The 72,089-nt window shown below is 41.8% G+C and overlaps 1 protein-coding gene across 1 annotated transcript; it reads right to left on the minus strand.

Annotated features, from left to right (window-relative positions):
• Positions 1 to 27,083: 27,083 nt before the first annotated feature.
• Positions 27,084 to 41,772, minus strand: LOC118349200. The gene is made up of 10 exons (XM_035692794.1): positions 41,086 to 41,772; positions 38,698 to 38,937; positions 35,531 to 35,980; positions 35,420 to 35,500; positions 34,296 to 34,611; positions 32,930 to 33,186; positions 31,857 to 32,503; positions 30,952 to 31,724; positions 30,583 to 30,804; positions 27,084 to 27,100 (listed from the first exon to the last, which is right to left on the minus strand). The coding sequence occupies exons 1-10, from the start codon at positions 41,770 to 41,772 to the stop codon at positions 27,084 to 27,086; spliced, it is 3,690 nt and encodes a 1,229-aa protein (XP_035548687.1).
• Positions 41,773 to 72,089: the final 30,317 nt, after the last annotated feature.

The following is a 72,089-nucleotide window of genomic DNA, read 5'->3' on the forward strand; positions in this document are numbered from 1 at the left end:
GCCCGCGAGCAAAAAACTCCAACCTCTTATTTTTGCCACTTTGCTCTAAATTGCTTTCCAACTAAGCAAGGGCAAAGTGGAAAAAATAAGAGTTGCTCCGATTCGCCCCGGTTTGGGACATACTTACCCTAAGGAAGTGGTGGTACCATAGGAAGCCCGCGAGCAACAAACTCGAACCTCCTATTTTTGCCACTTTGCCCTCAATTGGTTTCCATTAAGCAAAGGCAAAGTGGTAAAAATAAGAGTAGCTCCGATTCGACCCGGTTTGGGGCATACTTATCCTAAGGCCCTGGTTGTACCATAGGATGCCCGCGAGCCAAAAACTCCAACCTCTTATTTGTGACACTTTGCCCTCAATTGGTTTCCAATTAAGCAAGGGCAAAGTGGTAAAAATAAGAGTTGCTCCGATTCGCCCCTAAGGTCATGGTACTACCATAGGATGCCCGTGAGCAAAAAACTCCAACCTCTTATTTTTGCCACTTTGCCCTCAATTGGTTTCCACCAAGCATGGGAATGAGGTAAATATAAGAGTTTCTTCGATGCGCCCAGGGTTGGGGCATACTTACCCTAAGGTCGTGGTAGTACCAGAGGAAGCCCGCGAGCAAAAAACTCCAACCTCTTATTTTTGCCACTTTGCTCTAAATTGCTTTCCAACTAAGCAAGGGCAAAGTGGAAAAAATAAGAGTTGCTCCGATTCGCCCCGGTTTGGGGCATACTTATCCTAAGGTCCTGGTTGTACCATAGGATGCCCGCGAGCCAAAAACTCCAACCTCTTATTTGTGCCACTTTGCCCTCAATTGGTTTCCAACTAAGCAAGGGCAAAGTGGTGAAAATAAGAGTTGCTCCGATTCGCCCCGGTTTGGGGCATACTTACCCTAAGGTAGTGGTAGTACCACAGGAAGCCCGCGAGCAAAAAACTCCAACCTCTTATTTTTGCCACTTTGCCCTCCATTGATTTCTTACATAGCATGGGCAAAGTGGTGAAACTAAGAGTTGCTCCGACTCGCCTCGGGTTGGGGCATACTTACCCTAAGGTCGTGGTAGTACCAGAGGATGCCCACGAGCAAAAAACTCCAACCTCTTATTTTTGCCACTTTGCCCTCAATTGGTTTCCAACTAAGCAAGGGCAAAGTGGTAAAAAAAAGAGTTGCTCCGACTCGCCCTGGGTTGGGGCGTACTTATCCTAAGGTCGTGGTACTACCATAGGAAGCCCGCGATGAAAAAACTCCTACCTCTTATTTTTGCCACTTTGCCCTCAATTGGTTTCCACTAAGCAAGGACAATGTGGTAAATATAAGAATCTCACCGATGCGCCCCGGGTTGGGGCATACTTACCCTAAAGTCATGGTTGTACCATAGGATGCCCCCGAGCAAAAAACTCCAACCTCTTAATTTTTGCCACTTTGCCCTAAATTGGTTTCCAACTAAGCATGGGCAAAGTGGAAAAAATAAGAGTTGCTCCGACTCGCCCCGGGTTGGGGCATACTTATCCTAAGGTCCCGGTAGTACCATAGGATGCCCGCGAGCCAAAAACTCCATCCTCTTATTTGTGCCACTTTGCTCAAAATTGGTTTCCAACTAAGCAAGGGCAAAGTGGTAAAAATAAGAGTTGCTCCGATTCGCCCCGGTTTGGGACATACTTACCCTAAGGAAGTGGTGGTACCATAGGAAGCCCGCGAGCAACAAACTCGAACCTCCTATTTTTGCCACTTTGCCCTCAATTGGTTTCCATTAAGCAAAGGCAAAGTGGTAAAAATAAGAGTAGCTCCGATTCGACCCGGTTTGGGGCATACTTATCCTAAGGTCCTGGTTGTACCATAGGATGCCTGCGAGCCAAAAACTCCAACCTCTTATTTGTGACACTTTGCCCTCAATTGGTTTCCAATTAAGCAAGGGCAAAGTGGTGAAAATAAGAGTTGCTCCGACTCGTCCTAGGTTGGGGCATACTTAACCTAAGGTCGTGGTAGTACCACAGGAAGTCCGCGAGCAGAAAACTCCAACCTCTTATTTTTGCCACTTTGCTCAAAATTGGTTTCCAACTAAGCAAGGGCAAAGTGGAAAAAATAAGAATTGTTCCGATTCGCCCCGGTTTGGGGCATACTTACCCTAAGGCAGTGGTAGTACCACAGGAAGCCCACGAGCAAAAAACACCAACATCTTATTTTTGCCACTTTGCTCTAAATTGGTTTCCAACTAAGCACGGGCAAAGTGGAAAAAATAAGAGTTGCTCCGATTCGCCCCGGTTGGGGGCATACTTACCCTAAGGTAGTGGTAGTAGCACAGGAAGCCCGCGAGCAAAAAACTCCAACCTCTTATTTTTGCCACTTTGCTCTAATTGGTTTCCAGCTAAGCAAGGGCAAAGTGGAAAAGATAAGAGTTGCTCCGATTCGCCCTGGTTTGGGGCATACTTACCCTAAGGTAGTGGTAGTACCACAGGAAGCCCGTGAGCAAAAAACTCCAACCTCTTATTTTTGCCACTTTGCTCTAAATTGCTTTCCAACTAAGCAAGGGCAAAGTGGAAAAAATAAGAGTTGCTCCGACTCGCCCCGGGTTGGGGCATACTTGCCCTAAGCTCAAGGTAGTACCATAGGATGCCCTCGAGCAAAAAACTCCAACCTCTTATTTTTGCCACTTTGCCCTCTATTGGTTTCCAACTAAGCATGGGCAAAGTGGTAAAAATAAGAGTTGCTCCGATTCGCACCGGGTTTTGGCATACTTACCCTAAGGTCGTGGTAGTACCTTTGGATTCCCGCGAACAAAACACTCCAACCTCTTATTTTTGCCACTTTGCCCTCAAATGGATTCTTACTTAGCATGGACAAAGTGGTAAAAATAAGAGTTGCACCGACTCGCCCCAGGTTGGGGCATACTTATTACCCTAAGGTAGTTGTAGTACCATAGGATGCCCTCGAGCAAATAACTCCGACCTCTTATTTTTGCCACTTTGCCCTCAATTGGTTTCTTACTAAGCATGGGCAAGGTGGAAGAAATAAGAGTTGGTCCGATTCGCACCGGGTTGGGTCATACTTACCCTAAGGTCGTGGTAGTACCATAGGATGCCCGCGAGATAAACACCAACCTCTTATTTTTGCCTCTTTTCCCTGAATTAGTTTCTTACTAAGCATGGGCAAAGTGGTAAATATAAGAGTTTCTCCGATTCACCCCGGGTTGGGGCATACTTACCCTAAGGTAGTGGTAGTACCATAGGATGCCCTCGAGCAAATAACTCCAACCTCTTATTTTTGCCCCTTTGCCCCCAATTGGTTTCCAACTAAGCAAGGGCAAAGTGGTAAAAAAAAGAGTTGCTCCGATTCGCCCCGGGTTGGGTATATTTTCCCGACGGTCATGGTACTACCATAGGATGCCCGCGAGCAAAAAACTCCAACCTCTTATTTTTGCCACTTTGCCCTCTATTGATTTCTTACATAGCATGGGCAAGGTGGTGAAAGTAAGAGTTGTTTCGATTCGCGCCGGGTTGGGGCATACTTACCCTAAGGTCTTTGTAGTACCATAGGATGCCCACGAGCAAAAAACTCCAACCTCTTATTTTTGCCACTTTGCCCTCAATTGGTTTCTAACTAAGCATGGGCAAAGTGGTAAAAATAAGAGTTGCTCCGATTCGCCCCTATGGTCATGGTAGTACCATAGGATGCCCGCGAGCAAAAAACTCCAACCTCTTATTTTTGCCACTTTGCCCTCAATTGGTTTCCACCAAGCAAGGGAATAAGGTAAATATAAGAGTTTCTTCGATGCGCCCAGGGTTGGGGCATACTTACCCTAAGGTCGTGGTAGTACCAGAGGATGCCCAAGAGCAAAAAACTCCAACCTCTTATTTTTGCCACTTTGCCCACAATTGGTTTCCAACTAAGCATGGGCAAAGTGGTAAAAATAAGAGTTGCTCCGATTCGCCCCTAAGGTCATGGTAGTACCATAAGATGGCCGCGAGCAAAAAACTCCAACCTCTTATTTTTGCCCCTTTGCCCTCCATTGATTTCTTACATAGCATAGGCAAAGTGGTGAAAATAAGAGTTGCTCCGACTCGCCCCGGGTTGGGGCATAAGGTCGTGGTAGTACCACAGGAAGCCCGTGAGCAAAAATACTCCAACCTCTTATTTTTGCCACTTTGCCCACAATTGGTTTCCAACTAAGCATGGGCAAAGTGGTAAAAATAAGAGTTGCTCCGATTCGCCCCTAAGGTCATGGTAGTACCGTAGGATGCCCGCGAGCAAAAAAATCCAACCTCTATTTTTTGCCACTTTGCCCTCCATTGATTTCTTACATAGCATGGGCAAAGTGGTGAAAATAAGAGTTGCTCCGACTCACCCTGGGTTGGGGCATACTTATCCTAAGGTCGTGGTAGTACCACAGGAAGCCCGCGAGCAAAAAACTCCACTTTGCCCTCATGCTCTGTTCCGGAGGTATGTACTTCTTACTTCTATGAGTGCCAAAATGCTTGGGTTTGAATACGTGAAAGACATGTATGCCGATGATGGTGATTTTTCAAATGTGTATGTGGCATGTGATAAGGCGGCATTTGGTAAGTTTTACAAGCATGATGGTTATTTGTTTAAAGAAATCAAACTTTGTCTGCCAAATTATTCTATGCGTGAGTTATTGGTGCGTGAGGCACATGGTGGGGGATTAATGGGACACTTTGGTGTCAAGAAAACTTTAGACATTTTGCATGAACATTTCTTTTGGCCTAAGATGAGGAGAGATGTTAACCGTATTTGTGGAAGGTGCATTACATGTAGAAAGGCCAAATCTAAGGTTTTGCCACATGGGTTGTATACACCCTTACCCGTTCCTAGTGAACCATGGGTAGACATATATCTATGGACTTTGTTTTGGGGCTACCTAGGACCAAAAGGGGTAGAGATTCTATTTTTGTTGTTGTGGATAGATTCAGTAAGATGGCATATTTCATTCCATGCCATAAAACAGATGATGCAACAAATATAGCTGACTTGTTTTTCAAGGACATAGTGCGACTCCATGGTGTACCTAGGAGTATTGTTTCTGATAGGGATGTTAAATTCCTTAGCTACTTTTGGAAGGTGTTGTGGGGGAAATTGGGTACTAAGCTCTTATTTTCCACTACTTGTCATCCACAGACTGATGGTCAGACAGAAGTAGTTAATAGGACTTTAACTCAGCTTTTATGCACTGTTGTTCATAAGAATTTAAAAACTTGGGAGGATTGTTTGCCATTTATAGAGTTTGCATATAATAGGACAATGCATACTTACCCTAAGGTCGTGGTAGTACCAGAGGATGCCCAAGAGCAAAAAACTCCAACCTCTTATTTTTGCCACTTTGCCCACAATTGGTTTCCAACTAAGCATGGGCAAAGTGGTAAAAATAAGAGTTGCTCCGATTCGCCCCTAAGATCATGATAGTACCATAAGATGGCCGCGAGCAAAAAACTCCAACCTCTTATTTTTGCCACTTTGCCCTCCATTGATTTCTTACATAGCATAGTGATGGAAACCAAGATGGGTCTAGTCTTAAAGATCATTTGCAACTTCCAGATGGGCCAAGAAGATCAATGAGAAAATGCAAGGATTGATGTAATCCATTTGGGACAAGTTTAGCAAGAGCCCAACATTCAAGATGGGGCTTGAAGGATGAATATCCAATTTTAATTCATTTGATCAGCTACGGAAGAGGGCAACGACAAGACTTAAAGGCTTTGGACTCTTGAAGGGTTTCAACTTATTTAATTCATTTAAAGAACTTATTTTATTAGTTTAGAATAATTGAGTTTATTATGAGAAGGACTTAAGGGAGCCTATGCAAGGGCATGTTGGGAAAGTTATTATTTTATTGAACTAGGGTTAGGGTTACTGTAGCCGAGTACTGTAGCACGGCACTGTAGCCGCGGCACTGTTCATCCAGGGGCACTTTTGGAAGATGGGGGTTTATTTTGGCTAGGGTTTCATTAGGTTTTGCTTTAAATACTCTATGTAGCCTCATTCTACTCAGTTAATGAAGTTTATGAAATTTGATGAATTTATTCATTGTGAGTTGAGTTTTACTCCTCTTGTTCTTAATTGAACTTTTGAACTTATCAAAGGTAAATCAAAACCTTTGTGGCGTTCCTCCTTTGTAATCTGGGTTCTTGAGACGGGTTCTTCAACGGGTCTAGATTTTAATATAATCTAGGTTCTTGAAACGAGTTCTCATCGGGTCTAGGTTCTCCATCCATTGACTTGATTTTGGCTTTCTTGGGAAGTTTTCAAATTGATTGTGGGTTCAAGGGATCAAAATAAACCCCCATCTTCCAAAAGTGCCCCTGGATGAACAGTGCCGCGGCTACAGTGCCGTGCTACAGTACTCGGCTACAGTAACCCTAACCCTAGTTCAATAAAATAATAACTTTCCCAACATGCCCTTGCATAGGCTCCCTTAAGTCCTTCTCATAATAAACTCAATTATTCTAAACTAATAAAATAAGTTCTTTAAATGAATTAAATAAGTTGAAACCCTTCAAGAGTCCAAAGCCTTTAAGTCTTGTCGTTGCCCTCTTCCGTAGCTGATCAAATGAATTAAAATTGGATCTTCATCCTTCAAGCCCCATCTTGAATGTTGGGCTCTTGCTAAACTTGTCCCAAATGGATTACATCAATCCTTGCATTTTCTCATTGATCTTCTTGGCCCATCTGGAAGTTGCAAATGATCTTTAAGACTAGACCCATCTTGGTTCCCATCATTCCCCCTCTCCTCAAAATGATTCGACCTCGAATCTCCACCTGGATCAAAGGGAAAATTGTTAGTAACATCGAAAATAGTAGAAACATGATACTTACCTGGAAGATCCATTACATATGCATTTTCATTAATTTGTTTAAGAATTTGGAATAGTCCATCCAAGCTACTCATGTCATCAACTAGTAAAGACTTTAAATCTGAAGGAGGAAATTGATTAAGTAAACAAACAATTTCAATTGGTGAAAATTTAGTAGTAGCATGAACACTCCAATTATATGTAAACTCAATGAATGGCAAACAATACTCCCACAAATGTTCATGAAGTACATCTAAAGTTTTCCTCGAACCAAAATGACCACTCCAATATGCATGCTCAATGAATGGCAAATGATACTCCCGCAAACATTCAAGCAACAAGTCAATGAATGGCAAATGATACTCCCGCAAACGTTCATGCAACAAGTCAATGAATGGCAAATGATACTCCCATAAATGTTTTTGCAACATGTCTAAAATCTTATTTTCACGAGAATGACCACTCCAATTATATGCAAACTCAATGAAAAGCAAATGATACTCCCGCAAACGTTCATGCAACACGTCAATGTATGGCAAATGATACTCCCACAAATGTTCATGCAATACATCAATGAATGACAAATGATACTTCCACAAACGTTCGTGCAACAAGTCTTTGAATGGCAAATGGTATTCCCACAAACAGTCATGCAACACAACAAAAGTTTTCCTTACACCATGGTTACCCAACAAACCAGCATGTCCATCACACACAAGCAACTTACGCATAAAACTAGTAGGCACACAAAATCTATTCATTCTAAACAAGTACCAATCTAGTATATAGAACTTACCAAAAGATGCATTCTCACATGTTCCATACACACTAGCAAAGTCATCATTATTAGCATGCAATTCCTTATCATATTCAAATCTCAACAATTTCGCATCTAAAATGAAGACAAGGACATACCTTCTTGCTAACGCATCAACCACAAAATTTTTCATACCTTGTGTGTATTTGAATACATGAGGAAAAGTCTCAATACAATCCTCCCGCTTAGTATGCATTCTAGTCAACAACTTACCTTGTCCCTTTAAGTGTGTCAATGACTCTTGTTTTTCCAAGAAAGGTCGATTAAGAATTGTCGCACCTGGCATAAAATCAATGTAGTGCTCTATCTCCCTAAAAGGTGGCAATCCACAAAAGACACCACTAGGAAACATGACCTCATATCCCTGCAACAAAGAGACAACAATACTAGGCAAACATACGTCAAGTCCGTTAGGATTAAGACTCGCCTTAGCACAAAAACTCACTTTTCTCTTTGTTTTTCTCTCACTTTCTTCACACTCTCTTTTCTTTCCACTCTGTTTTTCTTTTTCACTCTCTTTTTCATAATTACTTTTCAACTCATTCTCTCTTTTGCTTAAGGTTTTAGTCTCACCCTCTTCTTTTTTCTCTCTCATTTTTCTGTCTTTCTCCATTTCGGTCTCACTGTTTCTTTTCTTCTCAATCTCACCTTCACTCTTTCTTTTCAGCACAATCTCACTTTCACTGTCACCTTCACTCTTACTATTAAGCTCATTCTCACTTTTTCTTGAGGTTTCAGCCTCACCCAAATCTTTTCCCTTTGGTGGTTCGGTCTTCTCCTTTGCTACAACTTGATCATTTTTGTCCCACTTTGGTTTCCAAGAAGTACTAGAAACCGAAGTATACCTTGATGTACCCTTTCCTTTTAGCCGTCTCTCCACCTTCATAGCCATGTGCACTATGTCCTCTACCTCCTCATAATGTTGCAACTCAACTACATTGGCTATCTCCCTATTCAACCCCCTCAAAAATCTTTTCATTATGGCCTCCCGATCCTCCACTACATTAGCCCGAATCATAGCCACCTCCATCTCCTTATGGTAGTCCTCTACACTCCTAGACCCTTGTATAAGATTTTGTAATTTTTTGTAGAGGTCTCTATAGTAGTGGCTAGGTACAAATCTCCGCCTCATGATAGCTTTCAACTCTCTCCATGTTTCTACAGGCCTCTCAAAATTCCTCCTCCTATTGGATACTAATTGATCCCACCAAATAATCGCATAATCAGTGAACTCAATTACAGCCAACTTCATCTTTTTCTGCTCAGAGTAATTATGACAATGGCCTCTTCCATGCCTAACTCTTCTATGTCTACCCAATCCAACTTCAGATGTTAGCACTTCCTCATCCTCACCATACTCTTCATTCTCATACCCATTCTTAATATTAGGCTCATGTCGCCTCCTATCTTTCTCTGCTTGCAGATTTCTAACCATTGCTTCTTGATTATCCATGCTATTCCTCACTTCACCTAACACCAAAGTTCAACTGCTCAAACTCATGTTGCATGGCATGCAACACAAAGGATGAGTTATCTACTCGCTCCCTTGGTGATGAGCTACTCCGATGAGACATTAGAAGGTGCTGCACAGAAGAATGTTAGTGGTAAAAAAGAAAACCTCACACACTCCCTTACATGTTTCAACTCGAATAATGACACTCTACTCGTGTTTCACTCTTAATGGCTTTTTCCCGATAATAGTCTCACACTCTCTTGCCTTTTACATCAATAGTTTTTCCACTCAAATTCTTTCAGAACTAAATGAACTCAATCAAGACAAGGCAACCTTGTTTTATCCCAACTAGTAATTAGATTCAGGAAACAAGAACAAGAGAAACATGAAGGAATAAAAATGACACGAGAATCAATGAAGATATACGAATGAAAGAGTAGCAATAAGACAAGATACCAACTTGAGTGATGTATGCAGCAGCCCCTTTGATGATAAGGTTCAATCAACAAATTTCTTTCTTTCTCATTGTTGTAACTATGTAGCAACTTTGAATATGCTACCTTCTCTTCTCTTCTCTTCAACTTCTTTTTTTTTTTTTTTGGAATTTTCTTTTCTTTTCTTTTCTTTTCTTTTCTTTTCCTTTCTTTTCTTTTCTCTAATTCATCCACAAACAGCAATATTCAATTGTGAAAACCAACCAATTGAATTCAAACACACAAACGTGGACAATGAAATAGAAAAGAATCAATGGAACGGCACTCCAAGCAATTGACAAACTTAGAGATGCAAGAAACCCTAGAATTTTGAAACCCTAGGTGATGCAAATTTCAGCCAAACCCAAAACCCTAAGAATTTCGGCCGCCTACTTTTTGTTTCAATTTTTTTTTTTTTTTTGGCAACCCTAGAACAATGAAGCCCTAGAATTAAATTTAAGGATACTAAAATTAAAAGATAGAATCAGACCTGATTGGAAACCTTGCTCTGAATACCAAATGATATGAACCCGCGGGAAAGGAATCCCTTGAACCCACAGTCAATTTGAAAACTTCCCAAGAAAGCCAAAATCAAGTCAAAGGATGGAGAACCGAGTTAGGCATGGAAGAGGCCTTAGGGCAAACTCAGGGGGTCGAGATAGAGTAGATAAGCACCTTGGAAGCATCAAAATGAAAATACCATCATTCCAAGATAGAACTGACCCTGAAGTTTATTTAGAGTGGGAGAAAAGAATAGAGTTGGTGTTTGATTGTCATAATTACTCTGAGCAGAAAAAGATGAAGTTGGCTGTAATTGAGTTAACTGATTATGCGATTATTTGGTGGGATCAATTAGTATCCAATAGGAGGAGGAATTTTGAGAGGCCTGTAGAAACATGGAGAGAGTTGAAAGCTATCATGAGGCGGAGATTTGTACATGAATTAAAATTGGATCTTCATCCTTCAAGCCCCATCTTGAATGTTGGGCTCTTGCTAAACTTGTCCCAAATGGATTACATCAATCCTTGCATTTTCTCATTGATCTTCTTGGCCCATCTGGAAGTTGCAAATGATCTTTAAGACTAGACCCATCTTGGTTCCCATCATTCCCCTTCTCCTCAAAATGATTCGACCTCGAATCTCCACCTGGATCAAAGGGAAAATTGTTAGTATCATCGAAAATAGTAGAAACATGATACTTACCTGGAAGATCCATTACATATGCATTTTCATTAATTTGTTTAAGAATTTGGAATAGTCCATCCAAGCTACTCATGTCATCAACTAGTAAAGACTTTAAATCTGAAGGAGGAAATTGATTAAGTAAACAAACAATTTCAATTGGTGAAAATTTAGTAGTAGCATAAACACTCCAATTATATGTAAACTCAATGAATGGCAAACAATACTCCCACAAATGTTCATGAAGGACATCTAAAGTTTTCCTCGAACCAAAATGACCACTCCAATATGCATGCTCAATGAATGGCAAATGATACTCCCGCAAACATTCATGCAACAAGTCAATGAATGACAAATGATACTCCCGCAAAGGTTGATACAACAAGTCAATGAATGGCAAATGATACTCCCATAAATGTTTATGCAACATGTCTGAAATCTTATTTTCACGAGAATGACCACTCCAATTATATTCAAACTCAATGAAAAGCAAATGATACTCCCACAAACGTTCATGCAACACGTCAATGTATGGCAAATGATACTCCCACAAATGTTCATGCAATACATCAATGAATGACAAATGATACTTCCACAAACGTTCGTGCAACAAGTCTTTGAATGGCAAATGGTATTCCCACAAACAGTCATGCAACACAACAAAAGTTTTCCTTACACCATGGTTACCCAACAAACCAGCATGTCCATCACACACAAGCAACTTACGCATAAAACTAGTAGGCACACAAAATCTATTCATTCTAAACAAGTACCAATCTAGTTTATAGAACTTACCAAAAGATGCATTCTCACATGTTCCATACACACTAGCAAAGTCATCATTATTAGCATGCAATTCCTTATCATATTCAAATCTCAACAATTTCGCATCTAAAATGAAGACAAGGACATACCTTCTTGCTAACGCATCAACCACAAAATTTTTCATACCTTGTGTGTATTTGAATACATGAGGAAAAGTCTCAATACAATCCTCCCGCTTAGTATGCATTCTAGTCAACAACTTACCTTGTCCCTTTAAGTGTGTCAATGACTCTTGTTTTTCCAAGAAAGGTCGATTAAGAATTGTCGCACCTGGCATAAAATCAATGTAGTGCTCTATCTCCCTAAAAGGTGGCAATCCACAAAAGACACCACTAGGAAACATGACCTCATATCCCTGCAACAAAGAGACAACAATACTAGGCAAACATACGTCAAGTCCGTTAGGATTAAGACTCGCCTTAGCACAAAAACTCACTTTTCTCTTTGTTTTTCTCTCACTTTCTTCACACTCTCTTTTCTTTCCACTCTCTTTTTCTTTTTCACTCTCTTTTTCATAATTACTTTTCAACTCATTCTCTCTTTTGCTTAAGGTTTTAGTCTCACCCTCTTCTTTTTTCTCTCTCATTTTTCTGTCTTTCTCCATTTCGGTCTCATTGTTTCTTTTCTTCTCAATCTCACCTTCACTCTTTCTTTTCAGCACAATCTCACTTTCACTGTCACCTTCACTCTTACTATTAAGCTCATTCTCACTTTTTCTTGAGGTTTCAGCCTCACCCAAATCTTTTCCCTTTGGTGGTTCGGTCTTCTCCTTTGCTACAACTTGATCATTTTTGTCCCACTTTGGTTTCCAAGAAGTACTAGAAACCGAAGTATACCTTGATGTACCCTTTCCTTTTAGCCGTCTCTCCACCTTCATAGCCATGTGCACTATGTCCTGTACCTCCTCATAATGTTGCAACTCAACTACATTGGCTATCTCCCTATTCAATCCCCTCAAAAATCTTTTCATTATGGCCTCCCGATCCTCCACTACATTAGCCCGAATCATAGCCACCTCCATCTCCTTATGGTAGTCCTCTACACTCCTAGACCCCTGTATAAGATTTTGTAATTTTTTGTAGAGGTCTCTATAGTAGTGGCTAGGTACAAATCTCCGCCTCATGATAGCTTTCAACTCTCTCCATGTTTCTACAGGCCTCTCAAAATTCCTCCTCCTATTGGATACTAATTGATCCCACCAAATAATCGCATAATCAGTGAACTCAATTACAGCCAACTTCATCTTTTTCTGCTCAGAGTAATTATGACAATCAAACACCAACTCTATTCTTTTCTCCCACTCTAAATAAACTTCAGGGTCAGTTCTACCTTGGAATGATGGTATTTTCATTTTGATGCTTCCAAGGTTCTTATCTACTCTATCTCGACCCCCTGAGTTTGCCCTAAGGCCTCTTCCATGCCTAACTCTTCTATGTCTACCCAATCCAACTTCAGATGTTAGCACTTCCTCATCCTCACCATACTCTCCATTCTCATACCCATTCTTAATATTAGGCTCATGTCGCCTCCTATCTTTCTCTCCTTGTAGATTTCTAACCATTACTTCTTGATTATTCATACTATTCCTCACTTCACCTAACACCAAGTCCAACCACTCAAACTCTTGTTGCATGGCATGCAACACAAAGGTTGAGTTATCTGCTCGCCCCCTTGGTGATGAGCAACTCCGATGAGACATTACAAGGTGCTGCACAGATGTTAGTGGTAAAAAAGAAAACCTCACACACTCCCTTACGTGTTTCAACTCGAATAATTGCACTCTACTCGTGTTTCACTCTTAATGGCTTTTTCTCGATAATAGTCTCACACTCTCTTGCCTTTTACCTCAATAGTTTTTCCACTCAAGTTCTTTCAGAACTAAATGAACTCAATCAAGACTAGGCAACCTTGTTTTATCCCAACTAGTAATTAGATTCAGGAAACAAGAACAAGAGAAACATGAAGGAATAAAAATGACACGAGAATCAATGAAGTTATACGAATGAAAGAGTAACAACAAGACAAGATACCAACTTGAGTGATGTACGCAGCAGCCCCTTTGATGATAAGGTTCAATCAACAAATTTCTTTTTTTCTCATTGTCGTAACTATGTAGCAACTTTGAATATGCTACCTTCTCTTCTCTTCAACTTCTTCTTTTTTTTTTTTTTTTTGGAATTTTCTTTTCTTTTCTTTTCCTTTCCTTTCTTTTCTTTTCTTTTCTTTTCTTTTCCTTTCTTTTCTTTTCTCTAATTCATCCACAAACAGCAATATTCAATTGTGAAAACCAACCAATTGAATTCAAACACACAAACATGGACAATGAAATAGAAAAGAATCAATGGAACGACACTCCAAGCAATTGACAAACTTAGAGATGCAGGAAACCCTAGAATTTTGAAACCCTAGGTGATGCAAATTTCAGCCAAACCCAAAACCCTAAGAATTTCGGCAGCCTACTTTTTGTTTCAATTTTTTTTTTTGGCAACCCTAGAACAATGAAGCCCTAGAATTAAATTTAAGGATGCTAAAATTAAAAGATAGAATCAGACCTGATTGGAAACCTTGCTCTGAATACCAAATGATATGAACCCGCGGGAAAGAATCCCTTGAACCCACAATCAATTTGAAAACTTCCCAAGAAAGCCAAAATCAAGTCAATGGATGGAGAACCTAGACCCAATGAGAACTCGTTTCAAGAACCTAGATTATATTAAAATCTAGACCCGTTGAAGAACCCGTCTCAAGAACCCAGATTACAAAGGAGGAACGCCACAAAGGTTGTGATTTACCTTTGATAAGTTCAAAAGTTCAATTAAGAACAAGAGGAGTAAAACTCAACTCACAATGAATAAATTCATCAAATTTCATAAACTTCATAATCTGATTAAAATGTGGCCACATAGAGTATTTAAAGCAAAACATAATGAAACCCTAGCCAAAATAAACCCCCCATCTTCCAAAAGTGCCCCTGGATGAACAGTGCCGCGGCTACAGTATGGAGCTACAGTAACTCGCTACAGTAACCCTAACCCTAGTTCAATAAAATAATAACTTTCCCAATATGCCCTTGCATAGGCATAAACCCAATTATTCTAAGCAAACAAAATAGGTCCTTGAAATTAATTAAATAAGTTGAAAGTCTTCAAGTGTCCAAAGCCTATAAGTCATGTTGTTGCCCTTTCCATAGGTTATGAAATGAATCAAAGCATAATCTTCATCGTTTAAGCCCTTGAACTTGTATTTGACCCATCTGGTACTTGCAACATATCTTTAAGACTAGGCCCACCTTGGTTCCCATCATTCTCCCTCTCCTCAAAAGGATTCGACCTCGAATCTCCACCTGGATCAAAGGGAAAAATGTTAGTAACATTATCATTGATTTCATATGCATTGTCATTAATTTGTTCAAGAATTTGAGAACATCCATCTAAGCTACTCCTGTTGTCAACAGATAAAGATATTAAATCTAAAGGAGTAAATAGATTAAGTCTATAAACAATTTCAAAAGGAGAATATAAAGTGGTAGTATGCATGGTCCTGTTATATGCAAACTCTATAAATCCATCCATAACCACAAAAATAGAATTTCTACTCCTTTCTTTCCTAGGCAGCCCCAAAACAAAGTCTATAGATATGTCTACACATGACTCACTAGGAATAGGTAAGGGCGTATGCAACCCATGTGGCAAAAGTATAAATTTGGCCTTTCTGCATGTAATGCACCTGCCACAAATACAATTGACATCTCTCTTCATCTTAGACCAACATAAATGTTCATACAAAATGTCTAATATTTTCTTGACACCAGAATGACTACTCCAAATATATGCAAACTCAATGAAGGGCAAATGATAGTCCCACAAACGTTCATGCAACACATCAATGAATGGCAATTGATACTTCCACAAATGTTCATGCAACACGTCATTGAAAGGCAAATGATATTCCCACAAACGTTCATGCAACACAACAAAAGTCTTCCTTACACCATGGTTACCCAACAAACCACCATGTCCATCGCACAAAAGCAACTTACATATAAAACTAGTAGGTACATAAAATCTATTCTTTATTAACAAGTACCAATCTAGTTTATAGAACTTACCAAACGATGATTTCTCACATGTTCCATATACAATAGCAAAGTCATCATCATTAGCATGCAATTCCTTATCATATTCAAGTTTCAACAATTTTGCATCTAAAATGAAGATAAGTACATACCTTCTTGCTAAAGCATCAACCACAAAAGTTTCCATACCTTGTGTGTATTTGAATACATGAGCAAAAGTCTCAATAGAATCCTCCCGCTTAGCACGCATTATAGTCAACAACTTACCTTCTCCCTTTAAGTGTGTCAATGACTCATGTTCTTCCAAGAAAGGTCGGTTAGGAATTGTTGCACCTGGCACAAAATCAATGTAGTGCTCTATCTCCCTAATGGGTGGCAATCCACTAAATACACCACTTGGAAACACGACCTCATATCCCTGCAACAAAGAGACAACAATACTAGGCAAATATACGTCAAGTTCGTTAGGATTAAGACTTGCCTTAGCATGAAAACTCACTTTTCTCTTTATTTTTCTCTCACTTTCTTCAAACTCTCTTTTCTTTCCACTCTCTTTTTCTTTTTCACTCTCTTTTTTCCTTTCACACTCTTTTTTCTTTTCACTCTCTTTTTTTCTGTCACTCTCTTTTTCTTCATCTTTTTTTGTACTCTCGACCTCATAATTATTTTTCAACTCATTCTCTCTTTTGCTTGAGGTCTTAGTCTCACCCTCTTCTTTTTTCTCTCTTTCTCCATTTCGGTCTCACAATTTCTTTTCTTCTCAATCTCACATTCACTCTTGCTTTTCAGCTCATTATCACTTTCACTCTTCCTTGTTTGCTCAATCTCCTTTTCACTTTTTCTTTTTTGATCACTCTCACTTTTACTCTTTCTTTTTTTATCACTCTCATTTTCACTCTTTCTGCTTTGAGCAACCTTACATTTCAGCTTCAATTGATCCCCATGGACCTGTGTTGGAGTTAAAGGAGCAAGTTTGATTGTTTTTCCATCTTTTTCAAAATTGTACATGTTCCTTAACCCATCATGGATCACCTTCCTATCATACTGCCATGACTTCCCCAACAAAATATGACTAGCATGCATAGGTACTACATCACAAAGCACCATATCCTGGTATTTCCCAATTGAAAAGGAAACTAGCACTTGCTTAGTTATCCTAATCTCCCCACAATCACTCAACCAGTGCAACATGTATGGTCTAGGGTGTTTCAAGGTACATAAATTCAATTTCTCAACTAATGTAGTGCTAGCCAAATTAATACAACTCCTCAAATCAATGATCATACTACATACCTTGTTGTTGATGTGGCATCTAGTATGAAAAATATTCTCACTCTGCTGCTCTATATCATCCATCTTGATTTTTGTATTGAGTGCATGCCTGGTAACAAGAGAATCACCATACTCTTCATTCTCATACCCATTTTCTACACTAAACTCGGGACGCCTCCTATCTCTCCTGCCATGAAGATTTCTAATTACCACATCTTGATGATCCATCCTATCCCTCACTTCACCCAACACCAAGTTCAACTTCTCAAACTGTTGTTGCATGACTTGCAACACAAAAGATGTGTTATCTACCATCTCCTTTGGTGATGAGTCACTCCTATGAGACATCATAATGTGCTGCACAAAAAGAATGTTAGTGAAAAACCTCACACACTCCCTTACGTGTTTACACTCAAATAATGACACTCAAATAATGACACGCCTTTTACCTCAAGAGTTTTCCCACTCAAGTTCATTAAGAACTAGTTGAACTAAATCAAGACAATACAACCTTGTATTATCCCAACTAGTAATTAGATCCAAGAAACAAGAACAAGAGAAACATGAAGGAATAAAAATGACACGAGAATCAATGAAGTTATACGAATGAAAGACTAACAATAAGACAATATACCAACTTGAGTGATGTATGCAGCAGCCCCTTTGATCATAAGGTTTAATCAACAAATTTCTTTCTTTCTCTTTGTTGTAACTATGTAGCAACTTTGAATATGCTACCTTCTCTTTTCTTCATCCTCTTCTTTTTTTTTTCTTTTTTTTTTTTCGAATTTTCTTTTCTTTTCTTTTCCTTTCCTTTCTTTTCTATTCTTTTCTTTTCTTTTCCTTTCCTTTCCTTTCTTTTCTTTTCCTTTCTTTTCTTTTCTCTAATTCATCCACAAACAGCAATAGTCATTTGTGAAAACCAACCAATTGAATTCAAACACACAAGCATGGACAATGAAGTAGAAGAGAATCAATGGAACGACACTCCAAGCAATTGACAGACTTAGAAATATAGGAAACCCTAGAATATTGAAACCCTAGGTGATGCAAATTTCAGCCAAACCCAAAATCCTAAGAATTTCGGCAGCCTACTTTTTGTTTCTATTTTTTTTTTTGGCAAGCCTAGAACAATGAAGCCCTAGAATTAAATTTGAGGATGCTAGAATTAAAAGATAGAATCAGACCTGATTGGAAACCTTGCTCTGAATACCAAATGATATGAACCCGCGGGAAAGGAATCCCTTGAACCCACAATCAATTTGAAAATATCCCAAGAAAGCCAAAATCAAGTCAATGGATGGAGAACCTAGACCCAATGAGAACTCGTTTCAAGAACCTAGATTATATTAAAATCTAGACCCGTTGAAGAACCCGTCTCAAGAACCCAAATTACAAAGGAGGAACGCCACAAAGGTTGTGATTTACCTTTGATAAGTTCAAAAGTTCAATTAAAAACAAGAGGAGTAAAACTCAACTCACAATGAATAAATTCATCAAATTTCATAAACTTCATAATCTGATTAAAATGTGGCCACATAGAGTATTTAAAGCAAAACATAATGAAACCCTAGCCAAAATAAACCCCCCATCTTCCAAAAGTGCCCCTGGATGAACAGTGCCGCGGCTACAGTACGGAGCTACAGTAACTCGCTACAGTAACCCCTACCCTAGTTCAATAAAATAATGACTTTCCCAATATGCCCTTGCATAGGCATAAACCCAATTATTCTAAGCAAACAAAATAGGTCCTTGAAATTAATTAAATAAGTTGAAAGTCTTCAAGTGTCCAAAGCCTATAAGTCATGTTGTTGCCCTTTCCATAGGTTATGAAATGAATCAAAGCATAATCTTCATCGTTTAAGCCCTTGAACTTGTATTTGACCCATCTGGTACTTGCAACATATCTTTAAGACTAGGCCCACCTTGGTTCCCATCAAACTCCAACCTCTTATTTTTGCCACTTTCCTCTAAATTGCTTTCCAACTAAGCAAGGGCAAAGTGGAAAAAATAAGAGTTGCTCCGATTCGCCCCGGTTGGGGGCATACTTACCCTAAGGTCGTGGTAGTACCTTTGGATTCCCGCGAACAAAACACTCCAACCTCTTATTTTTGCCACTTTGCCCTCAAATGGATTCTTACTTAGCATGGACAAAGTGGTAAAAATAAGAGTTGCACCGACTCGCCCCGGGTTGGGGCATACTTACCCTAAGGTAGTTGTAGTACCCTAGGATGCCCTCGAGCAAATAACTCCAACCTCTTATTTTTGCCCCTTTGCCCTCAATTGGTTTCTTACCAAGCACGGGCAGGGTGGAAGAAATAAGAGTTGGTCCGATTCGAACCGGGTTGGGTCATAATTACCCTAAGGTCGTGGTAGTACCATAGGATGCCCGCGAGATAATCACCAACCTCTTATTTTTGCCTCTTTTCCCTGAATTAGTTTCTTACTAAGCATGGGCAAAGTGGTAAATATAAGAGTTTCTCCGATTCACCCCGGGTTGGGGCATACTTACCCTAAGGTAGTGGTAGTACCATAGGATGCCCTCGAGCAAATAACTCCAACCTCTTATTTTTGCCCCTTTTGATGCAAACCAAGGAGTTGGACATGCTAGTCATACAAGTGGGAATGGAGCTGAATTTGTACAAGACCCTTTGTCATTTCCTAGTGGCCCAATTACAAGACTTAGAGCCAAACGTTTCAAGGAAGCACTAAAAGGGCTAATCCAAGAGAATTGGGCTGATTCTGAAAAGACCAAGATGGGCTCAAATAATATTCAAGACTTAATCCATGTCATCAAGGCAATTGAAGAGGCTAATTAGCACATAGAAATATGATGAATGGTCTGACCATTAAAGGACGTGAATTTGTTAAGTTTCAAGAATATTAAATAGGTGAATGAACTTGGTCTTGCCTGGGTACGTGAAATACATTGAATTTAGTCATTTAGTCATTCCTGGCTGCCTCTAGAAGTCCAAGAGGCCTAAATTTCGTGGGACTTGTTATGTTAATATTTGTGTTAAGGTGATAAGTTTGCCACTTTGCTCTCAATTGGTTTCCAACTAAGCATGGACAAAGTGGTAAAAATAAGAGTTGCTCCGATTCGCCCCGGTTTGGAGCATACTTACCCTAAGGTAGTGGTAGTACCACAGGAAGCCCGCGAGCAAAAAACTCTAACCTCTTATTTTTGCCACTTTGCTCTAATTGGTTTCCAACTAAGCAAGGGCAAAGTGGAAAAAATAAGAGTAGCTCCGATTCGCCCCGGTTTGGGGCATACTTACCCTAAGGTAGTGGTAGTACCACAGGAAGCCCGCGAGCAAAAAACTCCAACCTCTTATTTTTGCCACTTTGCTCTAAATTGGTTTCCAACTAAGCAAGGGCAAAGTGGAAAAAATAAGAGTTGCTCCGATTCGCCCCGGTTGGGGGCATACTTACCCTAAGGTAGTGGTAGTTCCACAGGAAGCCCGCGAGCAAAAAACTCCAACCTCTTATTTTTGCCACTTTGCTCTAAATTGCTTTCCAACTAAGCAAGGGCAAAGTGGAAAAAATAAGAGTTGCTCCGACTCGCCCCGGGTTGGGGCATACTTGCCCTAAGGTCATGGTAGTACCATAAGATGCCCACGAGCAAAAAACTCCAACCTCTTATTTTTGCCACTTTGCCCTCTATTGGTTTCCAACTAAGCATGGGCAAAGTGGTAAAAATAAGAGTTGCTCCGATTCGCACCGGGTTTTGGCATACTTACCCTAAGTTCGTGGTAGTACCTTTGGATTCCCGCGAACAAAACACTCCAACCTCTTATTTTTGCCACTTTGCCCTCAAATGGATTCTTACTTAGCATGGACAAAGTGGTAAAAATAAGAGTTGCACCGACTCGCCCCGGGTTGGGGCATACTTACCCTAAGGTAGTTGTAGTACCATAGGATGCCCTCGAGCAAATAACTCCAACCTCTTATTTTTGCCCCTTTGCCCTCAATTGGTTTCTTACCAAGCATGGGCAGGTGGAAGAAATAAGAGTTGGTCCGATTCGAACCGGGTTGGGTCATAATTACCCTAAGGTCGTGGTAGTACCATAGGATGCCCGCGAGATAAACACCAACCTCTTATTTTTGCCTCTTTTCCCTGAATTAGTTTCTTACTAAGCATGGGCAAAGTGGTAAATATAAGAGTTTCTCCGATTCACCCCGGGTTGGGGCATACTTACCCAAAGGTAGTGGTACTACCATAGGATGCCCTCGAGCAAATAACTCCAACCTCTTATTTTTGCCCCTTTGCCCTCAATTGGTTTCCAACTAAGCATGGGCAAAGTGGTAAAAATAAGAGTTGCTCCGATTCGCCCCGGGTTGGGTATATTTTCCCGACGGTCATGGTACTACCATAGGATGCCCGCGAGCAAAAAACTCCAACCTCTTATTTTTGCCACTTTGCCCTCTATTGATTTCTTACATAGCATGGGCAAAGTGGTGAAAGTAAGAGTTGCTCCGATTCGCACCGGGTTGGGGCATACTTACCCTAAGGTCTTGGTAGTACCATAGGATGCCCACGAGCAAAAAACTCCAACCTCTTATTTTTGCCACTTTGCCCTCAATTGGTTTCCAACTAAGCATGGGCAAAGTGGTAAAAATAAGAGTTGCTCCGATTCGCCCCTAAGGTCATGGTAGTACCATAAGATGCCCGCGAGCAAAAAACTCCAACCTCTTATTTTTGCTACTTTGCCCTCAATTGATTTCTTACATAGCATGGGCAAAGTGGTGAAATAAGAGTTGCTCCGACTCGCCCCGGGTTGGCGCATAAGGTCGTGGTAGTACCACAGGAAGCCCACGAGCAAAAATACTCCAACCTCTTATTTTTGCCACTTTGCCCACAATTGGTTTCCAACTAAGCATGGGCAAAGTGGTAAAAATAAGAGTTGCTCCGATTCGCCCCTAAGGTCATGGTAGTTCCATAGGATGCCCTCGAGCAAAAAACTCCAACCTCTTATTTTTGCCACTATGCCCTCTATTGATTTCTTACATAGCATGGGCAAAGTGGTGAAAATAAGAGTTGCTCCGACTCACCCCGGGTTGGGGCATACTTATCCTAAGGTCGTGGTAGTACCACAGGAAGCCCGCGAGCAAAAAACTCCAACCTCTTATTTTTCCCACTTTGCCCTCAATTGGTTTCCACCAAGCAAGGGCAATGAGGCAAATATAAGAGTTTCTCCGATGCGCCCCGGGCTGGGGTATACTTACCCTAAGGTCATGGTTGTACCATAGGATGCCCCGGAGCAAAAAACTCCAACCTCTTATTTTTGCCACTTTGCCCTAAATTGGTTTCCTACTAAGCATGGGCAAAGTGGTAAAAATAAGAGTTGCTCCGATTCGCCCAGGAGTGGGGCATACTTACTCTAAGGTCGTGGTAGTACCATAGGATGCCCACGTGCAAAAAACTCCAACCTCTTATATTTGCCAGTTTGCCCTAAATTGTTTTCCAACTAAGCATAGGCAAAGTGGTAAAAATAAGAGTTGCTCCGATTCGCCCCGTGTTGGGGCATACTTACCCTAAGGTCATGGTAGTACCAGAGGATGCCCACGAGCAAAAAACACCAACCTCTTATTTTTGCCACATTGCCCTCTATTGGTTTCCACTAAGCAAGGGCAATGACGTAAATATAAGAGTTTCTCCGATGCGCCCCGGGTTGGGGCATACTTACCCTAAGGTCATGGTTGTACCATGGGATGCCCCCGAGCAAAAAACTCCAACCTCTTATTTTTGCCACTTTGCCATAAATTGGTTTCTAACTAAGCATGGGCAAAGTGGTAAAAATAAGAGTTGCTCCGATTCGCCCAGGGTTGGGGCATACTTAATCTAAGCTCATGGTAGTTCCATAGGATGCCCTCGAGCAAAAAACTCCAACCTCTTATTTTTGCCACTATGCCCTCAATTGGTTTCCACTAAGCAAGGGCAATGTGTTAAATATAAGAGTTTCTCCGATGCGCCCCGGGTTGGGGCATACTTACCCTAAGGTAGTGGTTGTACCAGAGGATGCCCGCGAGCAAAAAACTCCAACCTCTTATTTTTGCCACATTGCCCTCTATTGATTTCTTACATAGCATGGGCAAAGTGTTGAAAATAAGAGTTGCTCCGACTCGCCCCGGGTTGGGGCATACTTATCCTGAGGTCGTGGTAGTACCACAGGAAGCCCGCGAGCCAAAAACTCCAACCTCTTATTTGTGCCACTTTGCCCTCAATTGGTTTCCAACAAAGAAAGGGCAAAGTAGTAAAAATAAGAGTTGCTCCGATTTGCCCCGGTTTGGGGCATACTTACCCTAAGGTAGTGGTAGTACCAGAGGATGCCCTCGAGCAAATAACTCCAACCTCTTATTTTTGCCAGTTTGCCCTCAATTGGTTTCCACTAAGCGAGGGCAATGTGGTAAATATAAGAGTTTCTCCGATTCACCCAGGGTTGGGGCATACTTACCCTAAGGTCGTGATAGTACCAGTGGATGCCCACGAGCAAAAAACTCCAACCTCTTATTTTTGCCACTTTGCCCTCAATTGGTTTCCAACTAAGCATGGGCAAAGTGGTAAATATAAGGGTTTCTCCGATTCGCCCCGGGTTGGGGCATACTTATCCTAAGGTCATGGTAGTTCCATAGGATGCCCGCGAGCAAAAAACTCCAAGCTCTTATTTTTGCCACTTTGCCCTCTATTGATTTCTTACATAGCATGGGCAAAGTCGTGAAAATAAGAGTTGCTCCGACTTGCCCCGGGTTTGGGCATACTTACCCTAAGGTCCTTGTAGTACTAAAGGATGCCCACGAGCCAAAAACTCCAACCTCTTATTTGTGCCACTTTGCATTCAATTGGTTTCCAACTAAGCAAGGGCAAAATGGTAAAAATAAGAGTTGCTCCTATTCGCCTCGGTTTTGGGCATACTTACCCTAAGGTAGTGGTAGTACCATAGGAAGCCCGAGAGCAAAAAACTCCAACCACTTATTTTTGCTACTTTGCCCTCAATAGGTTTCTTACTTGAGCACGGCCAAAGTGGTAGAAATAAGAGTTGGTCCGGTTCACCCCGAGTTGGGGCATACTTCGCCCAAGGTCGTGGTAGTACCATAGGATGCCCGCGAGCAAAAAACTCCAACCTCTTATTTTTGCCACATTGCCTCCATTGATTTCTTACATGGCATGGGCAAAGTGGTGAAAATAATATTTGCTCCGACTCGCCCCGGGTTCGGGCATACTTATCCTAAGGTCGTGGTATTACCATAGGATGTCCACGTGCAAAAAACTCCAACCTCTTATTTTTGCCACTTTGCCCTCAATTGGTTTCCACTAAGCAAGGGCAATCCGGTAAATATAAGAGTTTCTCCGATGCTCCCAGGGTTGGGGCATACTTACCCTAAGGTAGTGGTAGTACCATAGGATGCCCTCGAGCAAATAACTCTAACCTCTTATTTTTGCCACTTTGCCCTCAATTGGTTTCCACTAAGCAAGGGCAATGTGGTAAATATAAGAGTTTCTCCGATGCGCCCCGGGTTGGGGCATACTTACCCTAAGGTCATGGTAGTACGATAGGAAGTCCGCGAGAAAAAAACTCCAACCGCTTATTTTTGCCACCTTGCCCTCTATTGATTTCTTACAGAGCATGAGCAAAGTGGTGAAAATAAGAGTTGCTCCGACTCGCCCCGGGTTGGGGCATACTTACCCTAAGGTCCTGGTAGTACTAAAGGATGCCCGCGAGCCAAAAACTCCATCCTCTTATTTGTGCCACTTTGCCCTCAATTGGTTTCCAACTAAGCAAGGGCAAACTGTTAAAAATAAGAGTTTCTCCGATTCGCCCCGGGTTGGGGCATACTTATCCTAAGGTCGTGGTAGTACCACAGGAAGCCCGCGAGCAAAAAACTCCAACCTCTTATTTTTCCCACTTTGCCCTCAATTGGTTTCCACCAAGCAAGGGCAATGAGGCAAATATAAGAGTTTCTCCGATGCGCCCCGGGTTGGGGTATACTTACCCTAAGGTCATGGTTGTACCATAGGATGCCCCGGTGCAAAAAACTCCAACCTCTTATTTTTGCCACTTTGCCCTAAATTGGTTTCCTACTAAGCATGGGCAAAGTGGTAAAAATAAGAGTTGCTCCGATTCGCCCAGGAGTGGGGTATACTTACTCTAAGGTCCTGGTAGTTCCAGAGGATGCCCACGAGAAAAAAACTCCGACCTCTTACTTTTGCCACTTTGCCCTCAATTGGTTTCCCCTAAGCAAGCGCAATGTGGTAAATATAAGAGTTTCTCCGATGCGCCCCGGGTTGGGGCATACTTACCCTAAGGTAGTGGTTGTACCAGAGGATGCCCGCGAGCAAAAAACTCCAACCTCTTATTTTTGCCACATTGCCCTCTATTGATTTCTTACATAGCATGGGCAAAGTGTTGAAAATAAGAGTTGCTCCGACTCGCCCCGGGTTGGGGCATACTTATCATAAGGTCGTGGTAGTACCACAGGAAGCCCGCGAGCCAAAAACTCCAACCTCTTATTTGTGCCACTTTGCCCTCAATTGGTTTCCAACAAAGAAAGGGCAAAGTAGTAAAAATAAGAGTTGCTCCGATTTGCCCCGGTTTGGGGCATACTCACCCTAAGGTAGTGGTAGTACCACAGGAAGCCCGCGAGCAAAAAACTCCAACCTCTTATTTTTGCCACTTTGCTCTAATTGGTTTCCAACTAAGCAAGGGCAAAGTAGAAAAAATAAGAGTTGCTCCGATTCGCTCCGGTTTGGGGCATACTTACCCTAAGGTAGTGGTAGTACCACAGGAAGCCCGCGAGCCAAAAACTCCAACCTCTTATTTGTGCCACTTTGCCCTCAATTGGTTTCCAACAAAGAAAGGGCAAAGTAGTAAAAATAAGAGTTGCTCCGATTTGCCCCGGTTTGGGGCATACTCACCCTAAGGTCATGGTAGTACCATAGGATGCCCGCGAGCAAAAAACTCCAAACTCTTATTTTTGCCACTTTGCCCTCAATTGGTTTCCAACAAATAAAGCGCAAAGTAGTAAAAATAAGAGTTGCTCCGATTTGCCCCGGTTTGGGGCATACTTACCCTAAGGTAGTGGTAGTACCATACGATGCCCTCGAGCAAATAACTCCAACCTCTTATTTTTGCCACTTTGCCCTCAATCGGTTTCCACTAAGCAAGGGCGATGTGGTAAATATAAGAGTCACTCCGATGCGGCCCGGGTTGGGGCATACTTACCCTAAGGTCATGGTAGTACCATAGGATGCCCGCGAGCAAAAAACTCCAACCTCTTATTTTTGCCACTTTTCCCTCTATTGATTTCTTACATAGCGTGGGCAAAGTGGTGAAAGTAAGAGTTGCTCCGACTCGCCCCGCGTTGGGGCATACTGATCCTAAGGTCCTGGTAGTACCATAGGATGTCCGCGAGCAAAAACCTCCAACCACTTATTTGTGCCACTTTGCCCTCAATTGGTTTCCAACAAAGAAAGCGCAAAGTAGTAAAAATAAGAGTTGCTCCGATTCGCCCCGGCTTGGGGCATACTTACCCTAAGATCGTGGTAGTACCAGAGGATGCCCACGAGCAAAAAACTCCAGCTCTTATTTTTGCCACTTTGCTCTCAATTGGTTTCCAACTAAGCATGGACAAAGTGGTAAAAATAAGAGTTGCTCCGATTCGCCCCGGTTTGGAGCATACTTATCCTAAGGTCCTGGTAGTACCATAGGATGTCCGCGAGCAAAAACATCCAACCACTTATTTGTGCCACTTTGCCCTCAATTGGTTTCCAACAAAGAAAGCGCAAAGTAGTAAAAATAAGAGTTGCTCCGATTCGCCCCGGCTTGGGGCATACTTACCCTAAGATCGTGGTAGTACCAGAGGATGCCCACGAGCAAAAAACTCCAGCTCTTATTTTTGCCACTTTGCTCTCAATTGGTTTCCAACTAAGCATGGACAAAGTGGTAAAAATAAGAGTTGCTCCGATTCGCCCCGGTTTGGAGCATACTTATCCTAAGGTAGTGGTAGTACAGGGAAGCCCATGGGAAAACTCCAACCTCTTATTTTTGCCACTCTAAATTGGTTTCCAGCTAGCATGAGTAGTGGGAAAAATAAGGGATTCTCCAGATAGCCCGGTTGGGGGCATACTTACCCTAAGGTAGTGGTAGTTTCACAGGGAGGCCATGACAAAAACTCCAACCCCTCTTATTTTTTGCTTTGCTCTAGAATTGCTTTCCAACTAAAGCAGAGACAGAAGTGGAAAAAAAATAGGTTACTCAGTCTTGGTTGGGGGCATACTTACTAAGGTAGTGGTGAGTACCACACAGGAGGCTGTGACAAAAGGCTCAACCTCTTATTTTGCCACTTTGCTCTCAATTTGGTTTCCAACTAAGCATGGACAAAAGTGGTAAGAAAATAGGATATCAGTCGCCCGGTTTGGAGCATACTGCAGGTAATTAGTAGTACCACAGGGAAGCCCTTGACGAGCTCAACCTCTTATTTTTGCCACTTTGCTCTAATTGGTTTCCAGCTAAGCAAGGGCAAAGTGGAAAAGATAAGAGTTGCTCCGATTCGCCCCGGTTTGGGGCATACTTACCCTAAGGTAGTGGTAGTACCACAGGAAGCCCGTGAGCAAAAAACTCCAACCTCTTATTTTTGCCACTTTGCTCTAGTGGTTTCCAATAAAGCAAGGAGACAGAAGTGGAAAAAATAGAGTAGCTCAGGTTTGGGGCATACTTACCCTAAGGTAGTGGTAGTACCACAGGAAGCCCGCGAGCAAAAAACTCCAACCTCTTATTTTTGCCACTTTCTCTAAATTGCTTTCCAACTAAGCAAGGGCAAAGTGGAAAAAGTAAGAGTTGCTCCGATTCGCCCCGGTTGGGGGCATACTTACCCTAAGGTAGTGGTAGTACCACAGGAAGCCCGCGAGCAAAAAACTCGAACCTCTTATTTTTGCCACTTTGCTCTAATTGGTTTCCAACTAAGCAAGGGCAAAGTGGAAAAAATAAGAGTAGCTCCGATTCGCCCCGGTTTGGGGCATACTTACCCTAAGGTAGTGGTAGTACCACAGGAAGCCCGCGAGCAAAAAACTCCAACCTCTTATTTTTGCCACTTTGCTCTAAATTGCTTTCCAACTAAGCAAGGGCAAAGTGGAAAAAATAAGAGTTGCTCCGACTCGTCCCGGGTTGGGGCATACTTGCCCTAAGGTCATGGTAGTACCATAGGATGCCCACGAGCAAAAAACTCCAACCTCTTATTTTTGCCACTTTGCCCTCTATTGGTTTCCAACTAAGCATGGGCAAAGTGGTAAAAATAAGAGTTGCTCCGATTCGCACCGGGTTTTGGCATACTTACCCTAAGGTCGTGGTAGTACCATACGATGCCCTCGAGCAAATAACTCCAACCTCTTATTTTTGCCACTTTGCCCTCAATTGGTTTCCACTAAGCAACGGCGATGTGGTAAATATAAGAGTCACTCCGATGCGGCCCGGGTTGGGGCATACTTACCCTAAGGTCATGGTAGTACGATAGGAAGTCCGCGAGAAAAAAACTCCAACCGCTTATTTTTGCCACCTTGCCCTCTATTGATTTCTTACAGAGCATGAGCAAAGTGGTGAAAATAAGAGTTGCTCCGACTCGCCCCGGGTTGGGGCATACTTACCCTAAGGTCCTGGTAGTACTAAAGGATGCCCGCGAGCCAAAAACTCCATCCTCTTTTTTGTGCCACTTTGCCCTCAATTGGTTTCCAACTAAGCAAGGGCAAACTGGTAAAAATAAGAGTTTCTCCGATTCGCCCCGGGTTGGGGCATACTTATCCTAAGGTCGTGGTAGTACCACAGGAAGCCCGCGAGCAAAAAACTCCAACCTCTTATTTTTCCCACTTTGCCCTCAATTGGTTTCCACCAAGCAAGGGCAATGAGGCAAATATAAGAGTTTCTCCGATGCGCCCCGGGTTGGGGTATACTTACCCTAAGGTCATGGTTGTACCATAGGATGCCCCGGAGCAAAAAACTCCAACCTCTTATTTTTGCCACTTTGCCCTAAATTAGTTTCTTACTAAGCATGGGCAAAGTGGTAAATATAAGAGTTGCTCCGATTCGCCCAGGAGTGGGGCATACTTACTCTAAGGTCCTGGTAGTACCATAGGATGCCCACGAGCAAATAACTCCGACCTCTTATTTTTGCCCCTTTTGATGCAAACCAAGGAGTTGGACATGCTAGTTATACAAGTGGGAATGGAGCTGAATTTGTACAAGACCCTTTGTCATTTCCTAGTGGCCCAATTACAAGACTTAGAGCCAAACGTTTCAAGGAAGCACTAAAAGGGCTAATCCAAGAGAATTGGGCTGATTCTAAAAAGACCAAGATGGGCTCAAATAATATTCAAGACTTAATCCATGTCATCAAGGCAATTGAAGAGGCTAATTAGCACATAGAAATATGATGAATGGTCTGACCATTAAAGGACGTGAATTTGTTAAGTTTCAAGAATATTAAATAGGTGAATGAACTTGGTCTTGCCTGGGTACGTGAAATACATTGAATTTAGTCATTTAGTCATTTCTGGCTGCCTCTAGAAGTCCAAGAGGCCTAAATTTCGTGGGACTTGTTATGTTAATATTTGTGTTAAGGTGATAAGTTTGGAGCTTGAACGCCACAAGATTAACTTGATAAGTTCAAGGAGTTCTTTGAAGAACCAAGAGGAACACAAGACCTCACAAAAACAAATAAGTTTCTGAAATTTCCAATCTGCTATTAAAACTCGAAATAACCCCTTTATATACTTGGAACAACCCTCCAAGAATAGGAAAAGTCATAACTACAGCTTTAAAAGTAACACAAATATTAACATAACAAGTCCCACGAAATTTAGGCCTCTTGGACTTCTAGAGGCAGCCAGAAATGACTAAATGACTAAATTCAATGTAATTGTGATGAAACCCGATAACAATGATGGCTTGGAACCCCAAGATCGTATTGACAAGATTTGTTGAGCCTTGACCAGTCACCCAACTAGATGAGAACCAAGACTACGAAGGATTGTAAACGCCACACCCAGAAATCAGAATCAAGGTGATAAGTTTGGAGCTTGAACGCCACAAGATTAACTTGATAAGTTCAAGGAGTTCTTTGAAGAACCAAGAGGAACACAAGACCTCACAAAAACAAATAAGTTTCTGAAATTTCCAATCTGCTATTAAAACTCGAAATAACCCCTTTATATACTTGGAACAACCCTCCAAGAATAGGAAAAGTCATAACTACAGCTTTAAAAGCAACACAAATATTAACATAACAAGTCCCACGAAATTTAGGCCTCTTGGACTTCTAGAGGCAGCCAGAAATGACTAAATGACTAAATTCAATGTATTTCACGTACCCAGGCAAGACCAAGTTCATTCACCTATTTAATATTCTTGAAACTTAACAAATTCACGTCCTTTAATGGTCAGACCATTCATCATATTTCTATGTGCTAATTAGCCTCTTCAATTGCCTTGATGACATGGATTAAGTCTTGAATATTATTTGAGCCCATCTTGGTCTTTTTAGAATCAGCCCAATTCTCTTGGATTAGCCCATTTAGTGCTTCCTTGAAACGTTTGGCTCTAAGTCTTGTAATTGGGCCACTAGGAAATGACAAAGGGTCTTGTACAAATTCAGCTCCATTCCCACTTGTATGATTAGCATGTCCAACTCCTTGGTTTGCATCATTCTCCCCCTCTTGAGAAGGATTTGTCCTCAAATCATCACCTACATCAAAAGGAGACAAATCAGCAACATTAAAGCTTGCACTGACACCATACTCACCTGGTAAGTCAAGCTTGTAGGCATTATCATTGATGCGTTCTACTACTTGAAATGGCCCGTCACCCCGAGGTAGGAGTTTTGAACGCCGCTTCTCTGGAAAACGGTCCTTCCTTAAGTGCAACCAAACCCAATCTCCTGGTTGAAACACTACCTTCTTACGTCCCTTGTTGGCTTGATGGACATATTGTTTAGTCCTCCTTTCAATGTTCAGCCGTGCCTTTTCATGAATCATCTTTACAAATTCTGCCTTCTTTTTGCCATCTAAGTTCACACGTTCACTCAAAGGTAAAGAAGTTAAATCCAAAGGTGACAATGGGTTAAAGCCATAAACAATTTCAAATGGTGAAAACTTAGTTGCAGAATGTATACTTCTATTGTAAGCAAATTCAACATGTGGCAAACAATCTTCCCATGCTTTCAAGTTCTTTTTAATGATAGCACGCAACAAAGACGACAAAGTTCTATTTACTACTTCAGTTTGGCCATCCGTTTGTGGATGACAAGTAGTAGAAAACAACAACTTAGTTCCCAGCTTTCCCCACAAAGTCTTCCAAAAGTAACTCAAAAACTTTGCATCCCTATCAGAAACAATGGTCTTAGGCATACCATGTAACCTAACAATTTCTTTGAAGAACAAATCAGCTATATGTGATGCATCATCAGTTTTATGGCATGCAATGAAGTGTGCCATCTTGGAAAATCTATCTACCACCACAAAAACTGAATCTCTCCCCCTCTTAGTCCTAGGTAAACCTAAAACAAAATCCATAGAAATATCAGTCCAAGGTTCACTAGGTATTGGCAAAGGGGTGTACAAACCATGGGGTTTCAACTTAGACTTAGCCTGTTTACACGTGATACACTTCTCACAAATTCTTTCCACATCACGTTTCATATGAGGCCAAAAAAAATGTTCATGCAAAATTCCTAAAGTCTTAGCTACACCAAAATGACCCATCAAACCACCACCATGAGCTTCTCTCACAAGCAATTCGCGCAAAGAACATATTGGCAAACACAGTTTATTTTCCCGAAACAAAAATCCATCATACCTATAAAACTTACCAAACACCATTTTTTCACATGCATTGAACACATCACCAAAATCAGAATCTTGAGCATACAATTCCTTAATGTATTCAAAGCCAAGCATTTTTGTATCTAAAATGGAAAGTAAGGCATACCTTCGGGACAATGCATCAGCCACCACATTTTCCTTACCTTGCTTATATCTGATCACATACGGAAATGTTTCAATGAATTCCACCCACTTGGCATGGCGTTTGTTCAACCTTTGCTGTCCTTTCAAATGCTTCAAAGACTCATGATCTGTGTGAATCACAAACTCCTTTGGCCATAGATAGTGTTGCCAATTTTCCAAAGCCCTCACCAAGGCATACATCTCCTTATCATAAGTAGGGTAATTTAGGGCTGCCCCACTCAACTTTTCACTGAAATAAGCAATTGGACGGCCTTCTTGCATCAAAACAGCTCCAATTCCTATGCCTGAAGCATCACACTCAATTTCAAAAGTTTTAGCAAAGTTAGGTAAAACAAGCAAAGGTGCATTAGTTAACTTTTCTTTGATCAGACTAAATGCCTTTTCTTGTTCTTTTCCCCACTTAAACGGCACATTTTTCTTGATGACTTCAGTAAGAGGGGCGGCTAAGCTACTAAAATCACGCACAAACCGTCTATAGAAGCTAGCTAAGCCGTGGAAACTCCTCACTTGGCTGACTGTTGTAGGCGTTGACCACTCTTGGATTGCCTTCACCTTTTCCTCATCCACCTCAATTCCTCTCTTACTAACAACAAAACCAAGAAACACAAGCTTATCCGTGCAAAAGGTGCACTTTTTGAGGTTAGCAAACAACCTTTCTTTCCTTAGAATTTCCAAAACAGATTTCAAATGCATTACATGTTCTTCCAAATTTTTGCTATAGATCAGGATATCATCAAAATACACAACTACAAATCTGCCAATAAATGCTCGCAAAACATGGTTCATCAAACGCATAAATGTGCTCGGAGCATTAGTTAAACCGAAAGGCATCACTAACCACTCATACAAACCATATTTAGTCTTAAAAGCAGTTTTCCATTCATCACCTTCTTTCATCCTAATCTGATGATATCCACTCTTAAGATCAATTTTTGTAAAGACACAAGAACCATACAATTCATCCAACATATCATCTAGTCTAGGAATGGGATGACGATACTTTACCGTTATGTTGTTGATGGCTCGGCAGTCAACACACATCCTCCATGTTCCATCCTTCTTGGGAACTAACAGCACCGGAACCGCACAATGACTCATACTTTCACGCACAAACCCCTTCTCCAATAATTCACTTACTTGCCTCTGAAGTTCCTTGGTCTCCTCGGGATTACTCCTATAAGCAGGTCGGTTTGGAATTGATGCACTAGGTATGAAATCAATTTGATGTTCAATCCCTCGGATTGGAGGTAAACCATATGGTACCTCTTCAGGAAGGACATCTTCAAACTCCTGCAAAAGAGAAACATATATTGCTCGGCAAAGCACCGACGAGATCATTAGTACATAAAAGTTTAGGGGTGTAAATTTAAACCGGAAAACCGGAAAACTGGACCGGACCGGACCGAACCGGACCGGTTGGTCCGGTTTTGAACCGGTCCGGTCCGGAACCGGTTCCTATTTTATGAAAACCGGCCGGTTCCGGTCCGGTTCCGGTTCCGTAGTTTTTGAGACCGGACCGGACCGAACCGGACCGGTTGGAAAAAAAAAATATAAAAATTAATTTATATATTATACAAAATATTTATATATATGATATATAATTATATATATATAATTATATATCATATATGAAAAAATTTTATATTATAATTTATAAATAATAACATAAAATGTTAATCTTAAATATGAACATTTGTAATTTATTTGATCATATGTTATTAATATAATTATATATAAGATAATGTTGTTATAATTTATAAAATAAAAGTTTAATCTTAAAGATAAAAATTTAATTGATCATATGCTTTAAGCATAATATATATATTAAATTTTTAATAATATTTTATAATAAGAATTAACACTTTATTATATGTTTTTTACATTTAAAAAAAACCGGAAAACCGGACCGGACCGGAACCGGTAAAACCGGAAGTACCGGTTTAGGAGGGTAATCGGGGCGTAATCGGTTTTGAAAAATACAAAACCGGTACATACCGGTTCGGTCCTAGATTTTGTCCAAAACCGGACCGGACCGGACCGGTTACACCCCTACATAAAAGAGCCTCCTTGTACATGAGTACAATAAGGGGCTGGTGTGAAAATAATGCTCTCTTGATCTCACTTTTTTTTGCAATGTAATTGAATTTTTCCTCTCTTGCTCTCACTATAGCCGAAATCCTCTCTCTTTCTTTTTCACTCTGATCAATGTTTTTCTCTCCTTTTTTTTTTAAGTCCTTTTTTTCAGTTTCGGCCTTCCTTTCCTTTTCCTTTTTTTTTTCATTCGAACTTTGTAACTTTAATTGGTCCTCCCTGACCTGTTTTGGAGTTAATGGCACAAGAGTAATAGGTTGCCTATTAAGAGTGAAGGAATACTTATTTGTGAATCCATCATGCGTAAGCCTCAGATCATTCTGCCATGGTCTTCCCAACAGTAAATGGCATGCGTGCATAGGAACCACATCACAAAGCACCTCATCCTCATATTTGCCAATGGATAATGCCACCAACACTTGTCTTGTCACCTTGATTTCCCCACATTCATTCAACCACTGAAGCCGGTAAGGTTGAGGATGTTTCAAGGTAGTTAAAGCCAATTTCTCCACCAAATAAGTGCTGGCTACATTTGTGCAACTCCCACCATCGATAATGACACTGCAAACTTTGTTATTTACAAAGCACCGAGTATGAAACAAGTTCTCCCTTTGGTTACTTTCTTCCTGATATGAACCCGCGGGAAAGGAATCCCTTGAACCCACAGTCAATTTGAAAACTTCCCAAGAAAGCCAAAATCAAGTCAAAGGATGGAGAACCTAGACCCGATGAGAACTTGTTTCAAGAACCTAGATTATATTAAAATCTAGACCCGTTGAAGAACCCGTCTCAAGAACCCAGATTACAAAGGAGGAACGCCACAAAGGTTGTGATTTACCTTTGATAAGTTCAAAAGTTCAATTAAGAACAAGAGGAGTAAAACTCAACTCACAATGAATAAATTCATCAAATTTCATAAACTTCATAATCTGATTAGAATGAGGCTACATAGAGTATTTAAAGCAAAACCTAATGAAACCCTAGCCAAAATAAACCCCCATCTTCCAAAAGTGCCCCTGGATGAACAGTGCCGCGGCTACAGTGCCGTGCTACAGTACTCGGCTACAGTAACCCTAACCCTAGTTCAATAAAATAATAACTTTCCCAACATGCCCTTGCATAGGCTCCCTTAAGTCCTTCTCATAATAAACTCAATTATTCTAAACTAATAAAATAAGTTCTTTAAATGAATTAAATAAGTTGAAACCCTTCAAGAGTCCAAAGCCTTTAAGTCTTGTCGTTGCCCTCTTCCGTAGCTGATCAAATGAATTAAAATTGGATCTTCATCCTTCAAGCCCCATCTTGAATGTTGGGCTCTTGCTAAACTTGTCCCAAATGGATTACATCAATCCTTGCATTTTCTCATTGATCTTCTTGGCCCATCTGGAAGTTGCAAATGATCTTTAAGACTAGACCCATCTTGGTTCCCATCACTTCCTCCTTAACCTGCACATTGAGAACTCGCCTTGCAACCAATAAATCTCCAACCACAGCATTTTGCTCATCGTCAGCATCCTCCATAGATGGCATATCATCATTATCTACTTCTTCCTCATTTTCTGACTCAAGCTCTCCTTGGGCATTTATCACCATCACCCTCTTGTTTACACACTGGCTGGCTATATGTCCGCGCCCCTGACATTTAAAACATTTAATATCACGTGTCTTAGAACTTGAAGTCTCGATTGTACCTGAAGTAGTGGCGGTCTTTAAGTTGGCATTCTTAGAGGATTCAAATTTTGGCTTATTTTGTTGCTGCTCGTCCCTTTTTGGAGTTGTCTTCCACGAGCTGGTTGTAGCCATAGGCAGTCCCCTCCTAGCCAATCCCTTTCGTTTGAATTGTTCCTCCACCTTTATGGCTTGATGCACCATATCTGTCAACTCAACATAGTGCTGCATCTCGACTATATCCGCAATCTCACGATTTAAACCGTGCAAAAACCTAGCCATGGTGGCTTCCGGGTCCTCTTCTACATTTGCCCGGATCATAGCTACCTTGATATGAACCCGCGGGAATGAAATCCCTTGAACCCACAGTCAATTTGAAAATACCCCAAGAAAGCCAAAATCAAGTCAATGGATGGAGAACCTAGACCCGATGAGAACTCGTTTCAAGAACCTAGATTATATTAAAATCTAGACCCGTTGAAGAACCCGTCTCAAGAACCCAGATTACAAAGGAGGAACGCCACAAAGGTTGTGATTTACCTTTGATAAGTTCAAAAGTTCAATTAAGAACAAGAGGAGTAAAACTCAACTCACAATGAATAAATTCATCAAATTTCATAAACTTCATAATCTGATTAGAATGAGGCTACATAGAGTATTTAAAGCAAAACCTAATGAAACCCTAGCCAAAATAAACCCCCATCTTCCAAAAGTGCCCCTGGATGAACAGTGTCGCGGCTACAGTGCCGCGCTACAGTAGGCTACAACCCTAACCCTAGTTCAATAAAATAATAACTTTCCCAACATGCCCTTGCATAGGCCCCCTTAAGTGCTTCCCATAATAAACTCAATTATTCTAAACTAATAAAATAAGTTCTTTAAATGAATTAAATAAGTTGAAACCCTTCAAGAGTCCAAAGCCTTTAAGTCTTGTCGTTGCCCTCTTCCGTAGCTGATCAAATGAATTAAAATTGGATCTTCATCCTTCAAGCCCCATCTTGAATGTTGGGCTCTTGCTAAATTTGTCCCAAATGGATTACATCAATCCTTGCATTTTCTCATTGATCTTCTTGGCCCATCTGGAAGTTGCAAATGATCTTTAAGACTAGACCCATCTTGGTTCCCATCATTCCCCCTCTCCTCAAAATGATTCGACCTCGAATCTTCACCTGGATCAAAGGGAAAATTGTTAGTAACATCGAAAATAGTAGAAACATGATACTTACCTGGAAGATCCATTACATATGCATTTTCATTAATTTGTTTAAGAATTTGGAATAGTCCATCCAAGCTACTCATGTCATCAACTAGTAAAGACTTTAAATCTGAAGGAGGAAATTGATTAAGTAAACAAACAATTTCAATTGGTGAAAATTTAGTAGTAGCATGAACACCAATTATATGTAAACTCAATGAATGGCAAACAATACTCCCACAAATGTTCATGAAGTACATCTAAAGTTTTCCTCGAACCAAAATGACCACTCCAATATGCATGCTCAATGAATGGCAAATGATACTCCCGCAAACATTCATGCAACAAGTCAATGAATGGCAAATGATACTCCCGCAAACGTTCATGCAACAAGTTAATGAATGGCAAATGATACTCCCATAAACGTTTATGCAACATGTCTGAAATCTTATTTTCACGAGAATGACCACTCCAATTATATGCAAACTCAATGAAAAGCAAATGATACTCCCGCAATCGTTCATGCAACACGTCAATGTATAGCAAATGATACTCCCACAAATGTTCATGCAATACATCAATGAATGACAAATGATACTTCCACAAACGTTCGTGCAACAAGTCTTTGAATGGCAAATGGTATTCCCACAAACAGTCATGCAACACAACAAAAGTTTTCCTTACACCATGGTTACCCAACAAACCAGCATGTCCATCGCACACAAGCAACTTACGCATAAAACTAGTAGGCACACAAAATCTATTCATTCTAAACAAGTACCAATCTAGTTTATAGAACTTACCAAAAGATGCATTCTCACATGTTCCATACACACTAGCAAAGTCATCATTATTAGCATGCAATTCCTTAACATATTCAAATATCAACAATTTCGCATCTAAAATGAAGACAAGGACATACCTTCTTGCTAAAGCATCAACCACAAAATTTTTCATACCTTGTGTGTATTTGAATACATGAGGAAAAGTCTCAACACAATCCTCCTGCTTAGTATGCATTCTAGTCAACAACTTACCTTGTCCCTTTAAGTGTGTCAATGACTCTTGTTTTTCCAAGAAAGGTCGATTAAGAATTGTCGCACCTGGCATAAAATCAATATAGTGCTCTATCTCCCTAAAAGGTGGCAATCCACAAAAGACACCACTAGGAAACATGACCTCATATCCCTGCAACAAAGAGACAACAATACTAGGTAAACATACGTCAAGTCCGTTAGGATTAAGACTCGCCTTAGCACAAAAACTCACTTTTCTCTTTGTTTTTCTTTCACTTTCTTCACACTCTCTTTTCTTTCCACTCTCTTTTTCTTTTTCACTCTCTTTTTCATAATTACTTTTCAACTCATTCTCTCTTTTGCTTATGGTTTTAGTCTCACCCTCTTCTTTTTTCTCTCTCATTTTTCTGTCTTTCTCCATTTCGGTCTCACTGTTTCTTTTCTTCTCAATCTCACCTTCACTCTTTCTTTTCAGCACAATCTCACTTTCGCTGTCACCTTCACTCTTACTATTAAGCTCATTCTCACTTTTTCTTGAGGTTTCAGCCTCATCCAAATCTTTTCCCTTTGGTGGTTCGGTCTTCTCCTTTGCTACAACTTGATCATTTTTGTTCCCACTTTGGTTTCCAAGAAGTACTAGAAACCGAAATATACCTTGATGTACCATTTCCTTTTAGCCGTCTCTCCACCTTCATAGCCATGTGCACTATGTCCTCTACCTCCTCATAATGTTGCAACTCAACTACATTGGCTATCTCCCTATTCAACCCCCTCAAAAATCTTTTCATTATGGCCTCCCGATCCTCCACTACATTAGCCCGAATCATAGCCACCTCCATCTCCTTATGGTAGTCTTCTACACTCCTAGACCCCTGTATAAGATTTTGTAATTTTTTGTAGAGGTCTCTATAGTAGTGGCTAGGTACAAATCTCCGCCTCATGATAGCTTTCAACTCTCTCCATGTTTCTACAGGCCTCTCAAAATTCCTCCTCCTATTGGATACTAATTGATCCCACCAAATAATTGCATAATCAGTGAACTCAATTACAACCAACTTCATCTTTTTCTGCTCAGAGTAATTATGACAATCAAACACCAACTCTATTCTTTTTTCCCACTCTAAATAAACTTCAGGGTCAATTCTACCTTGGAATGATGGTATTTTCATTTTGATGCTTCCAAGGTTCTTATCTACTCTATCTCGACCCCCTGAGTTTGCCCTAAGGCCTCTTCCATGCCTAACTCTTCTATGTCTACCCAATCCAACTTCAGATGTTAGTACTTCCTCATCCTCACCATACTCTCCATTCTCATACCCATTCTTAATATTAGGCTCATGTCGCCTCCTATCTTTCTCTGCTTGCAGATTTCTAACCATTGCTTCTTGGTTATCCATGCTATTCCTCACTTCACCTAACACCAAGTTCAACCGCTCAAACTCATGTTGCATGGCATGCAACACAAAGGATGAGTTATCTACTCGCCCCCTTGGTGATGAGCTACTCCGAAGAGACATTAGAAGGTGCTGCACAGAAGAATGTTAGTGGTAAAAAAGAAAACCTCACACACTCCCTTACGTGTTTCAACTCGAATAATGACACTCTACTCGTGTTTCACTCTTAATGGCTTTTTCCCGATAATAGACTCACACTCTCTTGCCTTTTACCTCAATAGTTTTTCCACTCAAGTTCTTTCAGAACTAAATGAACTCAATCAAGACAAGACAACCTTGTTTTATCCCAACTAGTAATTAGATTCAGGAAACAAGAACAAGAGAAACATGAAGGAATAAAAATGACACGAGAATCAATGAAGTTATACGAATGAAAGAGAAGCAATAAGACAAGATACCAACTTGAGTGATGTATGCAGCAGCCCCTTTGATGATAAGGTTCAATCAACAAATTTCTTTCTTTCTCATTGTTGTAACTATGTAGCAACTTTGAATATGCTACATTCTCTTCTCTTCAACTTCTTTTTTTTTTTTTGGAATTTTCTTTTCTTTTCTTTTCTTTTCCTTTCCTTTCTTTTCTTTTCTTTTCTTTTCCTTTCCTTTCTTTTCTTTTCTTTTCTTTTCCTTTCTTTTCTTTTCTCTAATTCATCCACAAACAGCAATATTCAATTGTGAAAACCAACCAATTGAATTCAAACACACAAACGTGGACAATGAAATAGAAAAGAATCAATGGAACGGCACTCCAAGCAATTGACAAATTTAGAGATGCAAGAAACCCTAGAATTTTGAAACCCTAGGTGATGCAAATTTCAGCCAAACCCAAAACCTTAAGAATTTCGGCAGCCTACTTTTTGTTTCTATTTTTTTTTTTTGGCAACCCTAGAATTAAATTTAAGGATGCTAAAATTAAAAGATAGAATCAAACCTGATTGGAAACCTTGCTCTGAATACCAAATGATATGAACCCGCGGGAATGAAATCCCTTGAACCCACAGTCAATTTGAAAATACCCCAAGAAAGCCAAAATCAAGTCAATGGATGGAGAACCTAGACCCGATGAGAACTCGTTTCAAGAACCTAGATTATATTAAAATCTAGACCCGTTGAAGAACCCGTCTCAAGAACCCAGATTACAAAGGAGGAACGCCACAAAGGTTGTGATTTACCTTTGATAAGTTCAAAAGTTCAATTAAGAACAAGAGGAGTAAAACTCAACTCACAATGAATAAATTCATCAAATTTCATAAACTTCATAATCTAATTAGAATGAGGCTACATAGAGTATTTAAAGCAAAACCTAAAGAAACCCTAGCCAAAATAAACCCCCATCTTCCAAAAGTGCCCCTGGATGAACAGTGCCGCGGCTACAGTGCCGTGCTACAGTACTCGGCTACAGTAACCCTAACCCTAGTTCAATAAAATAATAACTTTCCCAACATGCCCTTGCATAGGCTCCCTTAAGTCCTTCTCATAATAAACTCAATTATTCTAAACTAATAAAATAAGTTCTTTAAATGAATTAAATAAGTTGAAACCTTTCAAGAGTCCAAAGCCTTTAAGTCTTATCGTTGCCCTCTTCCGTAGCTGATCAAATGAATTAAAATTGGATCTTCATCCTTCAAGCCCCATCTTGAATGTTGGGCTCTTGCTAAATTTGTCCCAAATTGATTACATCAATCCTTGCATTTTCTCATTGATCTTCTTGGCCCATCTGGAAGTTGCAAATGATCTTTAAGACTAGACCCATCTTGGTTCCCATCATACCTCCATCTCCTTGTAATACTCATCCACACTTTTAGATCCTTGAATTAACCTCTGTAATTTTTGATACAATCCCCTATAATAGTGGCTGGGTACAAAACGCTTCCTCATAAGCATTTTCATTTCCTCCCAATTGTCCACGGGTGGCTCTCTATTCCTCCTCCTATTAATCAGTAATTGATCCCACCACACAATGGCATAATCGGTAAATTCAATTGCAGCCAACTTAACCTTCTTTATCTCTGAGTAGTTGTGACAATCAAAAACCATCTCCATTTTAGTTTCCCACTCCAAATAAACTTCAGGATCATTTTTACCTTGAAAAGATGGGATTTTAATCTTTATATTTCCTAAATCGTTATCCCTCCTAGGCCTACCCATCCTAGCTTCTCTATTTCTATACCCACGCTCAATCCTGCCTCGGTTCAAATATTGCTCATCAAACTCCTCCGACTCCGCCTCTCCATCAACATTCCGCCACGGACCACGCCCACCATGCTGCCTATTGTGGATGTCATGTTGCTGGCCCCTAGGAGTTTCCGCTTCTACCCTGTCCAACCTTTCGTGAATAGGTTCTAATTCAGCCCTCAACATACGCCTCATCTCCCCTAACATCGCTTGCATTTGGAGGTTTGGAACTGGAGGTTGTCGAAATTCTTCTGTTGTGTCTTCTTCTTGATTATTAGACATGTTTTAAAATCTGCAAACAAAGTTAGAATCCTCACAAGCACTCCCTCACGTGTTTCACTCAAGAATTGATACACTTGCACTCGTGTTTTCACTCTAAACGGCTTTTACCCTCATATGGTCTCGCACACTCTTGCCTTTTTCCACTCTTCTGTGTCTTCTTTAGTTCTTAATCGAATTTCAAGAAACTCATTCAAAATAATCCAGCAGCAATTCAGAAAATAAACAACCAAAACTCATCAAAAGTTCAAGTACTTGAATAAGGTGAGATACAAGATTGAAAGGAAGAAGTTTTCTTACTGGAATCGTGTACCCTTTTTTTTTTTTTTTTTAAACACAGCAGGAACAGGAAATAGAACGAAGATAAAAGATAGACAAACTTATCTTAGAACCAAAGCTCTTGATACCAAAATGATATGAACTCCACCAACAATTGTGATGAAACCCGATAACAATGATGGCTTGGAACCCCAAGATCGTATTGACAAGATTTGTTGAGCCTTGACCAGTCACCCAACTAGATGAGAACCAAGACTACGAAGGATTGAAAACGCCACACCCAGAAATCAGAATCAAGGTGATAAGTTTGGAGCTTGAACGCCACAAGATTAACTTGATAAGTTCAAGGAGTTCTTTGAAGAACCAAGAGGAACACAAGACCTCACAAAAACAAATAAGTTTCTGAAATTTCCAATCTGATATTAAAACTCGAAATAACCCCTTTATATACTTGGAACAACCCTCCAAGAATAGGAAAAGTCATAACTACAGCTTTAAAAGTAACACAAATATTAACATAACAAGTCCCACGAAATTTAGGCCTCTTGGACTTCTAGAGGCAGCCAGAAATGACTAAATGACTAAATTCAATGTATTTCACGTACCCAGGCAAGACCAAGTTCATTCACCTATTTAATATTCTTGAAACTTAACAAATTCACGTCCTTTAATGGTCAGACCATTCATCATATTTCTATGCGCTAATTAGCCTCTTCAATTGCCTTGATGACATGGATTAAGTTTTGAATATTATTTGAGCCCATCTTGGTCTTTTTAGAATCAGCCCAATTCACTTGGATTAGCCCATTTAGTGCTTCCTTGAAACGTTTGGCTCTAAGTCTTGTAATTGGGCCACTAGGAAATGACAAAGGGTCTTGTACAAATTCAGCTCCATTCCCACTTGTATGATTAGCATGTCCAACTCCTTGGTTTGCATCACCTTTGCCCCCAATCGGTTTCCAACTAAGCAAGGGCAAAGTGGTAAAAATAAGAGTTGCTCCGATTCGCCCCGGGTTGGGTATACTTTCCCGACGGTCATGGTACTACCATAGGATGCCCGCGAGCAAAAAACTCCAACCTCTTATTTTTGCCACTTTGCCCTCTATTGATTTCTTACATAGCATGGGCAAAGTGGTGAAAATAAGAGTTGCTCCGATTCGCGCCGGGTTGGGGCATACTTACCCTAAGGTCTTGGTAGTACCATAGGATGCCCACGAGCAAAAAACTCCAACCTCTTATTTTTGCCACTTTGCCCTCAATTGGTTTCCAATTAAGCATGGGCAAAGTGGTAAAAATAAGAGTTGCTCCGATTCGCCCCTAAAGTCATGGTAGTACCATAGGATACCCGCGAGCAAAAAATTCCAACCTCTTACTTTTGCCACTTTGCCCTCAATTGGTTTCCACCAAGCAAGGGAATGAGGTAAATATAAGAGTTTCTTTGATGCGCCCAGGGTTGGGGCATACTTACCCTAAGGTCGTGGTAGTACCAGAGGATGCCCAAGAGCAAAAAACTCCAACCTCTTATTTTTGCCACTTTGCCCACAATTGGTTTCCAACTAAGCATGGGCAAAGTGGTAAAAATAAGAGTTGCTCCGATTCGCCCCTAAGGTCATGGTAGTACCATAAGATGCCCGCGAGCAAAAAACTCCAACCTCTTATTTTTGCCACTTTGCCCTCAATTGATTTCTTACATAGCATGGGCAAAGTGGTGAAATAAGAGTTGCTCCGACTCGCCCCGGGTTGGGGCATAAGGTCGTGGTAGTACCACAGGAAGCCCGCGAGCAAAAATACTCCAACCTCTTATTTTTGCCACTTTGCCGACAATTGGTTTCCAACTAAGCATGGGCAAAGTGGTAAAAATAAGAGTTGCTCCGATTCGCCCCTAAGGTCATGGTAGTTCCATAGGATGCCCTCGAGCAAAAAACTCCAACCTCTTATTTTTGCCACTATGCCCTCTATTGATTTCTTACATAGCATGGGCAAAGTGGTGAAAATAAGAGTTGCTCCGACTCACCCCGGGTTGGGGCATACTTATCCTAAGGTCGTGGTAGTACCACAGGAAGCCCGCGAGCAAAAAACTCCAACCTCTTATTTTTCCCACTTTGCCCTCAATTGGTTTCCACCAAGCAAGGGCAATGAGGCAAATATAAGAGTTTCTCCGATGCGCCCCGGGTTGGGGTATACTTACCCTAAGGTCATGGTTGTACCATAGGATGCCCCGGAGCAAAAAACTCCGACCTCTTATTTTTGCCACTTTGCCCTAAATTGGTTTCCTACTAAGCATGGGCAAAGTGGTAAAAATAAGAGTTGCTCCGATTCGCCCAGGAGTGGGGCATACTTACTCTAAGGTCGTGGTAGTACCATAGGATGCCCACGTGCAAAAAACTCCAACCTCTTATATTTGCCAGTTTGCCCTAAATTGTTTTCCAACTAAGCATGGGCAAAGTGGTAAGAATAAGAGTTGCTCCGATTCGCCCCGTGTTGGGGCATACTTACCCTAAGGTCATGGTAGTACCAGAGGATGCCCACGAGCAAAAAACACCAACCTCTTATTTTTGCCACATTGCCCTCAATTGGTTTCCACTAAGCAAGGGCAATGAGGTAAATATAAGAGTTACTCCGATGCGCCCCGGGTTGGGGCATACTTACCCTAAGGTCATGGTTGTACCATAGGATGCCCCCGAGCAAAAAACTCCATCCTCTTATTTTTGCCACTTTGCCCTAAATTGGTTTCTAACTAAGCATGGGCAAAGTGGTAAAAATAAGAGTTGCTCCGATTCGCCCCTAAGGTCCTGGTAGTACCATAGGATGCCCTCGAGCAAAAAACTCCAACCTCTTATTTGTACCACTTTGCCATAAATTGGTTTCTAACTAAGCATGGACAAAGTGGTAAAAATAAGAGTTGCTCCGATTCGCCCAGGGTTGGGGCATACTTAATCTAAGGTCGTGGTAGTTCCATAGGATGCCCTCGAGCAAAAAACTCCAACCTCTTATTTTTGCCACTATGCCCGTCAATTGGTTTCCACTAAGCAAGGGCAATGTGGTAAATATAAGAGTTTCTCCGATTCGCCCCGGGTTGGGGCATACTTATCCTAAGGTCGTGGTAGTACCACAGGAAGCCCGCGAGCAAAAAACTTCAACCTCTTATTTTTCCCACTTTGCCCTCAATTGGTTTCCACCAAGCAAGGCAATGAGGCAAATATAAGAGTTTCTCCGATGCGCCACGGGTTGGGGTATACTTACCCTAAGGTCATGGTTGTACCATAGGATGCCCCGGAGCAAAAAACTCCAACCTCTTATTTTTGCCACTTTGCCCTAAATTGGTTTCCTACTAAGCATGGGCAAAGTGGTAAAAATAAGAGTTGCTCCGATTCGCCCAGGAGTGGGGCATACTTACTCTAAGGTCCTGGTAGTTCCAGAGGATGCCCACGAGCAAAAAACTCCGACCTCTTATTTTTGCCACTTTGCCCTCAATTGGTTTCCCCTAAGCAAGCGCAATGTGGTAAATATAAGAGTTTCTCCGATGCGCCCCAGGTTGGGGCATACTTACCCTAAGGTAGTGGTTGTACCAGAGGATGCCCGCGAGCAAAAAACTCCAACCTCTTATTTTTGCCACATTGCCCTCTATTGATTTCTTACATAGCATGGGCAAAGTGTTGAAAATAAGAGTTGCTCCGACTCGCCCCGGGTTGGGGCATACTTTTCCTAAGGTCGTGGTAGTACCACAGGAAGCCCGCGAGCCAAAAACTCCAACCTCTTATTTGTGCCACTTTGCCCTCAATTGGTTTCCAACAAAGAAAGGGCAAAGTAGTAAAAATAAGAGTTGCTCCGATTTGCCCCGGTTTGGGGCATACTTACCCTAAGGTAGTGGTAGTACCACAGGAAGCCCGCGAGCAAAAAACTCCAACCTCTTATTTTTGCCACTTTGCTCTAATTGGTTTCCAACTAAGCAAGGGCAAAGTAGAAAAAATAAGAGTTGCTCCGATTCGCCCCGGTTTGGGGCATACTTACCCTAAGGTAGTGGTAGCACCACAGGAAGCCCGCGAGCAAAAAACTCCAACCTCTTATTTTTGCCACTTTGCTCTAAATTGCTTTCCAACTAAGCAAGGGCAAAGTGGAAAAAATAAGAGTTGCTCCGACTCGCCCCGGGTTGGGGCATACTTGCCCTAAGGTCATGGTAGTACAATAGGATGCCCACGAGCAAAAAACTCCAACCTCTTATTTTTGCCACTTTGCCCTCAAATGGATTCTTACTTAGCATGGACAAAGTGGTAAAAATAAGAGTTGCACCGACTCGCACCGGGTTGGGGCATACTTAATCTAAGGTCATGGTAGTTCCATAAGATGCCCTCGAGCAAAAAACTCCAACCTCTTATTTTTGCCACTATGCCCTCAATTGGTTTCCACTAAGGAAGGGCAATGTGGTAAATATAAGAGTTTCTCCGATGCGCCCCGGGTTGGGGCATACTTACCCTAAGGTAGTGGTTGTACCAGAGGATGCCCGCGAGCAAAAAACTACAACCTCTTATTTTTGCCACATTGCCCTCTATTGATTTCTTACATAGCATGGGCAAAGTGTTGAAAATAAGAGTTGCTCCGACTCGCCCCGGGTTGGGGCATACTTATCCTAAGGTCGTGGTAGTACCACAGGAAGCCCGCGAGCCAAAAACTCCAACCTCTTATTTGTGCCACTTTGCCCTCAATTGGTTTCCAACAAAGAAAGGGCAAAGTAGTAAAAATAAGAGTTGCTCCGATTTGCCCCGGTTTGGGGCATACTTACCCTAAGGTAGTGGTAGTACCATAGGATGCCCTCGAGCAAATAACTCCAACCTCTTATTTTTGCCAGTTTGCCCTCAATTGGTTTCCACTAAGCGAGGGCAATGTGGTAAATATAAGAGTTTCTCCGATTCGCCCAGGGTTGGGGCATACTTACCCTAAGGTCGTGGTAGTACCAGAGGATGCCCACCAGCAAAAAACTCCAACCTCTTATTTTTGCCACTTTGCCCTCAATTGGTTTCCAACTAAGCATGGGCAAAGTGGTAAAAATAAGAGTTGCTCCGATTCGCCCAGGGTTGGGGCATACTTAATCTAAGGTCGTGGTAGTTCCATAGGATGCCCTCGAGCAAAAAACTCCAACCTCTTATTTTTGCCACTATGCCCTCAATTGGTTTCCACTAAGCAAGGGCAATGTGGTAAATATAAGAGTTGCTCCGACTTGCCCCGGGTTTGGGCATACTTACCCTAAGGTCCTGGTAGTACTAAAGGATGCCCACGAGCCAAAAACTCCAACATCTTATTTGTGCCACTTTGCATTCAATTGGTTTCCAACTAAGCAAGGGCAAAATGGTTAAAATAAGAGTTGTTCCTATTCGCCTCGGTTTTGGGCATACTTACCCTAAGGTAGTGGTAGTACCATAGGAAGCCCGCGAGCAAAAAACTCCAACCTCTTATTTTTGCTACTTTGCCCTCAATAGGTTTCTTACTTGAGCACGGCCAAAGTGGTAGAAATAAGAGTTGGTCCGGTTCACCCCGAGTTGGGGCATACTTCGCCCAAGGTCGTGGTAGTATCATAGGATGCCCGCGAGCAAAAAACTCCAACCTCTTATTTTTGCCACATTGCCTCCATTGATTTCTTACATGGCATGGGCAAAGTGGTGAAAATAAGATTTGCTCCGACTCGCCCCGGGTTCGGGCATACTTATCCTAAGGTCGTTGTATTACCATAGGATGTCCACGTGCAAAAAATTCCAACCTCTTATTTTTGCCACTTTGCCCTCAATTGGTTTCCACTAAGCAAGGGCAATGCGGTAAATATAAGAGTTTCTCCGATGCTCCCAGGGTTGGGGCATACTTACCCTAAGGTAGTGGTAGTACCATAGGATGCCCTCGAGCAAATAACTCTAACCTCTTATTTTTGCCACTTTGCCCTCAATTGGTTTCCACTAAGCAAGGGCAATGTGGTAAATATAAGAGTTTCTCCGATGCGCCCCGGGTTGGGGCATATTTACCCTAAGGTCATGGTAGTACGATAGGAAGTCCGCGAGAAAAAAACTCCAACCGCTTATTTTTGCCACCTTGCCCTCTATTGATTTCTTACAGAGCATGAGCAAAGTGGTGAAAATAAGAGTTGCTGCGACTCGCCCCGGGTTTGGGCATACTTACCCTAAGGTCCTGGTAGTACTAAAGGATGCCCGCGAGCCAAAAACTCCATCCTCTTATTTGTGCCTCTTTGCCCTCAATTGGTTTCCAACTAAGCAAGGGCAAACTGGTAAAAATAAGAGTTTCTCCGATTCGCCCCGAGTTGGGGCATACTTACCTTAAGGTCGTGGTAGTAGCATAGGATGCCCGCGAGCAAAAAACTCCAACCTCTTATTTTTGCCATTTTTCCCTCAGTTGGTTTCTTACATCGCATGGGCAAAGTGGTGAAAATAAGAGTTGCTCCGATCCGCCCCGGGTTGGGGCATTCTTACCCTAAGGTCCTGGTAGTACCAGAGGATGCCCACGAGCAAAATACTCCATCCCCTTATTTTTGCCACTTTGCCCTCAATTGATTTCCACTAAGCAAGGGCAATGTGGTAAATATAAGAGTTTCTCCGATGCGGCCCGGGTTGGGCCATACTTACCCTAAGGTCATGGTAGTACCATAGGATGCCCCGAGCAAAAAACTCCAACCTCTTATTTTTGCCACTTTGCCCTCTATTGATTTCTTACATAGCGTGGGCAAAGTGGTGAAAATAAGAGTTGCTCCGACTCGCCCCGGGTTGGGGCATACATCCTAAGGTCGTGGTAGTACCACAGGAAGCCCGCGAGCCAAAAACTCCAACCTCTTATTTGTGTCACTTTGCCCTCAATTGGTTTCCAACAAAGAAAGGGCAAAGTAGTAAAAATAAGAGTTGCTCCGATTTGCCCCGGTTTGGGCATACTTACCCTAAGGTAGTGGTTGTACCATAGGATGCCCTCGAGCAAATAACTCCAACCTCTTATTTTTGCCACTTTGCCCTCAATTGGTTTCCACTAAGCAAGGGCGATGTGGTAAATATAAGAGTTACTCCGATGCACCCCGGGTTGGGGCAAACTTATTACCCTAAGGTCATGGTTGTACCATAGGATGCCCGCGAGCAAAAAACTCCAAGCTCTTATTTTTGCCACTTTGCCCTCTATTGATTTATTACATAGCATGGGCAAAGTGGTGAAAATAAGAGTTGCTCCGACTCGCCCCGGGTTTGGGCATACTTACCCTAAGGTCGTGGTAGAACCACAGGAAGCCCGCGAGCAAAAAACTCCAACCTCTTATTTGTGCCACTCTGCCCTCAATTGGTTTCCAACTAAGCAAGGGCAAAGTGGTAAAAATAAGAGTTGCTCCGATTCGCCCCGAGTTGGGGCATACTTACCCTAAGGTAGTGGTAGTACCAGAGGAAGCCCGCAAGCAAAAAACTCCAACCTCTTATTTTTGCCACATTGCCCTCTATTGATTTCTTACATAGCATGGGCAAAGTGGTGAAAATAAAAGTTGCTCCGACTCGCCCCGGGATTGGGGCATACTTACCCTAAGGTAGTGGTAGTACCAGAGGAAGCCCGCGAGCAAAAAACTCCAACCACTTTTTGCCACATTGCCCTCTATTGATTTCTTACATAGCATGGGCAAAGTGGTGAAAATAAGAGTTGCTCCGATTCGCGCCGGGTTGGGGCATACTTACCCTAAGGTCTTGGTAGTACCATAGGATGCCCACGAGCAAAAAACTCCAGCCTCTTATTTTTGCCACTTTGCTCTCAATTGGATTCCAACTAAGCATGGGCAAAGTGGTAAAAATAAGAGTTGCTCCGATTCGCCCCTAAGGTCATGGTAGTACCCTAGGATGCCCCCGAGCAGAAAACTCCAACCTCTTACTTTTGCCACTTTGCCCTCAATTGGTTTCCACCAAGCAAGGGAATGAGGTAAATATAAGAGTTTATTTGATGCGCCTAGGGTTGGGGCATACTTACCCTAAGGTCGTGGTAGTACTAGAGGATGCCCAAGAGCAAAAAACTCCAACCTCTTATTTTTGCCACTTTGCCCACAATTGGTTTCCAACTAAGCATGGGCAAAGTGGTAAAAATAAGAGTTGCTCCGATTCGCCTCTAAGGTCATGGTAGTACCATAAGATGCCCGCGAGCAAAAAACTCCAACCTCTTATTTTTGCCACTTTGCCCTCCATTGATTTCTTACATAGCATGGGCAAAGTGGTGAAATAAGAGTTGCTCCGACTCGCCTCGGGTTGGGGCATATGGTCGTGGTAGTACCACAGGAAGCCCGCGAGCAAAAATACTCCAACCTCTTATTTTTGCCACTTTGCCCACAATTGGTTTCCAACTAAGCATGGGCAAAGTGGTAAAAATAAGAGTTGCTCCGATTCGCCCCTAAGGTCATGGTAGTTCCATAGGATGCCCTCGAGCAAAAAACTCCAACCTCTTATTTTTTCCACTATGCCCTCTATTGATTTCTTACATAGCATGGGCAAAGTGGTGAAAATAAGAGTTGCTCCGACTCACCCCGGGTTGGGGCATACTTATCCTAAGGTCGTGGTAGTACCACAGGAAGCCCGCGAGGAAAAAACTCCAACCTCTTATTTTTCCCACTTTGCCCTCAATTGGTTTCCACCAAGCAAGGGCAATGAGGCAAATATAAGAGTTTCTCCGATGCGCCCCGGGTTGGGGTATACTTACCCTAAGGTAATGGTTGTACCATAGGATGCCCCGGAGCAAAAAACTCCAACCTCTTATTTTTGCCACTTTGCCCTAAATTAGTTTCCTACTAAGCATGGGCAAAGTGGTAAAAATAAGAGTTGCTCCGATTCGCCCAGGAGTGGGGCATACTTACTCTAAGGTCGTGGTAGTACCATAGGATGCCCACGTGCAAAAAACTCCAACCTCTTATATTTGCCAGTTTGCCCTAAATTGTTTTCCAACTAAGTATGGGCAAAGTGGTAAAAATATGAGTTGCTCCGATTCGCCCCGTGTTGGGGCATACTTACCCTAATAAGGTCATGGTAGTACCAGAGGATGCCCACGAGCAAAAAACACCAACCTCTTATTTTTGCCACATTGCCCTCAATTGGTTTCCACTAAGCAAGGGCAATGAGGTAAATATAAGAGTTTCTCCGATGCGCCCCGGGTTGGGGCATACTTACCCTAAGGTCATGGTTGTACCATAGGATGCCCCCGAGCAAAAAACTCCAACCTCTTATTTTTGCCACTTTGCCCTAAATTGGTTTCCAACTAAGCATGGGCAAAGTGGTAAAAATAAGAGTTGCTCCGATTCGCCCCTAAGGTCCTGGTAGTACTATAGGATGCCCGCGAGCAAAAAACTCCAACCTCTTATTTGTGCCACTTTGCCATAAATTGGTTTCTAACTAAGCATGGGCAAAGTGGTAAAAATAAGAGTTGCTCCGATTCGCCCAGGGTTGGGGCATACTTAATCTATGGTCGTGGTAGTTCCATAGGATGCCCTCGAGCAAAAAACTCCAACCTCTTGTTTTTGCCACTATGCCCTCAATTGGTTTCCACTAAGCAAGGGCAATGTGGTAAATATAAGAGTTTCTCCGATTCGCCCCGGGTTGGGGCATACTTATCCTAAGGTCGTGGTAGTACCACAGGAAGCCCGCGAGCAAAAAACTCCAACCACTTATTTTTCCCACTTTGCCCTCAATTGGTTTCCACCAAGCAAGGGCAATGAGGCAAATAAAAGAGTTTCTCCGATGCGCCGCGGGTTGGGGTATACTTACCCTAAGGTCATTGTTGTACCATAGGATGCCCCAGAGCAAAAAACTCCAACCTCTTATTTTTGCCACTTTGCCCTAAATTGGTTTCCTACTAAGCATGGGCAAAGTGGTAAAAATAAGAGTTGCTCCGATTCGCGCAGGAGTGGGGCATACTTATCCTAAGGTCGTGATAGTACCAGAGGATGCCCACGAGCAAAAAACTCCAACCTCTTATTTTTGCCACTTTGCCCTCAATTGGTTTCCAACTAAGCATGGGCAAAGTGGTAAATATAAGGGTTTCTCCGATTCGCCCCGGGTTGGGGCATACTTATCCTAAGGTCATGGTAGTTCCATAGGATGCCCGCGAGCAAAAAACTCCAAGCTCTTATTTTTGCCACTTTGCCCTCTATTGATTTCTTACATAGCATGGGCAAAGTCTTGAAAATAAGAGTTGCTCCGACTTGCCCCGGGTTTGCGCATACTTACCCTAAGGTCGTGGTAGTACCACAGGAAGCCCGCGAGCCAAAAACTCCAACCTCTTATTTGTGCCACTTTGCCCTCAATTGGTTTCCAACAAAGAAAGGGCAAAGTAGTAAAAATAAGAGTTGCTCCGATTTGCCCCGGTTTGGGGCATACTTACCCTAAGGTAGTGGTAGTACCATAGGATGCCCTCGAGCAAATAACTCCAACCTCTTATTTTTGCCAGTTTGCCCTCAATTGGTTTCCACTAAGCGAGGGCAATGTGGTAAATATAAGAGTTTCTCCGATTCGCCCAGGGTTGGGGCATACTTACCCTAAGGTCGTGGTAGTACCAGAGGATGCCCACGAGCAAAAAACTCCAACCTCTTATTTTTTCCACTTTGCCCTCAATTGGTTTCCAACTAAGCATGGGCAAAGTGGTAAATATAAGGGTTTCTCCGATTCGCCCCGGGTTGGGGCATACTTATCCTAAGGTCATGGTAGTTCCATAGGATGCCCGCGAGCAAAAAACTCCAAGCTCTTATTTTTGCCACTTTGCCCTCTATTGATTTCTTACATAGCATGGGCAAAGTCTTGAAAATAAGAGTTGCTCCGACTTGCCCCGGGTTTGCGCATACTTACCCTAAGGTCCGAGTAGTACTAAAGGATGCCCACGAGCCAAAAACTCCAACCTCTTATTTGTGCCACTTTGCATTCAATTGGTTTCCAACTAAGCAAGGGCAAAATGGTAAAAATAAGAGTTGCTCCTATTCGCCTCGGTTTTGGGCATACTTACCCTAAGGTAGTGGTAGTACCATAGGAAGCCCGCGAGCAAAAAACTCCAACCTCTTATTTTTGCTACTTTGCCCTCAATAGGTTTCTTACTTGAGCACGGCCAAAGTGGTAGAAATAAGAGTTGGTCCGGTTCACCCCGAGTTGGGGCATACTTCGCCCAAGGTCGTGGTAGTATCATAGGATGCCCGCGAGCAAAAAACTCCAACCTCTTATTTTTGCCACATTGCCTCCATTGATTTCTTACATGGCATGGGCAAAGTGGTGAAAATAAGATTTGCTCCGACTCGCCCCGGGTTCGGGCATACTTATCCTAAGGTCGTTGTATTACCATAGGATGTCCACGTGCAAAAAACTCCAACCTCTTATTTTTGCCACTTTGCCCTCAATTGGTTTCCACTAAGCAAGGGCAATGCGGTAAATATAAGAGTTTCTCCGATGCTCCCAGGGTTGGGGCATACTTACCCTAAGGTAGTGGTAGTACCATAGGATGCCCTCGAGCAAATAACTCTAACCTCTTATTTTTGCCACTTTGCCCTCAATTGGTTTCCACTAAGCAAGGGCAATGTGGTAAATATAAGAGTTTCTCCGATGCGCCCCGGGTTGGGGCATACTTACCCTAAGGTCATGGTAGTACGATAGGAAGTCCTCGAGAAAAAAACTCCAACCGCTTATTTTTGCCACCTTGCCCTCTATTGATTTCTTACAGAGCATGAGCAAAGTGGTGAAAATAAGAGTTGCTCCGACTCGCCCCGGGTTGGGGCATACTTACCCTAAGGTCCTGGTAGTACTAAAGGATGCCCGCGAGCCAAAAACTCCATCCTCTTATTTGTGCCACTTTGCCCTCAATTGGTTTCCAACTAAGCAAGGGCAAACTGGTAAAAATAAGAGTTTCTCCGATTCGCCCCGAGTTGGGGCATACTTACCTTAAGGTCGTGGTAGTAGCATAGGATGCCCGCGAGCAAAAAACTCCAACCTCTTATTTTTGCCATTTTTCCCTCAGTTGGTTTCTTACATCGCATGGGCAAAGTGGTGAAAATAAGAGTTTCTCCGATCCGCCCCGGGTTGGGGCATTCTTACCCTAAGGTCATGGTAGTTCCATAGGATGCCCGCGAGCAAAAAACTCCAACCTCTTATTTTTGCCACTATGCCCTCTATTGATTTCTTACATAGCATTGGCAAAGTGGTGAAAATAAGAGTTGCTCCGACTCGCCCCGGGTTGGGGCATACTTACCCTAAGGTCCTGGTAGTACCAGAGGATGCCCACGAGCAAAATACTCCAACCCCTTATTTTTGCCACTTTGCCCTCAATTGTTTTCCGCTAAGCAAGGGCAATGTGGTAAATATAAGAGTTTCTCCGATGCGGCCCGGGTTGGGGCATACTTACCCTAAGGTCATGGTACTACCATAGGATGCCCCGAGCAAAAAACTCCAACCTCTTATTTTTGCCACTTTGCCCTCTATTGATTTCTTACATAGCGTGGGCAAAGTGGTGAAAATAAGAGTTGCTCCGACTCGCTCCGGGTTGGGGCATACTTATCCTAAGGTCGTGGTAGTACCACAGGAAGCCCGCGAGCCAAAAACTCCAACCTCTTATTTGTGTCACTTTGCCCTCAATTGGTTTCCAACAAAGAAAGGGCAAAGTAGTAAAAATAAGAGTTGCTCCGATTTGCCCCGGTTTGGGGCATACTTACCCTAAGGTAGTGGTTGTACCATAGGATGCCCTCGAGCAAATAACTCCAACCTCTTATTTTTGCCACTTTGCCCTCAATTTGTTTCCACTAAGCAAGAGTGAATGTGAGATTGAGAAGAAAAGAAATAGTGAAACCGAAATGGAGAAAGAGAGAAAAATGAGAGAGAAAAAAGAAGAGGGTGAGACTAAGACCTCAAGCAAAAGAGAGAATGAGTTGAAAAATAATTATGAGGTCGAGAGTACAAAAAAAGATGAAGAAAAAGAGAGTGACAGAAAAAAAGAGAGTGAAAATAAAAAAGAGTGTGAAAGGGAAAAAGAGAGTGAAAAAGAAAAAGAGAGTGGAAAGAAAAGAGAGTGTGAAGAAAGTGAGAGAAAAACAAAGAGAAAAGCGAGTTTTTATGCTAAGGCGAGTCTTAATCCTAACGTACTTGACGTATGTTTGCCTAGTATTGTTGTCTCTTTGTTGCAGGGATATGAGGTCGTGTTTCCAAGTGGTGTATTTAGTGGATTGCCACCTAATAGGGAGATAGAGCACTACATTGATTTTGTGCCAAGTGCGACAATTCCTAACCGACCTTTCTTGGAAAAACATGAGTCATTGACACATTTAAAGGGACAAGGTAAGTTGTTGACTAGAATGCATGCTAAGCGGGAGGATTGTGTTCAGACTTTTCCTCATGTATTCAAATACACACAAGGTATGAAAAATTTTGTGGTTGATACTTTAGCAAGAAGGTATGTCCTTGTCTTCATTTTTGATGCAAAATTGTTGAGATTTGAATATGATAAGGGATTGCATGCTAATGATGATGACTTTGCTAGTGTGTATGGGACATGTGAGAAAGCATCTTTTGGTAAGTTCTATAAACTAGATTGGTACTTGTTTAGAAATATTAGATTTTGTGTACCTACTAGTTTTATGCATAAGTTGTTTGTGTGTGATAGACATGCTGGTTTGTTGGGTAACCTTGGTGTAAGGAAGACTTTTGTTGTGTTGCATGAACATTTGTGGGAATATCATTTGCCTTTCAATGACGTGTTGCATGAACATTTGTGGGAATATCATTTGCCTTTCAATGGCGTGTTGCATGAACGTTTGTGGAAGTATCAATTGTCATTCATCGATGTGTTACATGAATGTTTGTGGGAGTATCATTTGCCTTTCATTGACGTGTTACATGAACGTTTGTGGAAGTATCATTTGTCATTCATTAACATGTTGCATGAACGTTTGTCGGAGTATCATTTGCCATACATTGACTTGTTGCATGAACGTTTACAGGAGTATCATTTGCGTTTCAATGAGTTTGCATATATGGACTCTGTTTTGGGGCTGCCAAGGAAAGAAATAAGTAGAGATTCTATTTATATGGTTGTGGATAGATTTATAGAGTTTGCATATAATAGGACCATGCATACTACCACTTTATATTTTCCTTTCGCAATTGTTTATAGCCTTAATCCATTTACTCCTTTTGATTTAATACCTTTACCTGTTGACGACATGAGTAGCTTGGATGGATCTTTTCAAATTCTTGAACAAATTAATGATATTGCATATGAAATTAATGATAATATTACTAACGTTTTTCCCTTTGATCCAGGTGGAGATTCAAGGTTGAATCCTTTTGAGGAGAGGGGGATTGATGGGAACCAAGGTGGAGATTCGAGGTCGAATCCTTTTGAGGAGAGGGGGAATGATGGGAACCATGATGGGCCTAGTCTTAAAGATCACGGAGACAATGCAAGGATTGATGCAATCCACTTGGGACGAGTTTAGCAAGAGCTCAACATTCAAGATGAGGCTTGAAGGATGAAGATCCAATTTTGATTCATTTGATCAGCTATGGAAAATGGCAACAACAAGACTTAAAGGCTTTGGGCTCTTGAAGGGTTTCAACTTATTTAATTCATTTAAAGTACTTATTTTATTTGTTTAGAATAATTGAGTTTATTATGGGAAGCACTTAAGGGAGCTTATGCAAGGGCATGTTGGGAAAGTTATTATTTTATTGAACTAGGGTTAGGGTTACTGTAGCCGAGTTACTGTAGCTCGGCACTGTAGCCGCGGCACTGTTCATCCAGGGGTACTTTTGGAAGATGGGGGTTTATTTTGGCTAGGGTTTCATTAGGTTTTCCTTTAAATACTCTATGTAGCCTCATTTTAATCAGATTATGAAGTTTATGAAATTTGATGAATTTATTCATTGTGAGTTGAGTTTTACTCCTCTTGTTCTTAATTGAACTTTTGAACTTATCAAAGGTAAATCACAACCTTTGTGGCGTTCTTCCTTTGTAATCTGGGTTCTTGAGACAGGTTCTCCAACGGGTCTAGATTTTAATATAATCTAGGTTCTTGAAACGAGTTCTCATCGGGTCTAGATTCTCCATCCTTGACTTGATTTTGGCTTTCTTGGGAAGTTTTCAAATTGACTGTGGGTTCAAGGGATTCCTTTTCCGCGAGTTCATATCACTTACCCTAAGGTAGTGGTAGTACCAGAGGATGCCTGCGAGCAAAAAACTGCAACCTCTTATTTTTGCCACATTGCCCTCTATTGATTTCTTACATAGCATGGGCAAAGTGGTGAAAATAAGAGTTGCTCCGACTCGCCCCGGGTTGGGGCATACTTATCCCAAGGTCGTGGTAGTAGCACAGGAAGCCCGCGAGCAAAAAACTCCAACCTCTTATTTGTGCCACTTTGCCCTCAATTGGTTTCCAACAAAGAAAGGGCAAAGTAGTAAAAATAAGAGTTGCTCCGATTCGCCCCGGTTTGGGGCATACTTACCCTAAGGTAGTGGTAGTACTATAGGATGCCCTCGAGCAAATAACTCCAACCTCTTATTTTTGCCACTTTGCCCTCAATTCGTTTCCCCTAAGCAAGGGCAATGTGGTAAATATAAGAGTTTCTCCGATGCGCCCCGGGTTGGGGCATACTTACCCTAAGGTAGTGGTAGTACCGGAGGATGCCCGCGAGCAAAAAATTTCAACCTCTTATTTTTGCCACTTCGCCCTCTACTGATTTCTTACATAGCGTGGGCAAAGTTGTGAAAATAAGAGTTGCTCCGACTCGCCCCGCGTTGGGGCATACTTATCCTAAGGTCCTGGTAGTAGCATAGGATGCCCGGGAGCCAAAAACTCCAACCTCTTATTTGTGCACTTTGCCCTCAATTGGTTTCCAACTAAGAAAGGGCAAAGTGGAAAAAAATATGAGTTGCTCCGATTCGCCCCGGGTTGGGGCATACTTACCCTAAGGTAATGGTAGTACCATAGGATGCCCGCGAGCAAAAAACTCCAACCTCTTAATTTTGCCACTTCGCCCTCTATTGATTTCTTACATAGCATGGGCAAAGTGGTGAAAATATGAGTTGCTCCGACTCGCCCCGGGTTGGGGCATACTTATCCTAAGGTCGTGGTAGTACCACAGGAAGCGCGCAAGCAAAAAAGTCCAACCTCTTATTTTTGCCACTTTGCCCTCAATTGGTTTCCACTAAGCAAGGGCAAAGTGGTAAATATAAGAGTTTCTCCGATGCGCCCCGGGTTGGGGCATACTTACCCTAAGGTCATGGTAGTACCATAGGATGCCCGCGAGTAAAAAACTCCGACCTCTTATTTTTGCCACATTGCTCTCTATTGATTTCTTACATAGCATGGGCAAAGTGGTGAAAATAAGAGTTGCTCCGACTCGCCCCAGGTTGGGGCATACTTATCCTAAGGTCATGGTAGTACCATAGGAAGCCCGCGAGCAAAAAACTCCAACCACTCATTTGTGCCACTTTGCCCTCAATTGGTTTCCGACAAAGAAAGGGAAAAGTAGTAAAAATAAGAGTTGCACCGAGTTGGGGCAAACTTACCCCAAGGTCATGGTAGTTCCATAGGATGCCCTCGAGCAAAAAACTCCAACCTCTTATTTTTGCCACTATGCCCTCTATTGATTTCTTACATAGCATGGGCAAAGTGGTGAAAATAAGAGTTGCTCCGACTCGCCCCGTGTTGGGGCATACTTATCCTAAGGTCGTGGTAGTACCACAGGAAGCCCGCGAGTAAAAAACTCCAACCTCTTATTTTTGCCACTTTGCCCTCAATTGGTTTCCACTAAGCAAAGGCAATGTGGTAAATATAAGAGTTTCTCCAATGCGCCCCGGGTTGGGGCATACTTACCCTAAGGTCATGGTAGTACCATAGGATGCCCGCGAGCAAAAAAGTCCAACCTCTTATTTTTGCCACTTTGCCCTCTATTGATTTCTTAAATAGCGTGGGCAAAGTGGTGAAAATAAGAGTTGCTCCGACTCGCCCCGCGTTGGGGCATACTTATCCCAAGGTCGTGGTAGTAGCAGAGGAAGACCGCGAGCAAAAAACTCCAACCTCTTATTTGTGCCACTTTACCCTCAATTGGTTTCGAACAAAGAAAGGGCAAAGTATTAAAAATAAGAGTTTCTCCGATTTGCCCCGGTTTGGGGCATACTTACCCTAAGGTAGTGGTAGTACCATAGGATGCCGTCGAGCAAATAACTCCAACCACTTATTTTTGCCACTTTGCCCTCAATTGGTTTCCACTAAGCAAGGGCAATGTGGTAAATATAAGAGTTTCTCCAATGTGCCCCGGGTTGGGGTATACTTACCCTAAGGTCATGGTAGTTCCATAGGATGCCCCCGAGCCAAAAACTCCAACCTCTTATTTTTGCCACTTTGCCCTCTATTGATTTCTTACATAGCGTGGGCAAAGTGGTGAAAATAAGAGTTACTCCGACTCGCCCCGCGTTGGGGCATCCTTATCCTAAGGTCCTGGTAGTACCATAGGATGCCCGGGAGCCAAAAACTCCAACCTCTTATTTGTGCACTTTGCCCTCAATTGGTTTCCAACTAAGCACGGGCAAAGTGGTAAAAATAAGAGTTGCTCCGATTCGCCCCGGGTTGGGGCATACTTACCCTAAGGTCATGGTAGTACCATAGGATGCCCGCGAGCAAAAAACTCCAACCTCTTATTTTTGACACATTGCCCTCTATTGATTTCTTACATAGCATGGGCAAAGTGGTGAAAAGAAGAGTTGCTCCGATTCACCCCCGGTTGGGGCAAACGTATCCTAAGGTCGTGATAGTACCACAGGAAGCCCGCGAGCAAAAAACTCCAACCTCTTATTTGTGGCACTTTGCCCTCAATTAGTTTCCAACAAAGAAAGCGCAAAGTAGAAAAAATAAGAGTTGCTCCGATTCGCCCCGGTTTGGGGCATACTTACCCTAAGGTAGTTGATATGAACCCGCAGGAAAGAATTCCCTTGAACCCACAATCAATTTGAAAACTCCCCAAGAAAGTCAAAATCAAGTCAAAGGATGGAGAACCTAGACCCGATGAGAACTTGTTTCAAGAACCTATATTATATTAAAATCTAGACCCGTTGAAGAACCCGTCTCAAGAACCCAGATTACAAAGGAGGAACACCACAAAGGTTGTGATTTACCTTCGATAAGTTCAGAAGTTCAATTAAGAACAAGAGGAGTAAAACTCAACTCACAATGAATAAATTCATCAAATTTCATAAACTTCATAATCTGATTAGAATGAGGCTACATAGAGTATTTAAAGCAAAACCTAATGAAACCCTAGCCAAAATAAACCCCCATCTTCCAAACTTGCCCCTGGATGAACAGTGCATCGGCTACAGTGCCGCGCTACAGTAACTCGGCTACAGTAACCCTAACCCTAGTTCAATAAAATAATAACTTTCCCAACATACCCTTGCATAGGCCCCCTTAAGTGCTTCCCATAATAAACCCAATTATTCTAAACTATTAAAATAAGTTCTTTAAATGAATTAAATAAGTTGTAACCCTTCAAGAGCCCAAAGCCTTTAAGTCTTGTCGTTGCCCTCTTCCGTAGCTGATCAAATGAATTAAAACTGGATCTTCATACTTCAAGCTCCATCTTGAATGTTGGGCTCTTGCTAAACTTGTCCCAAGTGGATTGCATCAATCCTTGGATTGTCTCCTTGATCTTCTTGGCCCATCTGGAAGTTGCAAATGCTCTTTAAGACTAGGCCCATCTTGGTTCCCATCATTCCCCCTCTCCTCAAAAGGATTCGACCTCGAATCTCAACCTGGGTCAAAGGGAAAATGGTTAGTAACATTGAAAATAGTATAAACATGATACTTACCTGGAAGATCCATTAGATATGCGTTTTCATTAATTTGTTCAAGAATTTGGAATAGTACATCCAAGCTACTCCTATCATCAACTGGTAAAGACTTTAAATCTGAATGAGGAAATGGATTAAGTATACAAACAATTTCAATTGATGAAAATTTAGTAGTAGCATGAACACTCCAATTATATGTAAACTCATTGAATGGCAAACAATACTCCCATAAATGTTCATGAAGCACATCTAAAGTCTTCCTCGAACCAAAATGACCACTCCAATATGCAAACTCAATGAATAGCAAATGATATTCCTGCTAACGTTCATGCAACAAGTCAATGAATGGCAAATGATACTCCCATAAACGTTCATGCAACATGTCTGAAATCTTATTTTCACCAGAATGATCACTCCAATTATATGCAAACTCAATGAAACGCAAATGATACTCCCGCAACCGTTCATGCAACACGTCAATGCATGGCAAATGATATTCCCACAAATGTTCATGCAATACATCAATGAATGACAAATGATACTTCCACAAACGTTCGTGCAACACGTCTTTGAACGGCAAATGATATTCCCACAAACATTTATGCAACACAACAAAAATCTTCCTTACACCAAGGTTACCCAACAAACCAGCATGTCCATCACACATAAGTAACTTACGGATAAAACTAGTAGGCACACAAAATCTATTATTTCTAAACAAGTACCAATCTAGTTTATAGAACTTACCAAAAGATGCTTTCTCACATGTTCCATACACACTAGCAAAGTCATCATCATTAGCATGCAATTCCTTGTCATATTCAAGTCTCAACAATTTTGCATCTAAAATGAAGACAAAGACATACCTTCTTGCTAAAGCATCAACCACAAAATTTTTCATACCTTGTGTGTATTTGATTTCGTGAGGAAAAGTCTCAATACAATCCTCCCGCTTAGCATGCATTCTAGTCAACAACTTACCTTTTCCCTTTAAGTGTGTCAATTACTCATGTTTTTCCAAGAAAGGTCGGTTAGGAATTGCTGCACCTGGCACAAAATCAATGTAGTGCTCTATCTCCCTAATAGGTGGCAATCCACAAAAAACACCACTAGGAAACATGACCTCATATCCCTCCAACAAAGAGACAACAATACTAGGCAAACATACGTCAAGTCCGTTAGGATTAAGACTCGCCTTAGCAGAAAAACTCACTTTTCTCTTTGTTTTTCTCTCACTTTCTTCACACTCTCTTTTCTTTCCACTCTGTTTTTCTTTTTCACTCTCTTTTTCATAATTACTTTTCAACTCATTCTCTCTTTTGCTTAAGGTTTTAGTCTCACCCTCTTCTTTTTTCTCTCGCATTTTTCTGTCTTTCTCCATTTCGGTCTCACTATTTCTTTTCTTTTCAATCTCACCTTCACTCTTTCTTTTCAGCACAATCTCACTTTCACTGTCACCTTCACTCTTACTATTAAGCTCATTCTCACTTTTTCTTGAGGTTTCAGCCTCACCCAAATCTTTTCCCTTTGGTGGTTCGGTCTTCTCCTTTGCTACAACTTGATCATTTTTGTCCCACTTTGGTTTCCAAGAAGTACTAGAAACCGAAGTATACCTTGATGTACCCTTTCCTTTTAGCCGTCTCTCCACCTTCATAGCCATGTGCACTATGTCCTCTACCTCCTCATAATGTTGCAACTCAACTACATTGGCTATCTCCCTATTCAACCCCCTCAAAAATCTTTTCATTATGGCCTCCCGATCCTCCACTACATTAGCCCGAATCATAGCCACCTCCATCTCCTTATGGTAGTCCTCTACACTCCTAGACCCCTGTATAAGATTTTGTAATTTTTTGTAGAGGTCTCTATAGTAGTGGCTAGGTACAAATCTCCGCCTCATGATAGCTTTCAACTCTCTCCATGTTTCTACAGGCCTCTCAAAATTGCTCCTCCTATTGAATACTAATTGATCCCACCAAATAATCGCATAATCAGTGAACTCAATTACAGCCAACTTCATCTTTTTCTCCTCAGAGTAATTATGACAATCAAACACTAACTCTATTCTTTTCTCCCACTCTAAATAAACTTCAGGGTCAGTTCTACCTTGGAATGATGGTATTTTCATTTTGATGCTTTCAAGGTTCTTATCTACTCTATCTCGACCCCCTGAGTTTGCCCTAAGGCCTCTTCCATGCCTAACTCTTCTATGTCTACCCAATCCAACTTCAGATGTTAGCACTTCCTCATCCTCACCATACTCTCCATTCTCATACCCATTCTTAATATTAGGCTCATGTCGCCTCCTATCTTTCTCTGCTTGCAGATTTCTAACCATTGCTTCTTGATTATCCATACTATTCCTCACTTCACCTAACACCAAGTTCAACCGCTCAAACTCATGTTGCATGGCATGCAACACAAAGGATGAGTTATCTACTCGCCCCCTTGGTGATGAGCTACTCCGATGAGACATTACAAGGTGCTGCACAGAAGAATGTTAGTGGTAAAAAAGAAAACCTCACACACTCCCTTACGTGTTTCAACTCGAATAATGACACTCTACTCGTGTTTCACTCTTAATGGCTTTTTCCCGATAATAGTCTCACACTCTCTTGCCTTTTACCTCAATAGTTTTTCCACTCAAGTTCTTTCAGAACTAAATGAACTCAATCAAGACAAGGCAACCTTGTTTTATCCCAACTAGTAATTAGATTCAGGAAACAAGAACAAGAGAAACATGAAGGAATAAAAATGACACGAGAATCAATGAAGTTATACGAATGAAAGAGTAGCAATAAGACAAGATACCAACTTGAGTGATGTATGCAGCAGCCCCTTTGATGATAAGGTTCAATCAACAAATTTCTTTCTTTCTCATTGTTGTAACTATGTAGCAACTTTGAATATGCTACCTTCTCTTCTCTTCAACTTCTTCTTTTTTTTTTTTTTTTGAATTTTCTTTTCTTTTCTTTTCTTTTCTTTTCCTTTCCTTTCTTTTCTTTTCTTTTCTTTTCCTTTCCTTTCTTTTCTTTTCTTTTCTCTAATTCATCCACAAACAGAAATATTCAATTGTGAAAACCAACCAATTGAATTCAAACACACAAACATGGACAATGAAATAGAAAAGAATCAATAGAACGACACTCAAAGCAATTGACAAACTTAGAGATGCAGGAAACCCTAGAATTTTGAAACCCTAGGTAATACAAATTTCAGCCAAACCCAAAACCTTAAGAATTTCGGCAGCCTACTTTTTATTTCAATTTTTTTTTTTTTTTGGCAACCCTAGAACAATGAAGCCCTAGAATTAAATTTAAGGATACTAAAATTAAAAGATAGAATCAGACCGGATTGGAAACCTGGCTCTGATACCAAATGATATGAACCCGCAGGAAAGAATTCCCTTGAACCCACAATCAATTTGAAAACTCCCCAAGAAAGCCAAAATCAAGTCAAAGGATGGAGAACCTAGACCCGATGAAAACTTGTTTCAAGAACCTAGATTATATTAAAATCTAGACCCGTTGAAGAACCCGTCTCAAGAACCCAGATTACAAAGGAGGAACGCCACAAAGGTTGTGATTTACCTTTGATAAGTTCAAAAGTTCAATTAAGAACAAGAGGAGTAAAACTCAACTCACAATGAATAAATTCATCAAATTTCATAAACTTCATAATCTGATTAGAATGAGGCTACATAGAGTATTTAAAGCAAAACCTAATGAAACCCTAGCCAAAATAAACCCCCATCTTCCAAAAGTGCCCCTGGATGAACAGTGCGTCGGCTACAGTGCCGAGCTACAGTAACTCGGCTACAGTAACCCTAACCCTAGTTCAATAAAATAATAACTTTCCCAACATACCCTTGCATAGGCCCCCTTAAGTGCTTCCCATAATAAACTCAATTATTCTAAACTAATAAAATAAGTTCTTTAAATGAATTAAATAAGTTGTAACCCTTCAAGAGCCCAAAGCCTTTAAGTCTTGTCGTTGCCCTCTTCCGTAGCTGATCAAATGAATTAAAACTGGATCTTCATCCTTCAAGCTCCATCTTGAATGTTGGGCTCTTGCTAAACTTGTCCCAAGTGGATTGCATCAATCCTTGGATTGTCTCCTTGATCTTCTTAGCCCATCTGGAAGTTGCAAATGCTCTTTAAGACTAGGCCCATCTTGGTTCGCATCAGTAGTGGTAGTACCATAGGATGCCCTCGAGCAAATAACTCCAACCTCTTATTTTTGCCACTTTGCCCTCAATTGGTTTCCCCTAAGCAAGGGCAATGTGGTAAATATAAGAGTTTCTCCGATGTGCCCCGGGTTGGGGCATACTTACCCTAAGGTAGTGGTAGTACCATAGGAAGTCCGCGAGCAAAAAACGCGAACCTCTTATTTTTGCCACTTTGCCCTCAATTGATTTCTTACATAGCATGGGCAAAGTGGTGAAAATAAGAGTTGCTCCGACTCGCCCCGCGTTGGGGCATACTTATCCTAAGGTCCTGGTAGTACCATAGGATGCCCGCGAGCAAAAAACTCCAACCTCTTATCTTTGCCCCTTTGCCCTCCATTGATTTCTTACATAGCATGGGCAAAGTGGTAAAAAAAAGAGTTGCTCCGATTCGCCCCGGTTTCGGCCATACTTATCCTAAGGTCCTGGTAGTACCATAGGATGCCCCCGAGCCAAAAACTCCAACCTCTTATTTGTGCCACTTTGCCCTCAATTGGTTTCCAACTAAGCAAGGGCAAAGTGGTGAAAATAAGAGTTGCTCCGACTCACCCCGGGTTGGGGCATACTTATCCTAAGGTCGTGGTAGTACCACAGGAAGCCCGCGAGCAAAAAACTCCAACCTCTTATTTTTGCCACTTTGCCCTCAATTGGTTTCCACTAAGCAAGGGCAATGAGGTAAATATAAGAGTTTCTCCGATGCGCCCCGGCTTGGGGCATACTTACCCTAAGGTCATGGTTGTACCATAGGATGCCCCCGAGCAAAAAACTCCAACCTCTTATTTTTGCCACTTTGCCCTAAATTGGTTTGCAACTAAACATGGGCAAAGTGGTAAAAATAAGAGTTGCTCCGATTCGCCCAGGGTTGGGGCATACTTACCCTAAGGTAGTGGTAGTACCATAGGATGCCCTCGAGCAAATAACTCCAACCTCTTATTTTTGCCACTTTGGCCTCAATTGGTTTCCAACTTAGCAAGGGCAAAGTGGTAAAAATACGAATTTCTTTGATTCGTCCCGGGTTGGGGCATACTTACCCTAAGGTCGTGGTAGTACCAGAGGATGCCCACGAGCAAAAAACTCCAACCTGTTATTTTTGCCACTTTGCCCTCAATTGGTTTCCAACTAAGCAAGGGCAAAGTGGTAAAAATAAGAGTTGCTCCGATTCGCTCCGGGTTGGGGCACACTTACCCTAAGGTCATGGTAGTACCATAGGATGCCCCCGAGCAAAAAACTCCAACCTCTTATTTTTGCCACTTTGCCCTAAATTGCCACTAGCATAGGATGCCAACATGCTGGTTTGTTGGGTAACCTGGGTGTAAGGAAAACGTTTGTTGTGTTGTATGAATGTTTGTGGGAATATCATTTGCCATTCAAAGACGTGTTGCATGAACGTTTGTGGAAGTATCATTTGTCATTCATTAATGTATTGCATGAACATTTGTGGGAGCATCATTTGTCATACATTGACATGTTGCATGAACGTTTGAGGGAGTATCATTTTCATTTCATTGAGTTTGCATATAATTGTAGTGGTCATTCTGGTGAAAATAAGATTTCAGACTTGTTGCATGAACGTTTGCGGGAGTATCATTTGCCATTCATTGAGTGTGCATATTGGAGTGGTCATTTTGGTTCGGGGAAGACTTTAGATGTGCTTCATGAACATTTGTGGGAGTATTGTTTGCCAATCATTGAGTTTACATATAATTGGAGTGTTCATGCTACTACTAAATTTTCACCAATTGAAATTGTTTGTATACTTAATCCATTTCCTCCTTCAGATTTAAAGTCTTTACCAATTGATGATAGGAGTAGCTTGGATGGACTATTCCAAATTCTTGAACAAATTATGGAAAATGCATGTCTAATGGATCTTCCAGTTAAGTATCATGTTTCTACTATTTTCAATGTTACTAATCATTTTCCCTTTGATCCAGGTGGAGATTCGAGGTCGAATCCTCTTGAGGAGGGGGGGAATGATGGGAACCAAGATGAGCCTAGTCTTAAAGATCATTTACAACTTCCAGATGGACCAAGAAGATCAAGGAGACAATGCAATGATTGATGCAATCCACTTGGGACAAGTTTAGCAAGAGCCCAACATTCAAGATGGGGCTTGAAGGATGAAGATCCAGTTTTAATTCATTTGATCAGCTATGGAAGATGGCAACGACAAGACTTAAAGGCTTGGGCTCTTGAAGGGTTTCAACTTATTTAATTCATTTAAAGAACTTATTTTATTTGTTTAGAATAATTGAGTTTATTATGGGAAGCACTTAAGGGGGCTTATGCAAGGGCATGTTGGGAAAGTTATTATTTTATTGAACTAGGGTTAGGGTTACTGTAGCCGAGTTACTGTAGCTCGGCACTGTAGCCGCGGCACTATTCATCCAGGGTTACTTTTGGAAAATGGGGGTTTATTTTGGCTAGGGTTTCATTAGGTTTTCCTTTAAATACTCTATGTAGCCTCATTTTAATCAGTTTATGAAGTTTATGAAATTTGATGAATTTATTCATTGTGAGTTGAGTTTTATCTCCTCTTGTTCTTAATTGAACTTTTGAACTTATCAAAGGTAAATCACAACCTTTGTGGCGTTCTTCCTTTGTAATCTGGGTTCTTGAGACGGGTTCTTCAACGGGTCTAGATTTTAATATAATCTAGGTTCTCCATCCATTGACTTGATTTTGTCTTTCTTGGAAAGTTTTCAAATTGACTGTGGGTTCAAGGAATTCCGTTACCGCGGGTCCATATCACTAACCCTAAGGTCGTGGTAGTACCAATGGATGCCCGCGATCAAAAAACTCCAACCTCTTATTTTTGCCACTTTGCCCTCAATTGGTTTCCAACGAAGCATGGGCAAAGTGGTAAAAATAAGAGTTGATCCGATTCGCCCCGGTTGGGACATACTAACCCTAAGGTCAGTAGCACCAATGGATGCCCGCGAGCAAAAAACTCCAACCTCTTATTTTTGCCACTTTGCCCTCAATTGGTTTCGAACTAAGCATGGGCAAAGTGGTAAAAATAAGAATTGCTCCGATTCGCCCCGGGTTGGGGCATACTAACCCTAAGGTCGTGGTAGTACCAATGGATGCCCACGAGCAAAAAACTCAAACCTCTTATTTTTGCCACTTTGCCCTCAATTGGAAAACTAAGTATAGGCAAAGTGGTAAAAATAAGAGTTGCACCGATTTGCACCGGGTTGGGGCATACTTACCGTATGGTGGTGGTAGTACCATTGGATGCCCGCGAGCAAAAAACTCCAACCTCTTATTTTTGCCACTTTGCCCTCAATTAGTTTCTTACTAAGCATGGGTAAAGTGGTAAATATAAGAGTTTCTCCGATTCGCCCCGGGTTGGGTCATACTAACCCTAAGGTCGTGGTAGTACCAATGGATGCCCGCGAGCAAAAAACTCCAACCTCTTATTTTTGCCAATTTTCCCTCAATCGGTTTCCAACTAAGCATGCGCAAAGTGGTTAAAATAAGAGTTGCTCCGATTCGCCCCGGTTTGGGGCATACTAACCCTAACGTTGTGGTAGTACCCTTGGAAGCCCGCGAGCAAAAAACTCCAACATTTTATTTTTGCCACTTTCCCCTCAATTGGTTTCCAACTAAGCATGGGCAAAGTGGTAAAAATAAGAATTGCTCCGACGCGCCCTGGGTTGGGGCATACTTACCCTATGGTGGTGGTAGAACCATTGGATGCCCGCGAGCAAAAAACTCCAACCTCTTATTTTTGCCACTTTGCCCTCAATTGGTTTCCAACTAAGCATGGGCAAACTGGTAAAAAAAAGAGTTTCTCCGATTCGCCCCTGGTTGGGGCATACTTACCCTAAGATCATGGTAGTACCATTGGATGCCCGCGAGCAAAAAACTCCGACCTCTTATTTTTGCAACTTTGCCCTCAATTGGTTTCCAACTAAGCATAGGCAAAGTGGTAAAAATACGAGTTGCACCGATTCGCCCCGGTTTGGGGCATACTAACCCTAACGTTGTGGTAGTACCCTTGGATGCCCGCGCAGCAAAAAACTCCAACATTTTATTTTTACCACTTTGCCCTCAATTGGTTTCCAACTAAGCATGGGCAAAGTGGTAAAAATAAGAATTGCTCCGACGCGCCCTGGGTTGGGGCATACTTACCCTATGGTGGTGGTAGAACCAATGGATGCCCGCGAGCAAAAAACTCCAACCTCTTATTTTTGCAACTTTGCCCTCATTTGGTTTCCAACTAAGCATAGGCAAAGTGGTAAAAATAAGAGTTGCACCGATTTGCACCGGGTTGGGGCATACTTACCGTATGGTGGTGGTAGTACCATTGGATGCCCGCGAGCAAAAAACTCCAACCGCTTATTTTTCCCACTTTGCCCTCAATTGGTTTCTTACTAAGCATGGGTAAAGTGGTAAATAAAAGAGTTTCTCCGATTCGCCCCGGGTTGGGTCATACTAACCCTAAGGTCGTGGTAGTACCAATGGATGCCCGCGAGCAAAAAACTCCAACATTTTATTTTTGCCACTTTGCCCTCAATTGGTTTCCAACTAAGCGTGGGCAAAGTGGTAAAAATAAGAATTGCTCCGATTCGCCCCGGGTTGGGGCATACTAACCCAAAGGTCGTGGTAGTACCAATGGATGCCCGCGAGCAAAAAACTCCAACCTCTTATTTTTGCCACTTTGCCCTCAATTGGAAAACTAAGTATAGGCAAAGTGGTAAAAATAAGAGTTCCACCGATTTGCACCGGGTTGGGGCATACTTACCGTATGGTGGTGGTAGTACCATTGGATGCCCGCAAGCAAAAAACTCCAACCTCTTATTTTTGCCAATTTGCCCTCAATTGGTTTCCAACTAAGCATGAGCACAGAGGTAAAAATAAGAGTTGCTCCGATTCACCCTGGTTGGGGCATACCTACCCTAAGGTCCTGGTAATACCATAGGATGACCGCTAGCAAAAAAGTCCAACCTCTTATTTTTGCCACTTTACCCTATATTGGTTTCCAACTAAGCATGGGCAAAGTAATAAATATAAGAGTTGCATCGATTCGCCCCAGGTTGGGGCATACTAACCCTAAGGTCGTGGTAGCACCAATGGATGCCCCAAAAAACTCCAACCTCTTATTTTTGCCACTTTGCGCTCAATTGGTTTCCAACTAGGCATGGGCAAAGTGGTAAAAATAAGAGTTGCTCCGATTCACCCTGGTTTGGGGCATACTAACCCTAACGTCGTGGTAGTACCCTTGGATGCCCGCGAGCAAAAAACTCAAACCTCTTATTTTTGCCAATTTGCCCTCAATTGGTTTCCAACTAAGCATGCGCAAAGTGGTAAAAATAAGAGTTAATCTGATTCGCCCCGGGTTGGGGCATACTTACCCTGTGGTCGTGGTAGTACCATTGGATGCCCGCGAGCAAAAAACTCCAACCTCTTATTTTTTCCACTTTGCCCTCAATTGGTTTCCACTAAGCAAGGCCAAAGTGGTAAATATAAGAGTTTTTCCCATGCGCCCCGGGTTGGGGCATACTTACCCTAAGGTCCTGGTAGTACCATAGGATGCCCGCGAGCAAAAAAGTCCAACCTCATATTTTTGCCACTTTGCCCTGAATTGGTTTCCAACTAAGCATGCGCAAAGTGGTTAAAATAAGAGTTGCTCCGATTCGCCCCGGTTTGGGGCATAGTAACCCTAACGTCGTGGTAGTACCCCTGGATGCCCGCGAGCAAAAAACTCCAACCTCTTATTTTTGTCAATTTGCCTCCAATTGGTTTCCAACTAAGCATGGGCAAAGTGCTAAAAATAAGAGTTGCTCCGATTCGCCCCGGGTTGGGCCATACTTACCCTAAGGTCGTGATAGTACCATTGGATGCCCGCGAGCAAAAAACTCCAACCTCTTATTTTTTCCACTTTGCCCTCAATTGGTTTCCAACTAAGCAAGGGCGAAGTGGTAAATATAAGAGATTTTCCCATGCACCCCGGGTTGGGGCATACCTACCCTAAGGTCCTGGTAATACCATAGGATGACCGCTAGCAAAAAAGTCCAACCTCTTATTTTTGCCACTTTACCCTCTATTGGTTTCCAACTACGCATGGGCAAAGTAATAAATATAAGAGTTGCATCGATTCGCCCCCGGTTGGGGCATACTTACCCTATTGTGGTGGTACAACCATTGGATGCCCGCGAGCAAAAAACTCCAAACCTCTTATTTTTGCCACTTTGCCCTCAATTGGTTTCCACTAAGCAAGGCCAAAGTGGTAAATGTAAGAGTTTTTCCCATGCGCCCCGGGTTGGGGCATACTTACCCTAAGGTCCTGGTAGTACCATAGGATGCCCGCGAGCAAAAAAGTCCAACCTCTTATTTTTGCCACTTTGCCCTGAATTGGTTTCCAACTAAGCATGGGCAAAGTGGTTAAAATAAGAGTTGCTCCGATTCGCCCCGGGTTGGGGCATACTTACCCAAAGGTCATGGTAGTACCATTGGATGCCGACGAGCAAAAAATTCCAACATCTTATTTTTGCCACTTTTCCCTCAATTGGTTTCCAACTAAGCATGGGCAAAGTGATAAAAATAAGAGTTGCTCCGATTTGCCCCGGGTTGGGGCATACTAACCCTAAGGTCGTGGTAGCATCAATGGATGCCCGCAAGCAAAAAACTCCAACCTCTTATTTTTGCCACTTTGCCCTGAATTAAATCACAAATAGCATTACTCAATTGTGAAAATCAACCAATTGAATTCAAACACACAAGCATGGACAATGAAGTAGAAGAGAATGAATGGAACGACACTCCAAGCAATTGACAAACTTAGAGATGCAGGAAACCCTAGAATTTTGAAACCCTAGGTGATGCAAATTTCAGCCAAACCCAAAACCCTAAGAATTTTGGCAGCCTACTTTTTGTTTCAAATTTTTTTTTTTTGGCAACCCTAGAACAATGAAGCCCTAGAATTAAATTTAAGGATGCTAAAATTAAAAGATAGAATCAGACCTGATTGGAAACCTTGCTCTGAATACCAAATGAT

The sequence above is a fragment of the Juglans regia genome, chromosome 8 (assembly GCF_001411555.2).
Source record: "Juglans regia cultivar Chandler chromosome 8, Walnut 2.0, whole genome shotgun sequence".
Lineage (NCBI taxonomy): Eukaryota > Viridiplantae > Streptophyta > Magnoliopsida > Fagales > Juglandaceae > Juglans > Juglans regia.

Bases quoted from the DNA above. Each gene is read 5' to 3' on its own strand.
- LOC118349200 (XM_035692794.1), bottom strand. From the start codon at position 41,772: ATGTCTAATAATCAAGAAGAAGACACAACAGAAGAATTTCGACAACCT. The intron at 34,612-35,419 runs GTGATGGGAACC...GGTTCATATCAG, and splicing joins ATGTGCAGGTTAAGGAGGAA to GAAGAAAGTAACCAAAGGGA. The intron at 33,187-34,295 runs GGCTTACGCATG...TTTCTCTTTTGC, and splicing joins ACCATGGCAGAATGATCTGA to AGGAGTTTGAAGATGTCCTT.